General features: G+C 46.4%; 1 protein-coding gene across 2 annotated transcripts; it reads right to left on the bottom strand.

Annotated features, from left to right (window-relative positions):
• Positions 1 to 21,109: 21,109 nt before the first annotated feature.
• Positions 21,110 to 58,354, bottom strand: CAPN14 (calpain 14). 2 transcript variants are annotated; one of them, XM_010810120.4, is made up of 22 exons: positions 58,179 to 58,354; positions 48,635 to 48,905; positions 47,346 to 47,415; positions 46,365 to 46,483; positions 46,114 to 46,250; positions 45,523 to 45,697; positions 44,828 to 44,893; positions 42,825 to 42,910; positions 39,303 to 39,377; positions 37,963 to 38,126; positions 36,464 to 36,627; positions 35,935 to 35,943; positions 33,874 to 34,079; positions 32,455 to 32,491; positions 31,681 to 31,737; positions 30,291 to 30,348; positions 27,683 to 27,747; positions 26,432 to 26,500; positions 25,193 to 25,271; positions 24,267 to 24,383; positions 23,850 to 23,905; positions 21,110 to 21,978 (listed from the first exon to the last, which is right to left on the bottom strand). In XM_010810120.4, exons 2-22 carry the CDS (start codon positions 48,857 to 48,859, stop codon positions 21,952 to 21,954), a joined length of 2,061 nt encoding a protein of 686 aa, XP_010808422.1. In that variant the 5' UTR covers positions 48,860 to 48,905; positions 58,179 to 58,354; the 3' UTR covers positions 21,110 to 21,951. The 2 variants fall into 2 exon arrangements, with proteins under 2 accessions (XP_010808422.1, NP_001179354.1); NM_001192425.1 differs by having other exon boundaries at positions 21,952 to 21,978; positions 44,828 to 44,890; positions 58,179 to 58,252.
• Positions 58,355 to 62,963: the final 4,609 nt, after the last annotated feature.

The following is a 62,963-nucleotide window of genomic DNA, read 5'->3' as shown; positions in this document are numbered from 1 at the left end:
GGCTGTTAAATCAGATGCCTGTGTCTCATCCTAAGCCTGCTGAAATTCTCTGGATAGTGTTCCTCGGCACCTTGGTTTGGGAACCACTGTTCTAATCAGTACCTTCAAGTTGAGTGAGTGTCACCTCTAGGTCTGCCTGGAAATGTTAAAGATGGTTTGTCATTCCAATGCTTTGGTCTTATAGATGACTCAGACAGGAGAAACAAAGCCATGGGAAATAGAACCTCACCAGTATTGCTGAGGAAAAGTGATCCCAATTCTGACAAGACACCAAGCAGGGAATTAAAAAGATTTTTCCACTCACACATTGTCGTTGGTCAGTGGCTCACAGCTCCACATCAGTGGGCTCAAACCATTAGAGAAAATCAGGATCACCTGGAAAACTTGTTTTACTAGTCATTTTATTAAAAATACTCTCAAACATATAGGAAGTTAGACTAAGAATCTACTCAACAGCCAGGCACAGAACACACGTACCACCAAGACTCAAATATTAAGATTTGACCATATGTGTGTATACACACACACGCCTGCATCTATAATTGCTGAACCATTAAAAAGTAAATTACAGACATGATATGTAACACTTAAATAATAACTCAGAAACACTTTGTCACACAGTCCTCCAAATTAATGACATCCTGGCCGTAACTACAACATTGTGATCACACCTAACTGAATTAAAATTGTGGCACTGGAGAAGACTCTTGAGAGTCCCTTGGATGTTAAGGACATCAAACTAGTCAGTCCTAAAGGAAATCAACCCTGAATATTCATTGGAAGGACTGATGCTGAAGCTCCAATACTTTGGCCACCTGATGTGAAGGGCAAACTCTTTGGAAAAGATCCTGATGCTGGAAAAGATTGAGGGCAGGAGGAGCAGGGGGCGACAGAGAATGAGATGGTTGGATGGTATCACCAACTCAATGGACATGAGTTTGAGCAAACTCTGGGAGATAGTGCAAGACAGGGAAGCCTGGTGTGCTGCAGTCCATGGGTTCACAAAGAGTCGGACATGACTTAGGGACTGAACAACAACAACTGAATTAAAAATAATTTCCTAAGGTCATACAACACTCAGTTCATAACCATGTTCCTAGGAAACCTAAAAACACAAAGTAAAACTGAAAAGCAAACCTTTCTGATCAGATTCCCAAAAAAGTTTATTCAGGTAGGTGATGATTTTGGATTGAATGATGAAGAGGCTTGTCTTGCCAATAACCAAAATGCAATTTACTTTTTGTACTTGAAAACTGCTTGGTGATTTGCAAGGCACCTACTCATTATTTCACGATGTTCTTAGCAGTGGTTCTTATCTAAGGTAGATAGGAGTGACGAGGCAACTGGGACCAAGAATTGTCATGACGTGCCCAGGTCCTGCAGGTGGATCTCAGTGACAGCTTGGACTCTGACTCTGGGGCAGTAGACACAGCACTGACCTGAGAGCCTGGAATTGGGAATCCTGGTTCTCCTACTGCTTCTAACCCTGCCTATGGAACTTGGAGTGTTAGGCCAAACTTCCCCGGCCTTCAGTGTCTTCACCTGTAAAGTGAGGCACTAAGTTAATGGTCTCTAAGATTCTTTCCACTTCAACCTCTCTTTGATTCAGTGCCCTTCTGGCCCCTCCTCCTAAACCTTTGGCTTATCTCCATTTGGTTCTGCAGCAAATGTGAAAAGGGGTAAATTGAGTCACAGGGAAATACTCATTAATAAAACGTTGATGAGAATAGATGTACTTGACGAAAGTCTTCCTGCTTGCCATGGCCAAGTAGGTCCAGATCCTTTAAACTAAAGGAGGGTATGAACCAATACCACAAAACTCCTTCGGTAAGTCAGACGGGACAGAGGATGTGTGAGGAAGATTCTTCTTTTTCTGTCTGAGCCGGGAAGGCAGCCCCCTGGAGAGAAGCCATCAGGCCGAGATGCTGAGCAGTGGCCTCTGATGCCAACTGCCTTAAAGCACCATGTGTTAAAGAAGAGAGTGAATCTCTATACAGGAGCAGGGGCCCACACATCTTCTTCCTCACTCCTTGAAAAGAAAACTGCAAAAACCTAAGAGAATATTCCTGGCAGAGTCCACAGCTTCTAAACAGAAAGGGTAGGTTCAGCTAGAGACCCCCCATTTCATTAACAAGTGACCCCAGCTTCCCCACCCTTCCCTGTATAACAAGGGCTCCATGCTGCTTTAACCCCCTTCCTGGTCCTCCCACATCCCCTGGAACCGGTCCATGGCAGACCTGTGGTCTGACAGGTGAGGACCAGAGCTATTTAAAATTCTTCACTTGAAGGAGATGTTAATTTTATATGTATCATGTGAATTTTTTACAACCAGAACATATTCATGCATTGCTTATGTAATTAAAAATAAATAATTAAAATCTTTGACGGCTGATGGGTTTTTCTCTTTGGCCTCTCAAAGACAAAGCAATCCCCAGGGTGCAGCAAATAGCTCTGAGGTTTTCACGGGTGGTGTGTATGTGCGTGTGTGTGTGTAAGAGAGAGAGAGATGAAAGGGGAGAAGGTGGTATAGGCTCACATTTACAGGAACCAAATAGAAATGATCCAGTAATGCTCACACAACAAGTATAAACATATTTAAGCACTTGCATACAGACCATGGGTACATTAAGCAGCAAGATGAAAACTAAGGCTACATCACTACGGTGGAAGCTGGACCAGAGATGGGAGGTGGGAGAGAAAGGTGTAAAGAACCAACTCCTCTAATTCGGTCTGTTTTTCCCCCAACCTCTCTCAGACTATCCTCTCCTTTTTGCCCTCAATGCTCCCAGACCTGTCCAGTTGGGAGGCATGTCCTCATAATGTCACTCACAAAACATCTCCCACCAAGGCTCTGAGCATGCTCCTTCTGCAGGAGTCCTTTTTCCTCATTAGGAAATTAATCACCACCAGCAGCCTGTCCTGGCCACCTCAACCTCTGAAGATGCCCTCTCCACCGTGGGAGGCTGATCCGGTCCCATCCCGCTCGAGCATTCTGGCCACTAGCCCCAGATGTTGAATTGCCATCGGTTTGCGATGACTTCTATACTTAAGCTTTACAGTTTGTGTGTATATGTTAATAGTTGGTATGAATACAGCAACTTTTTGTTTTTTAAAGAAAGCAGTCTGTCCCTGTCCTTTATGGAAGGAGCTCACCAGCGGTCAGGGTGACTGCCCTCAGATGACAGCATCCTGCCATCTCACAGAGGGGAGGTAATATCGAGAGCTTCTCTCCTGAAGGAGTCACACAGGCTAGAGTGAGCCCTCCTGATGGAAAGTCAAACGGGAAATGACCTCCATGCTCAGCTGCTCGATGTCCTGCTTGTCACTTAGCCTGTCCTCAGAGGGTCTCTGGTGATCTGGTTTTAATGACATACCGCATCTCCTGAAATCACCTGAGGCGGACAGCATCCCTCAAAAACATGGGACTGGAAAGAACAAGTTCTAAACCTCAAGGCTGAATAAAAGGCCTTCAGAACAACAAATGCAAAGAGGGGGCAGGCAGGCCAGCCTACACCTGGCATGACATGATGTCAAGCCAGTCTGACTTAGCGGCTAAGCACACAGGGACCAGAGTCAGAGCCCTGGGTTCTAATCCCACCTCTGCCATTGGCTGCAGACTTTTGTCAAGCTGCTGAATCCTTCTGGCCCCCACTATCCCCAGGTCAGAGTTGGCCAGACAGACCTCTGCTTGTAGTCTAGGATTTGCTGCTTCTTAATTGTGTAATGTGGGCGTGTTATGGAGCCTTTCTGAGCACCCGTGTCATCATCTGAAAAAAATGGCATTACAAATAGCTCCTTGCAGGGTTGTTGTCAGGATTTAGAGACAACAGATCCAAAGCACCTGGTGCAGAAGGCAATCAATACACTAGTCATCCATCATCACCACTCACCACCATGTGATGACGGCTCGACAAGCTATCACCCTGAGGGCAAGGACCGTGTCTTCTGACCTGGGCACCCCTCCCCCACCACTTAGCGACATGATGAAAATACTCAATACTCCATTTGTTTGATGAATTTTTAAAAGCCAGCATCTCCTTCCATTGTATTGACAGAAAGAAGGACTCTGGAAAGAGATGCCAATTCCCCAGTGGCACCAGACATGATATATTGGCAGCTCTGGAGGGTACGTGACTCTGTTTGGCTGCCTACATCTGAACCCCATTCTATTTAGGGGGAATTCCCTCCCTGATAAGGAACTGAAACAGCCTCTCTCAAAAGAGTTGAAGAATACCAGCACATCCTTTCCTAGCCTCCCTTGCAGCTCTCCTGATCAGATCAGTTGGCCAAATTTTTACATGGGAGCTGATGAGACAAAAGAGAAAGAACAAAGGGGTGTGGGAGTCATGACAGCTGAAGTGCTGAATCTCTGGCACAGAAGACGCCTGGTACTCACAGCAGCAGCAGAAGCTGAGTACCTGCACAAAAATGTCAGTGGTGCAAATCTGGTATCTACTTGTCTGCTCATCACACCAGAGCAACTGGAGGCAAACCTCTCAAAGCTTAGCCCTGGTTCTCTGTGAGCTTCCCAACTTCCTTTTAGTATTCTGCTTCTATCTGCCAGAGTAATCTTCTGGAGCTTGCAACCCAGAATTTGACTGATGCAGCAACATGCTTAATCTCAGGAGTTGCTTCCCCATCTTTACAATAAGGTTAATTCCTTAGAGATAGGAAAAGATGGCGTATGTTCAGTGCCTGGCATCAGAGAACTCAAGAAATACTGTTTCCCTTAAACACAAGTCCAACAGCAGTCAGAGCCTCAAGCTACAGTGTTTTTTATGTTCCTTTTTGACACTGGGGTATCTGTGGGATCTTGGGGATCCACAAAGTCTAGAGAGATCCCACCTTGTTGGTTGATTCTCTAGCTAGACTGAGATCAAAAGGCCAGGAATGAACTGTACCCCAGGTTTACATGTAGAATCACTCAGAACCATCCAGAGCGATGGGACCAGACTCCAAGACAGGACCAGCTATTGCCCTCAGTTCAAAGAAATCACAACTAATCTCTTTAAGTTCCCTGGAATCCTCCAGATGAAACGGGTGGATCCCAGCATGAATAAATAGCCTTTTAATGCTTTCAAGATTTTAATTCCTTCCATTTTCAAAATTTGCTAAAACTGGGATAAGAAACAGTTGCGTTTATTATCTCTTTTGCTCACAGACTGGTTTCTGTCCCTTTGTTAAGGCTCCTGCACCTCAAGGGAACCGGCACCAGGTGGAGATAGAGAGCCATGTGTTCCGATTAAGGCGCCTTGACAGAAATTCTAGGGTGGCTTGTAACTGCTTTAGACTCACCTTGTGGATTTGTAGATGACTTTGAAATCCGATAACTGCCAGAAAATGAAAGCCACTCAAACTGGCTTAAGCAAAAAGGGGTAATTCACTAGATGTACAGCAGAGGATCTCACAGAACCCAAGGACAGTAAGGACAGCCAGATCTCAAAAGAATCCCTCTCTCCTTTTCTGTGGCCAGAGGAAACCTTGTCCCTAATCCTCCCAGCCACCCGCTTCACTCTTTCCTCCTAGGTCGCTACCTTTATTGTTCCCTTGTTTCGCCTTTCCTGTCCTCTTTATCTAAAATAGCAGCTTCTCAATTCCATCTATCTCTCTGGTCCTAGTGACTTTTCTCTTCTTCATAGTGTTTACTACTGCCAGAGCATATAGTGTACGTTTATTTGTTTTATGTTTCCCTTTTGCTCCACTAGAATGTAGACTCTACGAGGAAGTGGACTGTGTTTTAATTATCATTGCGTTACCTGTGTCCTGAGGAGGGTATAGTGCATAGAAGTAACTCAGTGAATAGCTCTGAATGAGTGAAGAATGAATGGATGGGTGAATGAATGAGTGAATAACCCTTGCCTCCCCTGCTGCCTGAGAGCTGTTCTCTGTGTCTGGGTGTTCGTGCAGACATGGCTGCCTAGCACAGGTGTCCGTGTCCTGCCCTCCCCATTCAGGCTTCTGACTAGCAACTAATTCAGTTTTTTAGTGCAATTCTTGAAGATAGAATCTGATTGTCTGTGCCCAACCTATAAATGAGTTCCTTAGGAGTCCACCCTAATTCCAAAGACCTTTGGTTGCATAATGGGGTTCAGAGCACCAAAAGGCAGCCAGGACTATGGGCAGAAATGTCAAAAACCATTATGGGCATGTGCTAAGTCGTGTCCGACTCTTTGTGACCCCGTGGACTGTAGCCTGCCAGGCTCCTCTGTCTAAGGATTCCCCAGGCAAGAATACTGGAGTGGGCTACCATGCCGTCCTCCCCGGGGATCTTCCTGACCCAGGGATCAAACCCCCATCTCTTATGTCTCCTGCATTGCAGGCAGGTTCTTTACCACTAGCGCCCCCTGGGAAGCCCATTATGGGCACAGTCTTTGTTTAATTGTGTGTGTGTGTGTGTGTGTGTGTGTGTGTGTGTGTGTGTGTGATCACAAAAACCAAAGAGTGATTGCCCCAAATAATCCATGAGGAACTTGAACAGTCACTCCTTGCTTTCTGTGATGACATACATACACACAAAATTAAACAAAATCCACATGGGCGTGTCTTTCTTCATGAATTCCCAACTGTTTCTACAAAAGCCCTTCTAAGTGATCTTCTCGGGAGCCCTGATTGGAAGGCTAACCTTTGCATGAAACCTGGACCCCAATTCAACCCCGAAGCAATTAAGCTTTGCCCTTGACAGACCCTTAGTGCTGTGGTTTCCTTCTGTCCTAAGAAACCCTCAACCGTTTCTCTGCTGAACATCCACTTGATTATGAGCTGAACTCCTTTCGTCTGTAACTCTCTGCAACATCAGTTCTCTCCGTGTCTGGTCCCAGCTGGCCTTAAACTGAGACAAAGCCTCTACTGTGAAACTCTTTGTTTCTCTCTCTCCCACCCCTCACAGAGAATGAAAACATCCCAGCCAGTTTCCTCTTCTCTAGAAGCTAGAATAGGGTGCGATCACTGCAATGTTAATTAACTAACAGACTCTTGGTCTGGTTGCCCTGGCAATGCTCGCTGAAGTGTCAGAACCCTTCCAGAATAGCACGTCCAGCAGGCAATTAACAGTTTTCTTCACACATATAAGCTAAATGCAAGAGCGCCTGGTACAGAGATGGGCACCCGGGGATTCTCCATAAGCACCTGCTGACCAGGTGACAGTGCCTTGGCCAACGAGATCAGTGCAGGGTCTGCTGGCTCAAACATCTGAAGGCGTTTAGAGCTGGTGGCTAAGACACCATCCAAGGGGACTAGCAGCCAGTGTGATTTTACAAGAGCATCGGCGTGGTGCTAACACCTTAGAAATAATCTAAAGAACAGGGGAAATTCTGTATAAGCCTTTTGCCAGGCCAGGCTGCCCTTGTACTGGAAGAGGGAAGAGCTAGGTCGATTCCTTCTGTGCCTGTCAATTCCACAACCATCTCCCGAGGCAGCAGAAAAGACTTTCCACACTGAACCTCAGTCTCAGCAGTTCCCCCATAGCAGGCTATGAGCCCAAGTCATGCTGGGTCAGATATCCAGTCAGGAAAGTCTCCCTCACCCAGCTGTGAGTAACAGAGAATGTTGACTTTATACATAAACACAGGAACTGGCTTTCAGCTTAGCTGCAGACAAGCATGATATTTCCAGCCTGCTTCTTCTGAAGCTGTGTTTGGGGCTCTCGTCTTTAAGAAAGGTGAGTACACCCAGGTCCATCTCAAATTCAAATGTAAACTGTTTGCTCCATGACATGCCCAATTGCTTCTCACATTTCTTTTTGAAGATAAAGAATGAATGAGACCCACTCAAGCTAGCCTACTTAAAGGAGAGTTTATTGAAAAGATATAGAACTCACAGTCACCCGACTCAGTCAAAGAAGAAGCTAATGTCATAAACACAAGCAAGATGATGGAGCTGGGACTGAGCCAACTGTGGTCCAGATGGGAAAAGGGGGTGGGTTTGGAAACCACTGAGAGCGTGAGGTTTGCTGAGAGAGACAATGAATATACATAACCTGTGTGAGTTAAATTATCTTACACGATATGCAGAAGCTGGTTGGAGAGAAGGGCAATGTTAATTCTAACCAGAGAGGGAGTCATAGAGAACATGGCTTGGAACTGGGGCTTATGGAAAGGTGGATAGATGTAGACCTGCAGGAATGGAGGGGAATGGGGACTCAAATGTTGCCTAGGATACGTTTCAGGCTTGAGGATGAGTTGTCACACTAGTGTACTTTATGCATAGCCTTCTGATTGCCCAGTGAGGAGTAAAACTTGACAAAATAAATCAGGTAACATGGAAAGTGCATGGAGGTACTCATTTAACTTTGACCAGTGTGCATCGGGTGTCTCTTCTGTAACAGACACTGTGATTCACCACAAACCGACAGCACACAGCACTGCCCCGAGGATGCTCAAGGTGCAGGTCGCCGTCTTTACAGCCCACGGAACAGCCTCTAAAAGTACAGTCTGAAGAACATCTGAGTCGGTGTCACCTGGGCAGCTTTGGGAATCCAGACCCAGATTCCTAGGTTTCTCCTGGGACAAACCAAATCGACTCTCTGAACTAGAACCCCAGAATCCTTCTGTAGAGCAAATCCACCAGAGAGCATGTATGCATCTCAAGCACGAGAATGGAGTGAGGGGGCAGAGGAGACAATAAGTACTTTACAAATGACTGTACGCCAGGAGTGACGAGCATGTCACATAGTAATTCATGTAATCCTCCCAGTGACACTACAGTGTTTATATTACCACCTCCATTGATGAAGGAACCGAGATGGAGAGAGCTTAAATGTTCTACCTAATGATAAAACGTGTATGTTATAAAGTAGAGGTTCCACAGGTAAAATCTCGCCTTTCACAAAAGAAAATTTTTTTAAGTTCAGTATAACAGCTAAAAATCAAGGCAGACCACCATGTTTTAGCTCGCCCACAGAATGCCATCGGTCCTTTTGGTGAAAATGCCAGATGAAGATTTACAGATGATTTTCCCAACAGAGACAAGGAGGCATAGTTCCTACAGGCAGCTCCAGGACAGGGGAAATAGTCGGGAAGAAAAGGAGTAGCAGGAAAAGGGAGAATCAGGAAAGAAGAAAATCGACTTGCAAATTGGAAAACTGAGTCAGGTAAATCCGAAGATCACCACGAAAGGGCCACTGAAGGACTTCACGTGCTATCACTTGGTAAAGTCATTCACCAGCAGATAACACTGCCTCCCTAGCACTGAGACTCTGTGAGAATTCACTGGCCCAGAAGTACAGACCCTGCAGAGTCACTTCTAATAGGGAGAAACAGTGAGCAAAACTATCAACACCCTTTCTTTCCCCTGCACTGCCATTTCAATATAACTTCCTGGGTCAGGCAATCCCTGATCCTTCCTGGATTGCAGACCATACCCACCAAAGCAGACACAAACCCAGAGAACCAAATCTGCAATGAAGCCACTGAGAGTTATAAGGAGAGAATTGCCAGGTAGAATGAGCAGGCTTGAGACTGCAGTAGACAACAGCGGAGGTTTAATTTCATCGTGCAGGGGAAGATTGGCAAGCATGTCCCAACCGGCACGGATTATTGCAGTGGAGGTGAAATATTTCATAGGATATTTTCAGACGGAGATGCATGCAGAGGAAACTGTTCCAAATATATATATTTTAAAATATCTTTGCGGTAACAAGCTAGGTAGGAGCATGTGGGTAATTGATACATATGCATGAGAGCATAATTAAGAACTATAAGACCTGGAAGATTTTCAAGCTCTGTGGCAATTATAAACTATGAAAAAAAATACCCTTCCTTGGGGTGTAAGGCTATTATTCAAGCATCTTGCCTCATTATCGTTGCTGAAACTTACATAGCACTGCACAGAAATGGAATAAACAAGGGGTGAGTTGTCATAAACTAATAATGACTCCTGGCTTTGTGTTTTTCTGAGAGTCTTCCCACACAAGATCTTATTGGATCCCTACATGTATTAGTTTTCTATTGCTGCTGTAACAAATTACTACACATAGAGAGGCTTAAAATAACCTTTTTTTCTCTTAAAGCTCTGAAAGTCAGAAATTCAAAATGAGTCTTGCAGGGCTGCATCAAAGTGTCAGAGGGGTTAGGGAGGGTTTTCCTTATGAAGGCTCTGGGATAATCTGTTTCTTCCCTCTTCCAACTTGTAGTCCTTGGTCTGTGGCCCTTTCTTGCACCTTCAAGGCCAGTCACACAACATCTCCTGGTCTCTCTCTGCTTCTGTGACCACATCACCTTCTGTCCCTCTGATTCTCTGCCTCTTCCTTACAAAGACCCCTGCAATTACACCAGACCCATCTGCATAATCCAAGGTAATCTCCCCATCTCAAGGTTTAATTACATTCAAATTACAAAATTTAATTACATCTGCAAAGTTCCTTTTGCCATACATGGTCACACAGGTACAGGTTCCAAGGGTGTGAAAATCTTGGGGAGAGGGGGGCGTTGCTCAGGTAACCACACTCTAAAAATCCTATGAAGCAGGCACACCTGAATCCCATTTTTCAGAGGAGCAAACTGAGATCCAGAAGGCTTCTTGACTCGCCTTTGTTGGGTAAGTTCATTCATGTGTCCCAACATTTACTGAGTGTCTTCTGTGTGGCAGACAGTTATATACACAGCAGAGGAAAATCTACCTTGAGGAGCTTACAGCTGGTAGGAACAATAAACAGTTATTTAAAGACTCACATAGATACAAATGGGCTTCCTAGGTGGCACCAGTGGTAAAGAAGCTGCCAGTGCAGGAGGTGCCGAAGACATGGGTTTGATCCCTGGGTCAGGAAGATTCCCTGGAAGAGGGCATAGCAACCCACCCCAGTATTCTTGCCTGGAGACTCCCATGGACAGAGGAGCCTGGTGGGCTATAGTCCATAGGGTTGCAAAGAGTCAGACACAACTGAAGCAACTTAGCACACACACAGGCTCATAGACACAGATATATTGTGTTGTAAAGGAATGGGAAGGTAGGAAAGAAAAGCAGCAGAGGAATCATCATTTAGATTTGTGGGGAGTAAGGCCAGGGGAAGCCTCCCTGAGAAAACAGTGTTTATGCGAAGACCTGAAGATGTACGGGAGGAGATAGCCAAAAAGAGGGGGGAACAGCATTTAATTTTGAGGGAACAGAGAATGAAAATTCCCTGGTGTTGGGAGGAATCTGTAACAGCAGGACAGACCTGCATAGTGAGAAAACGTCACCTCTGCCTGGAAGCATTTCCTGCTCCTGGACTATGGATCCTCCCTGGATTTACATGACCCCTTGCACTGTCCCCTTACCAGAACACCATGCTGACTTCTCTTTAACCAGACTGTGAATGATGGAGAACAAGACTGGGTCTGTTCATCTCTGAATACCTAGCCTGGCAAAGCTCTTGGCATGAAGTAGGTGCTCAATAAACACTCCTAGGATAAATGTACAAGTAAGTAATGTATGGCATTTGGATCCTTCTCTGTCTCAGGACCTGCAAACTCAGACCACAGGCCCACAAAGGCAGAGCCCCCCCAGCCCTTCCAGATACACAGGCTCCTGCAGCAGCTGGAGGCCTCCCCCAAATGGAGAAGGTGGTAGGAAAGCTGATTTGCCCATAAGTAAATAACTGTTGTAATTATGGAACATTATTCTCAACAGACCAGCAGACGGAAACCAATTTGCATAACAGACACAGTTATTCATGGAAATGTTTGTGATTTATCTACCAAAGCAGATGAAGACCCTAAAATGAACGTGTATATGCCAGCACCAGGAAGCTAAATGCTCACTTCATCCTCTTCTCAGAAAGGTACCCACACACTGCCAACAGGTCACATTAGGCATCTTCAGATCTCTTTACACTGGGGAGCTCTGGAGAAAGTGCAGATCTAAGAGGGATAAGAGGAAGGATACAGAAATGTACACCGCCCAGCATTCTCCTTTATGCCAAGAGGTAAGTGCTACCAGTGCCCAATTTATGGGTACCTTATATGACTCTGGTGTGTTCTGGAAACCTATCTCTGGAGCGCATCTTGGAAAAAAACAGGGAACAAATGAAATCTGGCAAAGCAAAGTCGGTTCTGAATAACATCAGAACTTTGCATACATCAGAATCATTTTAGTGATTTTTGTGTGTGTGTGAAAACTTGAACTTTCATATCTTGGCCCCAGAATTTCAGATTTAAGTGGTGAATGAAGGTGCTTCCCTGCATTCCCTGAGAATCAGCATTTCTGAAGTTCAACCAAGAGAAAATCATCTATAAGCTGGGAGAACATGCCATGCCCTGAAAGTGCCACATGTTAAAATGAAGAGGGGGACCTATGGGCCCCTGAAAGCTGTGCAATTAAAAGCCCCAGGCAATCTGATATAAGGTCACACTGGTCAGACACACTGAAGAGGTAACCAGGTCCTCTGAAAACGAAAGGGAAACTTGCCCAGTAACATCCAACTCTTTGGGACCCCATGGACTAGAGCCTGCCAGGCTCCTCTGTCCATTGAACTTTCCAGGCAAGAATACTGGAGTGGGTTGCCATTTCCTTCTCCACAGCATGTCAGTTACCCAAATCCCAGAGTCCACTTGTCTAAACCAAGCAAACAATCAAGAACCTCAGTTCTGAAGCAAAACTGAGCTCCTTTAAAGACCACTTCCCTTATGAATGGGAGTGAATAGTGAGAGCTCTTACAAACCATTAGGAAACCAAGCTGCAGGTGACAAGTAGGTACTCCCCAAACGGAACTTCAAAAATATGGGAGTCTGAGGGAGAAATTCACATTTGAAGATAAAGACCTGGGGTTGAACTTTAAGGTCTTTGTTTCTTCTAAAAAATTAATTTCTAAATGCCTATTCACAACATTTAATTGCTTGCCTTATTAAAAAAAAAAATTATTTTTGAGGAGTGGAAAAGCTTTCTGTTTCAAAATCCCAAACTCTTAACTCGAAGGCTGGCCTTCCTTAAGGCCCCTGCACACTTTCTATTGTTTTTGGCTTAAAGGATATTTATGTAAGCTCCCACGGGCTGCCAGCAACATTAAAGGCAGCAGTTATTAGTGAAATAAACCAACACACATGGTGTTTTAAGGGTAGGACAGATCACAGAGAATTTCTTTGATCAAAACTAATGGGAATCTACACTCCTGATGGGGATTAACTGTCTAAAAGGAAATCTTTCCTGGAGTAAGTCGGGCTGGGGCAGTGACTGAGTTTGCCCTGGTGAATTACAGGCCCTCCCCACAGGCTCAGGGAAGCAGCCACTCAAAAACGCAATCAACGTATAATGATCTGTAAACTTAGCGCGGCCTGCGACAGACGCTCCATGTGTTCAGAGGGAGATGATGTCATACAAGCGCCAGCAGATGGATGGAAGTAACTGACAGCTGATGCGGGCGCAGCGGGAAGGCAGAGCCCGCCACGGTTGTGGAGCGCTGTCCAGGGAGACGATGGGAGTGCGCATCTGGCACCACAAATATTTAATCACTCGGAAGGCCTGTGCAGCAGTGGCACAGGCTTGTCTCACTCCCTGGGCTTCAAGTCTGTTTAGCCATTTAATGATCTGTTTGCTTTTCCAGGTTCCCAGAGGTGGTGCTTCTTGGAGGGTGGACATGAGCATTTGGTCACCCTAAAGGAGCCTCCTCTGGGTGGATGCGTTTCCAGAATGCATTACAAGGACATGAGCAGGCACTGGGGACCCAGTTGTCCAGAGACTGGTCACTTCCGGGTGACCTGGGGTTTCTGATCTGCTGCATCTTGAGCTGTGAAAGCCACACTACCGTACAGCCCCTCAGAGGCCCAGACAGGAGCTGATCTCTTCTCTTCCTCAACCTCCCACTGCTTCTTAATAAAGGGACTTCCAATCATGGCTCACACAGTAAAGAAACTTCCTGCCATGAAGGAGACACAGGTTTGATCTCTGGGTTAGGAAGATTCCCTTGGAGAAGGAAATGGCAACCCACTCCAGTATTTTTGCCTGGAGAGTCCCATGGACAGAGGAGGCTAGCAGGCTACAGTCCATGGGGTCGCACAGAGATGGACACAACTGAAGCAACTCAGCAACAGCAGCAGCACAGTAAGTAAAATAAAATAAAGAACTACCTGCCTTGTTTGTACTTGGGGTTATTGAAAAAACATCAGCTGTTATAAGTGCAAGGTCAGGCATCGTTTTACTAATGAGGAAACTGAGGCCCAGAGTTAAGGTGACTCATGTACATCTCACAGCGAGTACGTGACCGAGGCAGGACACTGACCCAGTTTTCTTTGCTCTCTGACACGTAGCCTCTTCAGGATGACGTTCAGAAGAGTCTGCAGGAAGGCGATGGTAAGAAAGTTGGGACACTGGTCAGGCCAATGAGGAGAGCAGGAAATTCTTTCAGGTGGTTGCTGAAGTCACCTGACTTTCTGTCCTTTTAGGACAAGGGGAGAAGGGTGGCAGGATCCCTGGGGTGCTGTCCACAGTGTATTCTTGGGCATCATTCAGCACTCTGCGTGCAAGCTGACCCACCTGACCGGGGGTGCGGGGGAGTCCTGAGGGACCCCTCCACCCACCACACATGCAGACACAGCACCCGCATCTCAGCAGCTGGGCTAGAGAGTTGGAAGCACGCAGTCCTCCCACCCCCAGCGCCCAGTCCCCGCTTCTGGCCCCAGGTGTCGGGGGGGGGACTACCTTGCTGCAAGGATAGCGGCCAACTCCACTGCCAACAGATCACCAAGCCGAAGGGCTCGCAGACCAAAGCAAGAGCCGCAGCTCAAGTGGGTGACTGGATCAGTTTAAAACAGCGGACGCAAGCTGGGGAGAGACACTCAGGATATTGTGAAAAGACCACACCACCGAATCCTGGGTGTCCCGTCCTGGCTGCCACATCAGCCCTTCCTGCTGTTGGTGTGGTCACAAGCAACAGAGCTGAGGCTTTGAGTAAAAGACAGAAGGTTCTGGGCCCAGCCACACAGGTGCTCTATCAGTGAGCCTCAGGCAGGGACAGCGGGGCACAGCTGCAGATCATCAATTTAGTCAGCTGAAAGCCGAGGTGCTTATCTGCGTTTCTAGGGGTTAGAATGGGACCAGATGGGCGTCACCAATGGGCAGCTGATTGAAGATCGAGTGTCTCATGGGTCTCGTGTACGTTTGGTGTAGCCTGAATATTTGATGCTTCACATGTCTCATGTATATTTAGTGTGAATCATGAATATTCAGAGCCCACTCTTCTCCATCCCTTCCTATCTGCATTCACGCTGTGGTTCACTCTATCTACTTCTGATTGGTCTTTCAAGCCATTTGCTTCTATACTAATTTTTATCTATCCTCCTTATTTGTTTGGTTCCCTTATTTTCTAGAGTAGAATCAAATATTCTCAAATAATCCAGCAAACACACATGACTCCAGGTCTATGCACTAGAATAGTAGCCCCCACTTTACAATTTGCAATTCTCTCTTACACTCACAATCTTACGTAATCTTTGCCACCGTCCAGGGAGGCAGGAGTCACCATCCCAAATCAGAAGATGAATATACCGATTCTCAGAGAGGTCAAATACTTTCCTAAGGCTACCAACCTCACCTCCAGTAGCTGGCAGAAGGGACGTAAGCTCACATCATCTGGCTTCTGGTCAGGTGTGTTGCGCTTTTACTAGCCCACTCCTGAGTCATTCTTACTCCCTTAAGGACCCAACTTTCATAGCAGAACTTGAAGGATTCAGAATTCCTTTCACTTCCTGAGCCTCCAGCCCCACATAGCCTGATCTGAAGAAACCATCGATTCTGGGAGCCTGGGCTTTAGACACACACGCACCCGGGCAGCAATGAGCAGCCCTCAGTGACAGTCTTTCAGGCCCCTTTCCGGGTATCACCTACAAACCAAACTGCAAACACACAACCTCCAGAGTCCCCAGGAGGGCTCCCTGTAACTCCCTCCTCCAGGCGCCCTGCCCGCACCCAGAGGCAGGGTCCTTCCAGCATGAAAGTCCTGGCCAAGGCCCTCTAACAATCTCTGACTCCTCTGATTCCTGGCCAAACACCAGGAAAAGAATGTTCTATGTCCGTCAACCATCCAAGCTGTATCCAGAGAACCTGGACCATGCAAAATGGGAGTCAGCCCTGCTGTGGGACCTGAACAAGTCCACTTCCCTGGGTGTGTGTGAAACCGAGGCTGAGAAAGCAGAGGGGCTGGCCCAGGGCTGCAGGCTGGTCTGCTCTCTCTGCCTGAGCAAGGCTGCTGCGGCCACTGTGTGGCCTTGGCTGGGCTGCCTCTCCTGTTACTGCTCAAGAGCAATTTGGCTATTAACTGAGTGAGTGGACAGTCAAGCTCGATGACACTCCCTCTTGGGGGTGATTTGATGTGAAGTCAATAGGAAGTCAAAACAAAGACAAAGATCATTTTGATCCTTTCATTTGGCCAAAAGGAAAATGAATCTGGGGAACATTCTTTGTATCAAAGCTCTGAAAGCCATGTTTTCCAAGCAGAACTGAAGCTTGGGTTTCAGGCATCAGAGCCCTGAGGCCTCTGGTTTGCCCTGGTTCAGAAACCACTTGGCTTCATGCCTGGGGGAATTCTGGGGCCACTGCAGAGTGGAGCGGCCCCTCCTGTGTGTCCACGGTAAACCATAGCAGAGGCCTGGCTTGGTGCTAAGCAGCTCACCATCATAACCCCACATGACACGTGATCCACACCATCCGGCAGACCACAGAAACATTGGCGACTCGCCAAAGGTAACTTACGCTAGTAAATGGTGGAGCCAGACGCAGGCAGGCTTTTTTTGTTGTTGTTCAAGCCCAGCCTGTGCTCTTGGCAAATTTATCTCCAGCCAGAGGCAGATTTAGAAGTTACACAGTCCAACCTCCCCCAACTGCACACATAACTCTTGTAAATAGTTGAATTGAGAAGTTAGGAAATGCGTCTAAGGCCCCATGGAGAGCTTTCCAGGAGAACAAAAAACACGCAGACTCCCCACCTAGGTGAGCCTTGTTCCTTCCACCTCCCCTCCCTGCCTGTATTGGGCTGCGCGACTGCTGGCCTCATATACTTCTGCCAGCAGGGGGAGCTGTTGAGGCTTAGGATGGAGATGTCTCAACAACCAGGACCCGCCCCCTCCCACTGCCCACAGAGCTGCCACTGCCACCCTGAAAGCAAAAGTCTCTGGAACTTTCCCCAATTGGTTAATACCACTGAATTCTGAATGTATAAGAGTAATGACGCCTGAGCCCCCGGAATGTCAAGATGTGGAAAATGTTTTCAGATAGAGCTTGATAACGCTTTTCACAGGTGGTCCGAATTGTCCCCTTGGACGGGAAACTGCGCTCAGCATCAGCATGCAACCAAACCTTATACAACATCTGAGGGGCCTTTCAGAGGAAAGTCGTTTGTCCCTAGGCAACCATTATGTACTAATATTTTCAGCTAGAAACTTGAATAGATGCTGGCTTTTTTTTTTTTTTTTTTTGATGCTGGCTTTTTAAATGACAGGATTCACCTGAATTGTTTCAAAAGTCATCCATTCATTCAATGAAAACCAAACGTGAGTTAGGCACTAAGGCAGGCCCTGAGGTCCAAGGGTGAGAGAACTGGGTGCATCATCAGAGATGCATTTGAAACAAGGGCTTAGAAGCACAGCCTACTTTTTCCCCCAGAAACGAATAAGCTGTATAAAATGAAGTGCAGTGCAACAATTAGAACCTAAGCAGAAAAAGGAGACAAGAAAAAGGGAGTGAACCCACGTGGGGCTGAAAGTGGTTTTTTGAGCTGAGTCAGGTATCAGGACTCTAAATTAGCCAGGGTTTCCCAGGCTAGGGGCTGAAGATGTTAGTGGCAGTCCAGCTCCCAGGAAGGCGCCCTAGCATGGGAACAGGGCGCCATCTAGTGTCTATACAGCCTCAGTACATGCCACAGATGGCTGAGCCCCACCCCCACCCCCGCCCCCGCCCCCATCTGAGAAATCAGCTTGAGCTCACATCTTTTTTAAAAAACTTTTTATTTTATATTCAGTCAGTTAACAATGTTATGGTTTCAGGTGAACAGCGAAGGGGCCCAGCCATGCATGTGTGTGTGTGTGTGTGTGTGTGTGTGTGTGTGCAGTTGCTGTCATGCCTGACTCTTTGTGACCCCAAGGACTGTAGCCCCTGCCAGTCTCCTCGGTCCATAGGATTTTTCCAAGGCAAAAATACTGGAGTGAGTTGCCATTTCCTCCTCCAGGGGATTTTCCTGACCCAGGGATCAAACCTGCATCTCCTGCATGCGCAGGTGAATTCTTTAACCCTGAGCCACCTGGGAAGCCAGCCATACATATACATGTATCCATTCTCCCCCAAACTCCCCTCTCATCTAGGCTGCCACATAGCATTGAGCAGAGTTCCATGTGCTGTACAGTAGGTCCTTGTTGGTTATCCGTTTTAAATATAGCAGTGTGTACATTTCCATTCCAAACTGCCTACCTTCCCCCTCATCCTTCCCCTCGGCAACCATAAGTCCGTTCCCTAAGTCTGTGAGCTTGTATTTTTCAAGTGCTGAAACAACTGCTGGTCAGCATGGTCTCCAGAAATTGCTTGGTCTGTGGTCCAGAAAACCCCTCGCTGACAACCTGGGGTTCTGATGAGTAAACCTTCTCTTGCTTCTGAAGTTCAAGGGGAGCAGAAGGCAGCACCTGCGTCTGTTTGACTTGAGAGGAGCTTTCATTACAAGAGGGCCCCTTTCTCAGAGGTGCCTGGAGTTGGACCCCTGGCATTGGAGACTGGGCTGGACCTCCTGGGACCACACTTCAAGGAAGGAGTAACACATTCAGGAGACCCGGGTTTGATCTCTGGGTTGAGAAGCTCCCCTGGAGAAGGGAATGGCAACCCACTCCAGTATTCTTGCCTGGAGAATTCCATGAACAGAGGAGCCTGGCAGCCTACAAGCAGTCCATGGGATGGCAAAGAGTCGGACACTACTGGGCGACTAACAGTCAAAATCCTAATCACAATCAACACATTCAGAGAGGAGATGTAGAGGAAGAGGAAAGTAAAGGTGGAGGGTGAGACCTTGGGCGTTTCAGCGGAGTGGTTGTTATAAGTGACCATGTCTTAAAAACATAAGACATTTTTTTTTGTTTTATATATTTTTTATATTTAATAAATACATTAGTTGTAAGAAAAAATCTGCACTGCCTAAGAAAAAAAGAGGAGCTTCATTTACTGAGTGCGTATAGCATACCGGCATTATTTAGTCTTCATAATCACCCAGTAATGTAGACATTTTGGGCTCCATTTTACAAATGGTAACCTGAGGTCCAAGGTCGTAGAGCTAGACTCTTCCTGCCCAACCCCTCCCCGTTTTCATTGCTGTTGGACTTTGTAGCCCTCAATCTTCAGAACCCTGGGAGACAGGGTAACTCACGCACTATGGCCAGCAACATGACCCCAAAGGGCCGTCTTACCAGAACTCCCCAAGAGCTGGACACACAGCCTGCTCACCCACAAGCCAGGCAGAGCTGGCCTCCTCTTACCTACCTAGGGCCCACGGAACTCATTTTTGCCTTTTTTTCCTAAATATAAAAACATATATTCCATTGGGAAAACATCAGCTTGGAAATCCTAGAGGCTAAAATCATTTCTCTAATCCAGAGTACCAACAGTAGGAAAGCAGTGCTCTGTACAGTTGGCAACTGACTGCCCTGCCCTGGGCCTTAACTGGAATCTGGAAGGTTCTCTGTGGTGACTGAATTTCTTTTTAATTTGTCATTAGAGGATAATTGCTTTATAATATTATGCTGATTTCTGCCATGCATCAACATGAATCAGCCACAAGTATATATATATCTCCTCCCTCCCGTCTCCCACCCCATCCCATCCCTCTAGGCTGTCACAGAGCATTGGGTTGAGCTCCCAGTCAGCAACTGAACCTTTATACAAACCATGAGAGAAAGGAGAAAAGAAAAGCCAGAATAAAGAAATAAACAGGGCAGATACTTTAGTCCCTTTTCTTTTATCAATAAGAATCCTTTTTTCCCCCTGAGATATGAAAGCTTAGGACAGGCTCCCTTGGCATGCTCTGCCTACTTGGGCTGGTCTTCTAGACAATCCAACCCTTTGGACTCCTGCCCTCACCTAACACCTCAGGACTGGCTCCTTGCTCCTTCGTCGCTGGACTTCTGGATTGCACACTTTCCACCTCATGACTAGCTTGGGCTTTTGACTTCTGGAAATCACTGACGTCCAGCACTCAGATCTTCAGCGTGACTTCATCCTGACCTTCAATAGTCTATCCTGCCCTGGAGCTTTACTTGCTCTCACGCCCTGGGTAACAGCAGATGGGAGGGGGTTATGTGGGAAGGAACATGGCTTTGCCCCTCATTTCCAGTACTCAGCTTTGGGGGGCACAGAGGGAATCATCGGGGGTGGAGGTCAGCAGGGCCCAGGGCATCTGTGAGTCACCACAGCACACAGTGATATATAAATTCAGGGGAGTGGAGGTTATACATGAGTGACAGGAGGCCATCTCTGACCACCACCAAGGAGCAGAAAGAAGGACTCTATCAGAATTCATTTCAGCATTGATTCCATCCACACCAGCAAAACCATCACTCTGCAATCCACATGTCATGAAACCTTCCCCCAAAATCTGCAAAATTGCCTTCATGGTGCAAAGCAATAACAATTTAATTAAACCAAATATTTACAATGGCAGAATCCAAAGATAGAGATATTGATAAACAGACATAAAACTCTTTAAAAGAATATAAATACAGGATCAGTATTTATAAAATCAGTAATACCTCAAGTAGTAGTATACATGGCACTTTCTGACAAACCGTTGTATTTTTCATCATTTGGAATAAATAAAGGTTTTTCTAAATAAAATGCTTTTCTACTCCCTGAGCCATGCTTTGAAAGTGCTCCCTCCTTCTCCCATACTGCCCATCTACCAGGCTGTCAAATTTCCTTTAGTTCTGCCAAAAGACACCCTTTGATCCCCCGCTTTCAGCCTCCTCCTCTAGTCTGCTATGGGCCCAGAAACCAGGCAGTCACATTAGTTAGAACAGTTTGTAAATGAATAATAAATAGAATTTTAACAAATGGCTGTAGGTTTCTAACTTATAAATAGAATGTATGGCCTTGGAAAATGGCCAGTGCTCTGGTTTTCCATCTGGGTTCTGGGTTGGTAGGGATCCCAGGAAAATGAGGTATGAACATAGTTTAAAAAAAAAAAAAAAAAGATATACTGACCATTTACTGATTAACTGTATGATGTAGCATGGATTTGTTATTTTTCTTTGAAGTAGACCTGATAGCCCATAGGTCAGGTAAACAGACTGACACCCATCATATGCAGGAAGCCCTTTAAGAAGCAGGGTGTTTCAAATCTACTGCTGCTGCTGCTGCTAAGTCGCTTCAGTCGTGTCCGACTCTGTGCGACCCGAGACGGCAGCCCATCAAATCTACTGGTACACACCAAATCCAACTATCTGGAGATATTGTTAGCAGAAGATCACTCAGTGACCTCAGAGGCCAGAGCCAGCCCATCCCCCCCAAACCCTGCCAATTCTATTATTTCTGCACTCTTGAAAGTGCAATATGGGTCTACTCCACCCCCAGATAGTTAAAACTTAGCCTATGCTGCTACCAGTTTATAGATGCCAATTTACATATGTCTATAAACATATCATTCCCTCTTCAGATCTTGAAACCTAGACTCTTACCCCAAATATGATGACATAGCATGTCTAAGGTCATTTAAGTTGGACACCCATGGAGGCAGTATCATACAAAGATAAGCACACCAACCCAGAGTCAACTCAGGCCACGTCTCTGCTTGTGGTTGTGGTCACTGTGGAGAAGAGCTGGTCTTGACAACCCCAAGGCAATCTTTACTCCCTCACTTCTCTTTTTGTATGCTGCCCATCCTCCCAGATGAGAAGGTGATGGCTGGAGACACAGTCCTGAAGAATTGTAGGTGGGTTGAACGTGGGTTGGTCTCACCTAAAGGCCACCCTTGGTCCATATGCAGAGTCCTCAGTGAGGATCAGTGAGCTTCCAGCCTTCTCAGCAGTACAGAGCCATCATTAGCCACTGGAATAATGAGGAAGCAGGTTACAGTCCATTCAGACCCATCTCTGACATTCAGTTAAGGATGCTTCATCTCTCAGTCACCTGGTGACTGGACTTGGGGCCTCCTCCCCCTCACTCCTGGGAAGCCATGGAGACAGGACATTAATAGATGGCTTAGCCAGAGGGACCACACCATCCAGTGGTAAGTATAAATCAACCTGAAATATAATCAACCTTGACTTCTCCTGGTGCCTGTGAATGATGATAGCCAGAGATGCTGGTTGATTCTACATTCAATTCGCAATGCAATTTTCCCCCACGAATTCAATTTGGCACGTTCTTGATAGCAGTGCGCAGGTGTGTGGACCGACTGGGCAGCAGAGATCCATTAGAGCATATTCTACATGTTTACATTTATGAACCCATTGGTCTGACAGCTTTATGTGTGTGTGATGAATGGTCCCTCTAACTCACACAGTGGGGATCTCTGGAGAGGCCACACCCCAGGCCAATTACATAAAAAGGGTCATGCTGATGCTGGTGATGATGAAGGTGATAATGGTGACATTACCAAAGGGATCAGAGAAAACCCCAGAGTGAAATCCCGACAAGTTTGCTGCTCCCTTCAAACCTCCTTGAATGACCTTGAGGATCTCCTTAAGGAACCAGAGATGATGAGGGCTGCAGAGACTCTTAGAGACCACCTCGCTCACCCAGCTCATCTCACATATTAGGACGTTGAGGCCCAGAAGTGTAGCATGATTTGCCCACAGATGGTTACAAGGGGTGCTGTGGCTTGTAACAGTCCATTCTCTTGTTGTGATAGCACATTGCTTTTTAGAAGCCTCCTCAAGCTGTGGGCGATCCTGTGTCGATTGCCACACTGACACTGTCCTGCTCTCTCAGTGCTGAGTCTGCGGCTATGGAGGGACTGCTTGAGATCAGGAGGTGGTCTTGGGGACCTTTGCTTGGGGATGGGCTCAGGAGTTCTAAAACCATTGCCTCTCTAGCTGCATCCCACCTTCACACTCAAACATGGGAGTGATTGAGGGTAGACACACTGTGGGTCCCTATATCTTAGAAAGTGAAAGTCACTCATTCGTATTCAACTCTTTGCAACCCCATGGAATTCTCCAGGCCAGAACATTGGAGTGGGGAGTAGCCTTTCCCTTCTCCAGGGGATCTTCCCAACCCAGGGATCAAACCCAGGTCTCCCACCTTGCAGGCAGATTCTTTACCATCTGAGCCACCAGGGAAGCCCACCAGGGAACCTTCTATATCTTAAAAGGTTATTCCATAAAATGGACATCTGGGGTCAAGAGAGAAACCCCAGCTTTTATCAGTCCCTTCCTAAGCAGCTCAAACAGAGAATGTGTTTTATTTTTTTGGCCACCCTGCATGTGGTATCATAGTTCTCTGACCAGGGATTGAACCTGTGCCCCCTGTAGTGGAAGCACAGAGTCTTACCCACTGGCCTGCCAGGGAAGTCCCAGAGAATGTTTGAGAAAGAAAGGGCAGATGATTCAACTCCAGACTCCAATGTCTATGCAGCAAACACCATCTAACACCACATCTGGCCCATAGAAGGTGCTCAGTAAATCCATGCAACCTGAGTCGTAGGGGAAGATAATCAGTGATCAGTGTCAGACACAGTGTTGTTTTCCCCTCAGCATATCACTTCAATCATTCAACAAACACTTGTACCTTCCCCCGTGCCTGGCACACAGCAGGTGCCCCATCAAAACAATGCCTGAATGCATGAATGAAGTGCTGTCCCCTGAACTCAGCAGAATGCAGGGTCCCCAGCACCCTTCTCCTTCACAAGACCCTGGACCCGCACTGGCCACCACTCCCTAAGATGATGAGACTCAATCCCGTGGAGAAGGTCTTACCTCTGGCTTCTGGAGGTATATCCCTTTGCCATCTTGGGTCAAGTTTTGGAAGACATCTGTGAAAATGCAGGAGAAAGGAACATAGTTAATGTGTGTGTGAGTGTGTGTGTGTGTGTGTGTGTGTGTTGGAAACATAAGGGACTAGCTCCTCCCATACATCCCCTCACCCGGGAACCCAATTTTGGCCTTGGTGCAACCACACGTGCCACACTTGTTCTAAGCAGGCCGCCCCACATCTGGAACAGGCAAGGCATCCGTGAGTTTGGGGAGATGCAGCCAGGTTTCACAGAAACAGAGCCAGCGTTCCCCAGAGTTCCCTGCACTGGCAGCGTCCTCTTTGTGCTTGAACTGGGGACAGGTGGGCAATCCACGAGGAGAGCAGAGGAAGCCCTGGTCCACTCTCATTCCCCAGCTTACCCTCCATGTTCTCCACACGCAGCATCAAGCGGACAAACCTGACGAAGTTCATCTGGAGGTCGGGGCCGCCGTAGCGGATAAGCATCAGCTGGCAGACGTCATCACTGAGCATGATTCCTGCGTGGAACACAGGCTCCTGCCGTGGGCACTGGGACCTCACACCTAGCTCCCCTCCCACCTGACGCCCCTAAATTGTCCCTCTATCTCCAGGACCTGAATTCTAATAGCCCAGGGTCTTCTTTGACAGGGTTCATTGTGAATTAATTACTTATCTTACTAATCTTATTTTCTCTCCATTCTCTGTCCCTGTCCCCTAGGCAACCAGGAGGATCTCTTGATCAAGCGGGTTACTGGCCTTCCAGGCAGGACGCAGTCTGCTTAGTGGTCAAGACAATCTGTTTTGGAGTCTGGGAGTCCCGGAGGTAAGCCCCAGGTGACTTAACTTATCTGAGCTGCTATTTCTTCCTCTGTAAAGTGGGGATTATGACAGGGTGTTGGCAAAGACTAAATAAAGTGTGGGTGTGCCAGCCCTCAGTAAATGTTAGCTGTGAACATACTGATAATAATCCATGTTTTAGTTAATCACAGATCCACATCTTTGGGCCTCTGAACTCAGGGAGTAACTCTGCTCTTTAGAACGACTGTAGGCTTCCCTAGTGGTTCAGTCGGTAAAGAATCTACCTGCAATGCAGATAGACCTGGGTTTGATTCCTGGGTCAGGAAGATGCCGTGGGGAAGGAAACGGCAACCTACTCCAGTACGCTTGTCTGGAAAATCCCATGGACAGAGGAGCCTGGCAGGCTGCAGTCCATGGGGTCACAAGAGTTGGACACGACTTTGTGACTAAACCACCAGCAGGACGTCACGCACCCCTACCCCACCCCTGCCCCACCCCCAACCCCACTCCGGGCCTGCTGTGTGCCTACCTGCCTCCCTCATGGCAGCCCGCAGTTGGGCCCAATTCAGGGATCCTGACCGGTTAGTGTCTTGCTTGTGGAAAACCTCCTGGGAAGAACACAAAGCAAAGGCTGAGGAAGCCAGCCATCTCCAAGCACCCCCTGACCTTGCACCCCAGTGTCAAGCCTGCAAGACTGCTAGTGAGCGTAGGCCTAGCTGCCCAGACAAGAACAGGCTGTGGTCTCCTGGCCGGGATCCCACCCCCGTCCCAGTTGTCCTTTAGGCTGTAAGAGGGGGCAGTGTTTCTGTCATGAGGGATGGAGAGTCAGGATACAGATAAACATGTTTAATCTAAGCGAATCATCCAAATTTTGAAGGGCTTCCGACCTGATGACTCAGGAGACAGGAGGATGGTTGTGAACAACGACTGGAAAAGTAGGCAGGAGCCAATTTATGAAGGACTCTAAATGCCATGCTAAGGGGTGTGAACTTGATCTGAAGGCCACGGGGAGTCTCTTCCTTTTAGTTAGGTAAGGAAGGAGGCAACATGATCAGATGTCACTTTCAAAATCCAGAAGACTATTGCAACAGGCTCTCTGGGTTTGGAAGAGAAAGTAAGAAACACTAGAAGGACACTTGGGAAGACTGGGTGAGTGGTTGGGTAGTGTCCGGCAAGGGTATTCTCCTCGGTTCTGTCTCATCTCAGCAAAAATTGGAAGCGATGGACGTGAGAGCCCTGGGCGTGTCATAGCTCTCGGACAGACCGTGCTATAGCTCTCGGGTCTTGGACAGACCATGTTATAGCTCTCAGGTCTTGAACAGACTGTGTTATAGCCCTTAGACAGATCAGTGTTACAGCTCTGTGTTACAGCTCAATTTTATTTAGAAAAAAGCAGGAAAATACATCCTTGAGGTGTGAGGGCATGCCAACCCAAAGACGTAAAGAAAAGAGAGGGGGAGACCTGATCCTTTGGCTCCTCTTTTTATATGTTTTTTCCTCCCCCCGGGCCTGCCCTACATAAATTGGGCTAGCCAGGAGTGCTGTTTGTTCTACCTGAAGTCCTCACTCCAGTCCTCAGACCTCTCTTTGTTCTATTTTCGCCGGCTTTTCCCTTCATTGTCTTTTAGCCACACCATTCTGGACTCGTGTTTCCTATTCTAACTACCTAACAGTAGAACGGGCTGAAAGGGAGAGGTCTTTTACAAGTTTTGCAGAATTGCCATTTCTGCGCCGTCCTGCGGGAGGCCGGCTAAACACTTGTTCTCACCTGATAGAACATCAGCTGCTTCCACAGGTCCCTGAATTCCTGGATACTCACAGTGCCGGATGCGTTAAGCTGATAGCAGGGTTAAGGTCAAAGCCACCATAGGAGTTTCATGCCCACCTCTGGAGAAGCAGTGATGGGCCCTTCACAGAGTCGCGGGCAACTTGGGACACCACAGTCAGTGTTGGACATGCCTAGTTGGCCTCCCCTGACTGGTCTGTCCAGCCCAGGGCTCCCTGGCCCTTGCTAGGAAAGGACAGAATGAGCTGGAACACAGCAACGCTGGGAAGAGAGGTGGGGATGATGGTGGTGACAACAGCTTCCACTAGTGAAACAGGGTATTCTGATGTGGCCAATTTGATACAGTTTAAATAAAACATAGTAAATATTTTATCACTGTTGTTAAAACTAACTTATGGATGGATTCAGGCACAAGGGTGGATGAGGAGGCCTTTTCTATTTAGTCATTTTGTGACAAGTTAACAGCTGAATGGTTGGCTCTGTAGACCATGTCCAAGTCGCCCCACGTCAGAGAGACTGGGTCAAAAATACCACCACACGCCAGCTCTGTTGGAGCCCTGGCGGTGGGCCTAGTGCTGAGCTACACACTTGACCTTCATTTTCACCTAGCAGTTGGGGTAGTTACTAACTGCCCCCTGCTCTGGATGATGAAATGAGAGCTCAGCGAGTATGATCTCGTCTCTGGTGACAAGGCTGGGACCTGCCCCAAAGCCTGCACACCTGACCACCATCCCCCATCGCCCCTGGCCTCTGCAAAGTTGCTAACAAGATTCTTTGTATTTGCAACCCTCTTCACACTATCCATTCTATGTGCCTCTCTGTAGTGTGGGTAATTAAACTCCAGTTAACTTGTCCACTCCCCTGGTGGCTCAGATGGTAAAGCGTCTGCCTGCAATGCGGGAGACCTGGGTTCAATCCCTGGGTTGGGAAGATCTCCTGGAGAAGGAAACAGCAACCCACCCCAATACTCTTGCCTGGAGAATCCCACGGACGGAGGACGAGCCTGGTAGGCTACAGTCCATGGGGTCGCAAAGAGTCGGACGCGACTGAGCAACTTCACTTCCCTTTCTACAGAATAGGCTTTAACACCACCCTTAGGCTACACATGAGGACTTTGTCACTCCTCAGAGCCCTAGTTAAGTGCTAGGGCTGGGTCTCAACCCCAGGAAGTCTGGCTCCAGGCCAAAGCTCTCCAACAGCAGAATGCATCCACCCACAAACCTGAAAGGATACATCCAGCAGGGCCAGGATTCCCTGACAGGCCTCAAGGCTGAAGAGAGGCTGTTTGCTTCCTAGACCTGTGAAGGAACAGAAAGAGTCTGCATGGGAGTGGCCCCGGGACTGCAGGGAGAGGCAGTGCTGTCTAGACCCTCCAGAGGTTCCAAGGAGCATCATTTATGTTGGGGGTGGGGAGAGTAAGAGCAGTGGAGACTGAGAGAGAAGGCTTGGCGGGTGGGGGCGCAGGAGGTGATTCCTACCCCCAAGGAAAACAGTAAAACCCTGCAGAAAACATTCTGGCTTACACAGTGGGACAGATGAACATGGCCCTTTGTACCTGGTGGACTGGCAGAGAGGTGACATTTTGTAACTGGGGGAGTGGCAGAGGCAGGTAGCCAGCTGGTCACAGACTACCCAGCCTGAAAGAGCAACTTGTCCAAGCTCCCACTCAAACTGGGAGACAGCCTCAGACATCTTGACAGTCCTCCTGTCAGCGATGGGACCTCTCTTTTTCATGTGAATCCATAGCTCCAGGTCAGGAGAAATTTCTCATTTAATTCCAAAGGAACCTCTTTTCTCATTCATTCACTAGCCCTAGTTTTACCTCCAGAAAAACATAAATAACTATCTGTCCCCTCCTTGACATCTCCCCTCCATTCTAAATATCTAAACATTTCTCCAACGCTTCCCCAGATGACATGGTTTCTAAACCCACACCTCCCTGTTCCATGAGCTATGCTTTGCCAGCATCTCCCTAAAATGTGATACCAAGACTGGAGCACACGCCTGCAGCTGCAATTGGATTAAGCAGAGTACAGTGGGTCTATCATTTCCAAAATTTTCAGTCTGCATTTCCCAAATTACGTTCCAAGGGAGATGTTTTGCAGAGAAAGGGTTTTGAGTTCAAATACATTCGAAATGTTTTGTATTTACAAGCCTTTTCTCCATCATCATGTACCTTAGCACGTGATTGGTATAGAGGAGTCAACATTGAAATTTTGTTTAACGCAGAATTACCTAAGCTCAATTGACCATAGAACCTAACCCTTTTTATTTCATGGAACACTCACTAAAACCTTTTGGTTTCTAACATTTCTTGGAACACGATTTCAAAAACACACATCTAAAGCTTCCATTAAATACTGTCTGAATTTGGATTAGCTTATTTAGCAGCAACTTAAAACTATTAGCACATGTTAAGCTCAAGGTCAACTAAATTAACCAGATATCTTTCAAATAAACTGCCACAAAGATGAGGTCTCTTCTGTTATGAACTTGTGTGACCGATTTTTTAAAAATTACAAAATGGCAGTTTTTAATTATCACCCTGACTGCATTTCATCTTTTTGGCTTGGGCACAGCTTGTGGTGAACATTCTGAATTTCAATTCTGTTGTCTATTAATGATTCCTCCCAGCTCTGTGCCATCTGCAGATCTCATAAGCCTTCGTGTCTTGTCTTCTTCCAAGCCATTGATAAAAGCTGAGGACGTGTAGGGGGACCAAGGGCAGAATACAGAGATTCATCTAAGTGTCTAAACATGTAGACTCTGATCCATAACATAGAATTATTCCTCTGGTTTCATTTTTATAAAACTCTTGGGATTGATGCTAAAATTTTGAATCATATTGCTACTTTCCAACCCCCACTTCATCACTTGTTATGAGAGACTTTACCAACTATTTTGCCAAAATCTATAGTGGCTCTTTGATCTGTCCACCAGAAATCCTCTCATAGGAATAAATGAAAGCAATGTGTCCATCCATTCTTTTAAAAATTTAAATGTGCAGAAGCCATCTCTTTTAGATAATTTCCATAGAATTTTTTTTTTTTTTTTTTCCCGGATGAGGGGTAGGGAGGGGGCACATCTCATATTCTATCATTTCTAGAGCCTCGCCTTCTGGCTCTTTTATAATATTCGAGTGTGGCTTTGAGAAACCATCTGGAAATTATGCAATTTCTGAGTTTGTTTGGGTTTGAAGTCTTGGCTTCATATAAAAGAGAAGCAATCAAATACCCTTCAATTGTTTGGTTTACTTTTTTCATTTTGAGGTTCGTTCTCTTGCCTGGAGAAATTATGTTCTTCTCATTCAAAATCTACATATAAAATACTTTTAGATGGGCTTTAAGCTTTCCTGATGATTTATGCCAGGCTTCACACAAAGGCATCCACATCGAAGTTCTCCTATGTGATGAGCTCCCTTCTATCCGATTTTTGTAGGTTAATCAATTTAAATATGCGCTCATCAGAGATCTCCCTGGTAAGCTACTCAATACTTAATTATGTATTTGCTGAGTTGAAGAAATGAGTGCTATTCTTCCACAAGGACTTTCTAAGCCAAGAAAGGAATACTCAACTATTCTTCACAAACTAGCAGAAATCGTTATTTTCTCTACCATGTATCTCTACACACCCAACTAAGCAAAAAAAAAAAAAGAGCTATTTTCCCAAGCTGCATAAATTCCTCTACCTCTATCAGACCACACGACCCACCCTGGTGTAGGACACAGCTGCTGGGGAGACCAGTGGGCATTCACATGGCCCATCAGGAGAAAGAGAAGCAGACCCAGAGTTCAGAAAAGTCATGTCCCCTGAGTCCAACAGGAATGACTGAAATACTCACCTGACCAGGGCATGTGGTTCAGGATATTCTGCAGTTGGATTGCGTTTATTTCTGGATACTGAAGTGGAAGCAGAGGGTCAGGAGAAAATCATCATTCCTGAAGTCTCATTGGATGTAGAACCCACAGATAAACAGGGCTGGGAAAGGCCTCTCCCACATCTGCTTAGCACAGCATATATGCCATTTCTGGGCAGAATAAGTTACACCATTTTCTTATACATAAGGACGTGACTAGACATATGATTAAATCCAAAATTTCATAAGAACTTCAACAACAGTTTAATTGGGTGTCAAATTCAGAGTGCCCCAGCGGGGCAGGACTCTTAAGAAGTAGACTAATAGAGGTGTTTCTCAAACTGGGTTCTATAGAGATGCTGCAAAAGTTTAGCAATTGAGTTTTAATTTTATTCTTATTTAACTATCCTTAGCCAAGAGTCCAGATTTCCATTCTAGACTTCATCAGAAGCCACTCTTTACATGGGCATTTGACTTTAAAACATGTTAATGAAATGTAAGTACCATAAATTTGAACTTATAAAATGGATATGATACCTTTATATTTATCTGTTCTATATATCTTTATATATCTGGATTCTCTATGTGATTCCATTTGATAAAAGGACTGCAGCAGAAAATGTTTGGAAACCCCTGGCATGGAGGAAAATTCTTAAAAACAACACACAGAAGATTTTGATGTAGCCTCTCTGACTATACTAAGCAAATGCCAGTGTGAAAATGAGAAAAGATGGGAAAGCAGGCAACTTGTAAGTTAAATCAGGAGTGTTACTAATGCAGGAAGTGCATGTTCTTCCAGTTTTAATGACATCTCTCAGATGTCAGACCCAGATTTCTTGCCCTGTTCCTAACTGGGTTTACTGTCCTACAAGTTAAGAATGGGGTGGCTTTTGCTGGTGCTCAGACCTGGGTCAGTCCAATGAAAGACCTTGAAAGGCTACCAGGTGGATAGCCTTCCTCTTCCTCAGTGCCTCTTACCAGTCCCATCGTCCACAGGGGCCCACCCACGGGGTCTTTCTCCCTGGGTTTCCCTCCTCCAGACACCCCAGGGCTCGCTCCACCCTCCCCTCCCAACACAGAGTCTCACCCCTGCCATATTCCATTTTTTCAGGGATTAAAAATTGAAGTTGTTTCTCCCACAGCAAATCAAGGTAGCTTCCAAGAGCAGATATGCATTTTATAAGAGATTTCTGAAAACAACAGCTCTACCCATTTGTCTAAAAACTTGAGGGCTCTCCTGGAAAGTGGCAATCGGGACTAGGAAGCCTTAAATCACAACTTATACCCAGGATCAAGCAGAGACAAACCCATGCTTCATGAAATTAGGGGCTCTGCAGTATCCCTTTCTCCTCCTTATCTCCCCTGGTCAACTTACCTTTTCAAAGAGTTTGGTGAAGAATTCATCCTTCCCTTCACTTTGGTCTACAATTTCCTATAGAAACAGACATACGGAAGGACAAGGTCATTCCCTGGACAGATGGACTCTCATGCATACACTAATGGGTCATGGCCCCCAGGCCTCTGAAATCTACAAACCTGACCTTGAGCACCGCTTTAAATTTTCTGCCATAGCCTTCACATACATCCCTTGTTTCTCTAACCCTCAGTGGCTTGGGGAAGTAGCAAACCATGAAAGGGGCAGAAGAAACACCAGGTAGAGAGAAATAAGAGCATGGATGTGTGACTCGTACACAAGGGCTCTGGGCCTTCAAGACCAAGGACCTGATCAGAAGGGCAATTCTCCTGGTACAAAAACAGCAGAATCTGAGGACTTTTAGGGCATGATAGGTAACACAATATATGTGCCATCGAGGGCTTCCCCAGTGGCTCAGCGGTAAAGAATCTGCCTGCAATGCAGGAGACAAGGAGACTCCAGTTCAATCCCTGGGTTGGGAAGATCCCCTGGAGGAGGAAATGGCAACCCGCTACAGTATTCCTGCCTGGAGAATTCCATGGACAGAGGCTGCAGTCCATAGGGTCACAAAGAGTCGGACACAACTGAGGAACTGAGCACGCACACGTGTGCCATAGAGTAGGGCCTGCAGGACCTGTGGACCTCTTCCCCCTAAACCCTAAAGGTGAGGGGAGAAGCCTACCCCCTGGCTTTGTGAACAGATCCAGTCACGTGCAAATCTACCTGAAAACTCACCTTAGAGAAGATGACTCTGGAATTGCTGCCGATTTCACTGAGAGGGGAGAAAAGACAGATTTACTTCTTGGGGATAGCCTTGGGAGCCTTTTGGCCAATACCCTCCCTCATCTTCCCAGCTCCTTAGCTACTGCACCATGCGGGCCTTGCCCGGCTCCACCTCATGCCCCACTGGCCCTTGAAGTGTGCAGTCTGGCACACAGCTCAGCACTCGGCTGTACTTCTCCACCTGCCCTGCGCTCTCACCCCCTGCATTTGCTCAGGATGAGCCCTCTACCCCGACCCCATGTGCCCTTTCCTCCCCCCACGCCCTCATCTAACTGCTTCCACTCACACATTAACACTCAGAAGTCTCACAAGGCGGTGAGACCCAGGACCAAGTTAAACTACCTTCGCCCAAAACATGAATGAGAAAGAACTGGGTCCTAAGTACTGAAGGGCAGTCATGTCAAAACAATCCTTGGCAAAATACAGGCCTACCTCATTTCACTGTGCTTCCCTTTATTGTATTTTTCACAGATTAAAGGTTGGTGGCAACCCTGTGTCGAGCAAGTCTATGGGCGCCATTTTTCCAACCGTATTTGCTCACTGCGTTTCTCTGTCACATTTTGGTAATTCTCACAATATTTCAAGCTTTTCATTATTGTTTTATTTGTTATGGTGATCTGTGATCAGTGTTGTTATTATTGCAAAAAGATTCTAACTCCTTGAATGCTCAGACAATAGTTGCCATTTTTTAGCAATCAAGTATTTTTTACTTAAGGTATTCACATTGGGGTTTTTTGACACAATGCTATTGCACAATACTACAATACAGTATAAACATAATTTTTATATGCACTGGAAAACCAAAAACCCCTGTGACTCTCTTTAATGAAGTATTTGCTTTATTGCCGTGGTCTGGAACTAAACCTAAGATAGGCCTGTTATAAGTTTGGCTGGGGTGTGTGTATATTGAATTGTCTGAGCCCGATAGTTGATGACAGCCTCCCTCATCTGAACAATCCCAGTGCCTCCTATAGGAATCACCACCTCCATGAAGCCACCCCTGCTTCCCCTAGGACCATGGGAAGTTGGCTCAGATGCTCCTCCTGATGTTCTCCTAACACCCCGGGCAAATGAACACTTGCCCCAGACAAAGTGTAACATAAATAACTGCTCACATACCTATGTCCTTTCCAGACTGAGCTCCTGGGGGGCAGGACCCAGGCCTGTTCTAGCTTTTTCTCTAGCAGAGTGCTCATTTGTTAGGAGAGTAGGGAGGAAAAAGTGAAGGTGTCTCCATGCAGAGGCTGTCCTGCTCTCGGGCTCGCCCTGTCTCTCTTCTGTGTGGTCACAGAGACCCTCCACCATTTTCCCCTTACTCTCCCTCCCTTGGCCCAAGTGGACCCCAATGTCCAGGAGAGGCCTGGCCCTTACTAAAAGATGTGCTTCCTGGAGAAGACTCTGAGGACGAACTCAGACTCCTGGCAGGCCTCAGATGTGCAGGGCACAATCACGTATGTCCCTGGCTCCAGCCACAGTTCCCGGCTCACTTCCTTCTCTGTGAGAAACGTCGCACGGCAACTCAGGGAAGCATTTTTCCAGAAGAACTCAGACGGCAGTTTCTTCTGGGCATCAAAGATCTATAAATTGAGGACAGAGGGCAACAGATGAGGTGATCATCCATGGCTTGTGGTCAGGCCTGGGCACCTTGTCCAGGAGCCAGGACGAAAGTGGCCTCTGATTTGCCAAATGCCACCTCCCCCAGTGGAGGGGTGAGGAGTGGAGAGAAAACACGAGGACATGTCCTGAGTAGGCACCTCTGCTGGGACCTTACATGAGGCTGAATACATAGGTCGTTTGATTTGACTTTGTGTTAAAACAACATCATGCATAGAATGAGGTGAGGAAGGTCACTATGTCTACACGTCCACGTTACAGTTGAGGGGCTGAGGCTCAGATAAGTTAGGTCATCTGCACAGAGTTACCCAGCAGGTAAGAGTCTCTGCCAGGACAGGAATCCAGGGCAGCTAAGCCCCAGTGCCCATGTTCTAGATCCTTCCTGATGCTGCCTCTGGGTATGCGCTATAGTTTCAAGGTTGATTATGACATGATTATGGTCACAGGTACACACATACCACCAGCCATCTGCCTCCACACTGATCACCTGGACATTCCACACCACCTCAGGGAATATAGCCTCGTAAAAGGGAAAGAGGACTGGCCAAAATCCAGAAGACCCAATCAGAGGTCTGGTTTGTGTTTTGTTTTTACAACACATTTTTTTCTCTCTCTCCCTCCCTCTTTTATTTCCCCCTCTGGCCTTATTTTTCTCTCTTACTTCCTCTTCCCTTGGCTCTCATGCAGGGCTATGGAGGGAGGGGTGGTCCACATGGGGCTGCATGCATTTGCAGATAAAGACACTACCTACCACATAAAGACATTGCCCAGATTCCACTCACGGCTGGGGAAACAAAATGTATCTCCTGGTCATGCTTGCTTTCTTATTGAGACAATGAGAACTAGAGAATCGGTCCATTGCTATCTTTGCCCTGGTTTCCTGGAATCTCAGAACTCACTTTTACAATCAGCTGCAGTAGCTATCCTCTGTGTAGTGTTCCTGGTAGAATCAATTGCTTCCTTCTCCCTTGTCCATTTATAACTTTTTTCTCGCCAGTTGAATTCTATAACTGGTTCATGGTTTTGCTCTGTTTATACTTTTTATTGTAGGTTGACCTAAATTCTATTTAGGAATAGGCTTGATATAAATAAATTTTTCTTTTTAAATTAATAGGTAACTTTGGGAGCACTCAGTATTCCCTTGGGAGTGAAGAAAAAAAAAAAAAAAAGCCCAAACCGAACTAAGACACCCAATGCAAAATGGTTTCTTTATAAAAACCCTTTTACTCTAATGTGTCTACTCTGAGAAAATTAAGTTTTTCACTCCTGTTTTCTTTGGGAAACAAAATAATAGCTGCCGCCCTTCAGAGGCCAGGAGAGCTCAGGCCTTCTTAACTGATCCCTCTAAGCTGCCACTGCAGCTGAAACAGAGCTATCCTTGTCCTCTGCCTGCGTTTTCTGTTTTGTTTTCCCAAGCTTTCATCCCCGATTCCTAGGCGGTGGGTTGCATGGTCTCCTGTTGTCCCCTCTGTTATAGATCTATTTTATGATGGGCTTCATAACTCAGGCAAGATTGTGATTTATCATTCTTCCTCTACTGTGACAGTCTGAAATATTTGCCCTAGGTATTTATGTAGAGATTTAATAAATTCTAAAATTTATTGGTTCTGCATCAGGCTCAGACCTCTCTGCAGAGGCATAGGGACTTTAGGGGGGACCTTGGATTAAAAAGAACAGCAGATGTTCTGTGCTTGCACACACAGGCAGTTGGCATTATTGCCAGCCCTTTCCAGAGCTCCTTACGTAAGGCTCCTGCAGTCACACTAACCCGGGCCACGGGGACATCACTCCCAACCAGCGGGCAAGTGTGCGACTCACCTGGTTCACCTGAAAAACAACAAAAAAAGAGGCCTCGTGAGGTGCTGAATCCAGCTCTTTCACAAGCACAAATTCTAATAGAGGCTGATTTACAGGAAGGCTCTACCCAGAGGCCACCGCCCCTCCCAGCAGACTTGTAGTTCTAGTCAGTGACATTTTAATCCATCATTAGAAATTCTGGAAAACGGTGAGGCAAGGTAAGCTTGGCCTGGGGAGAGGGACAAAGGGAACCAGAATTAACTGTATCAACTGTATCAACATTGTACTGTGCCATGTACATTGCTAAGCTTTATCCACAGGATCTTCTTCTGCTCCACCCTTTGCATAATTATCACTGTCCCCGTTTTACAGATGGAGAAACTGATGTTCAAATGCAAGGAGGTGGCTTGTTCTAGATCACGTATTCCCAAGGGACAGAGACAGGATTTGCACCCATGATGGTCAAAGGAGGTGGGCAGACAGAGAGACAGATGGTAAAGAGGACAGGGAACAGGAAGAAAGGATAAGACCCCACGAGAGGCCTACTGACCCTGAAGAGGTAGAAGCCAATGGCGAGGTGAGGCTTCCAGTTGCGGTGCCTGTGTCTGGGCTTCTGGAGCAGGGATACCAGCACGCTGCAGAGCAACTGGGACCTCTTGCCCTCCTGGGGCCTCCAGACTGACAGCAGGAACTGTGGGTTCTTCCAAAATGTGTCTGGGGCAAAACACAGCAAGGTGAGACAAGTTTCCCTAGCATCCTGCTTGCCAAACCACAGGGAGGGGCACAGATACAGGGCGCCTCCCTGGGATTCCCACTCCAGGGCCACCTGGACAGAGCTGGGGCCTCTTCCACCATAGCTCTGTCCCTTTCCCACCCACCTCCTCCACCTCGGGTTCTTTTGTGGACACACAGACCAAAGGTTGCTGCTGCTGCTAAGTCACTTCAGTCGTGTCCGACTCTGTGCGACCCCATAGACGACAACCCACCAGGCTCCCCCGTCCCTGGGATTCTCCAGGCAAGAACACTGGAGTGGGTTGCCATTTTCTTCTCCAATGCATGAAAGTGAAAAGTGAAAGTGAAGTCGCTCAGTTGTGTCCAACTCTTAGCGACCCCATGGACTGCAGCCCACCGGGCTCCTCTGTCCATGGGATTTTCCAGGCAAGAGTACTGGAGGGGGTTGGCATTGCCTTCTCTGAGACCAAAGGTTACTCTCCCTGTATTAATAGCTTTGGCCCAGCACACTGCCTGGCACAGACTTTGTGTCCTGTATGTTCACTGCCTGGGTTGGTGACTGTGTTAACTAACTGGAGAGAAGATGCCCGTGGTGCCAGGGCAGCTGCATTTTAACGGGGACCAAGCCTTAGCTTATGAGGAGCTTCAGCCTTTGGGGGGACACTAAAGGGGAGAGAAAGTCAGGGCTGAGGGGGAGAGAAAGTCAGAGCTAAGACCACTGTGACCTTGCTGAGATCCTACCCCTCTAATCTTTCCTACCATGGAGATGGCTCAGTACCTCCACTGTGGAGAAAGGGATGCAGTCCCCAAACCACTCCACTTGGAGAATGTATATATGTTCATCTCTTGTACTTGATGACCTGGGAATCCTCGACTTTGTTTCTCTATCAAACTCTAAGTAAAGAGGGCCTGATACATACAATATAAATATTAATTCCAATCCTGCCTGTTACCGGGTTGTTACTTCAGCACATCTAAGGCCTTGTCCAAAAACCACAGAAAGATGTAACTTTTCTATTATGCATGTGCACCTATGGCCTCCTGGTGCTGGGGGAAAGAGAACCCACCCTCTAGAAAGCTGCAACCGCAACAGATGGGCAGCTTGACAGAGTTCTATGCCTCTGTGCAAATTAGGACAAAGGTGTCCCATCTTCCCACTGGGCACAGCCCAGGGCCAGCACACACAGCTCGGCCAGCAAAGCCCCCTACCTCCTCAGCTAGGTGCCCCGGGGAACGGCTCTGCCCACAGCCCCGTCTTTGCCTGGAGAAGCTGCCACTTTAGCCGCGAAAGCCTCTGGCTTCCATATACACACTCACCTTGGGGCGACTTCATCTGGCCACCAGCAGTCCTCCCATTCTCCCATCTCCCCTCCAGCATGGTGTACGACCACTTCTGGCCCACCTCCTGAGTCAGCAGGCCTGGGCTCAGTTTACAGATGACCAGAAGCATGAAATGTGCTTTAAAGTCCTGCAGTGACATCCTGTGCAGACAATAAAAGAAAGAAAAGAAAGTGTAGTCGCTCAGTTGCATCCGACTCTTTACGACCCTATGGACTGTAGCCCACCAGTCTCCTCTGTCCATGGGATTCTCTAGGCAACAATACTGGAGTGGGTTGCCATTTCCTTCTCCAGGGGATCTTCCCGACCCAGGGATCAAACCTGGGTCTCCCGTATCACAGGCAGATGCGTTACCCTTTGAGCCACCAGGGAAGCCCATGGAGATGACATTCAGTCATTAGGACCAGAGGGAAGCTGCAACTAAGGATCAGGCACCTAGCCCTCTCCAGACCCAGGGCCCCATCCTCCATGCCCTCATGCAGACCCAGGTGAGTGGGGCTGGCTGGAGCAGCGTGAGGGTCCATCACCAGCAAGTGGTGCTACGGAGAAACCCTACTCTGTGGCTGAAAGCAGCCTCCAACAACGGCTGCCTGAGGGCAATGATCCTGTGCCACTGATGGTGGTGATAAAGCAGAATTGGGGTATTAGACATGTTCAGTGAGAATCACACAGATCTGTTCCTAGTCATCTATTGATTAAAAAAATCTTTGCCCCTACAGGCTAATGTTATGGCCCGAGGCATGCCACCTGAACCAGCAAATGCTCAGTTTACTCTCTGTAACAGGAAAGTAGTAGTATTTCCAGGGCTCTTGAGTTCAATGACCTCTTTAAGAATAAGTCTGAAAAGGATTGGTAAGGGGAGAAGAGGGGCCCGTGGGACAGGTTGGAAAGGGTGAAATGCGGAGGAAATGAAGAACAGGTGGGTCTCGTGTCAGACACCCAAAAGCAGCATCAGCTCAGGGCATTGGCCATTCATAAAAAGAGGTTAGAGGCTTTGGGGTGGGTAGGGTAGTACCGCTTTGCTCTGGAGGGCGCAGGTGGAGTAGCTTATAGTTTGGCAAGAAACAGCAGTCATAGAGGAGGTGGTGGCCACCCACACTCTCTGCTCTGAGCACCCACTGAGCTCCATGCCACAGGTCTCTGCTCTTAGAACAGAGACTGTGGATGTTGGATTGCTCTGCTAGGCTGTGAGCCCCTAAAGGGTCTTCTTGATCTCCTAAAAGAAATGCCTGGCATATATGAGGCATCCTATAAATGTCTACTGAATGGATGTCCTAATGTAAGCCAGGGCGTCTGTCCTGAGTCCCTGTGTCAAATACCAGAATTCTCCATCATCATCTTTTCTCAGCAGCAGAATCTTCTCCTTGGGGCTCAGTAGGTCCCACATACTCGAGCTGAAAACAGAAAAGAAATGTTTTCATGGGGGAGGAATGGATTACAAAGGACATGCAAGAAACTCTTCAGTAAATGCTCTGTAATGGGCTTAGTTGCTCAGTCTAGGCACATCACTTACTCTGAGTCAAGCTCTGGACTAGGCTCTTGACATGTTTTATTTAAGGATAACAACAACTTTACAAACTAGGGATTTTTATTGTCATTTTTGTGTGCGTGCGTGCTAAGTCATTTCAGTTGTGAACAATTCTTTTGTGTCTCTATGAGCTGTACCCCTCCAGGCTCCTCTGTCCATGGGATTCTCCAGGCAAGAATACTGGAGTGGGTTGCCATGCCCTCCTCCAGGGGATCTTCCCGACCCAGAATCGAACCCGTGTTTCTTATGCCTCCTGCACTGACCAGTAGGTTCTTTAGCACCAGCGCCACCTGAGAAGCCCCACTGTCATTTTTAGAGGTAAGGAAATTGAGGTTAAAAGCGATCAGGTCACTTGCTTGAAGCCACAAAGTTATTAAATGTCAGAACTACCACTGGAATCTATATTGCTATTTCTTTTTTTCACAACCTGTCATTTTGGACTTTATTTCTGGCCATAAAAGAGTAAGGCTTTCATGTATCACTTCCCCACTATCAACAGCTAAAAATCGGACAAAATACATGAAATAACCATTTTTGGACACAGCAGGCAGCACAGAACTGTGACCTCAAGAGGAGGGAGACAAATGAAGTGAGCCCTAACACTGACTAGACTCCTGCCTGAAACTAATTCCCCAGAGAGTGATGCAGGGACATGGACCCTGAAAGAGCCCGGCAGTCTTGCTAAGTGGAGGAGACAGAGTCTGAAGTTCAGGGAGGACCAGGCGCAGCTAGAATTTGCTGGAGACAGTGCCACTTAAGGAAGGAGCTCCAGAGAACTTCATAGGGGGTCCCTTGAGTCTTTGGCTAAAATAGAATCTGTGCATACATGAAATGAAACCCCACAAGACTGGATTATAGTGAGAACAATTCCCAGAGTTGACACCAGGTTGGAAATCATTTGAATTCCCACCAGCCAGGGTTAAAAGCCCTTACAGAATACATGGGGTCTTCCGTAAAGAACCCAAAGAGCCTACACCTTAGTAGTGAGGTCAAATTATCCCCCCAATACACTTTTTCCTAGATCTGTCCTAAAAGAAAACTTCAAAGTATCATTTTAATCCCTAAGCAACTAAATTTACAATGTCCAGCATCTAATAAAAAATAACTAGGTGTATGAAGAAGCAGAAAATGTGATCTGTGACCAGGAATAAAAACTGACCTAGAAATAAGAGAAATATGATTGAACTAGTCAATAAGGACATTAAAACACCTATTATAAATATGCTCCATGTTCCCAAAGATGTAAAGGGAACTATGGACATAATGAAAAGCAAAGTGAAAGATATTCTCAAATGGTATCTCTAGATTTAAAAAATATTTATTCAAAATGAAAACTACTTTGGATGAGACTAACTGCAGATTAGACACTATGGAATAAAGCCCATCATTTTATTTAATCCTTATCACACTTCTGGCTCAAAAAAGGTTGCTTAAGATCACACAGCTGACAAAGTTAATTTAACTCATCATTTTTTTCTCAAAACAAGCACTTGTTTTCCTAAACAAACTACTAGCAACATTATGACACTATATTTCTGTAACACTTTAAAATTTATATATATCTTTGCATGCCATTTTTCTACATAGATCCAGTCCCTCTGACAATTCTCTTTATTAAAATATAATAAATAGAGTGCAGTACAACCTATCAGGAGTAAAATTCTACTTATTTTTCTGAGCCTTCAATTTTTCACACATAAAAATGATTCAGTGATAATGAACATGTGAAAATGTTTCTGTACTCTTAAGTGATATGTGAAAGTGAAAGTCACTCAGTTGTGTCTGACTCTTTGCTACACCATGGACTATACAGTCCATGGAATTCTCCAGGCAAGAATACTGGAGTGGGTAGCCTTTCCCTTCTCCAGGGGATCTTCCCAACCCAGGGATCCAATCCAGGTCTCCTGCATTGCAGGCAGATTCTTAAGCAGCTGAGCCACAACAAAAGCCCAAGAATACTGGAATGGGTAGCCTATCCCTTCTCGAGTGGATTTTCCCGACCCAGGAATTGAACCAGGGTCTCCTACAGGCAGATTCTTTACCAATTGAGCTATCAAGAAAGCCCCCAAGTGATACGCAGAGTTAAGTATTATGAATCTTCATTGCCAGAGGGGGAAGGACTATAACACTTGGTCTGCCTTTCTGCCTGTGCCCTATGCCAGCCTGTAGCCTGTAAAGCCCCAGGGTTGATTTTAGGCAGAAACAATCAAAAAGTAGGCATCTAATCAGAATGCCCAGAGATCATTAAGTGTAATTAGAGTACAGGGGCCAAGCCTGATCTGTCTGACGCTGACTCGACAAGTCCAAGTGTACACTGACTAGAAAGAGCACTGGACTAGACGCCAAAGACCTTGCTTGAGTCATGCTGTGAGACCTTAAAGAATTCACTTAATCAAACCAGTCAATCCTAAAGGAAATCATTCCTAAATATTCACTGGAAGGACTGATGCTGAAGCTGTAGCTCCAATACTTTGGCCACCTGATGCGAAAAACTGACTCATTGGAAAAGACCCTGATGCTGGGAAAGACTGAAGGCAAGAGGAGAAGGGGACGACAGAGGATGAGATGGTTGGATGGCATCACCGACTCGATGGACATGAGTTTGATCAAGCTCCAAGAGTTGGTGATGGACAGGGAAGCCTGGCGTGCTGCAGTCCACGGGGTCACAAAGAGTCAGACACAACTGAGTGACTGAACTGAACTGAAGCATCAGTTTCTTCATAATGGAGATGAAACCACCTACCTTATAATAGTGTTGTTTGGAGGACTCAATGAAATGATCAAAATTCAAAAGGTTTAGCACAATGCTGGCAAGTTCTCAATAAATATTAACTTTAATTATTATAATGAATGAAATGAAAGTGTTAGTCGTTAAGTTGTGTCTGACTCGTTGCAACCCTATGGACTATAGCCTTCTGGCTCCTTTGTCCATGGGATTCTCCAGGCAAGAATACTGGAGCGGGTAGCCATGCCCTTCTTCAGGGGATCTTCTCCACCCAGAGATCAAACCTGGGTCTCCTGCATTACAAGCAGATTGGTCTGTATATTTAAGCATTGTATATGTATGTGTGTGTGTGTCTGTGTAAATCACTTTGCTATACACCTGAAACTAATACAACATTGTAAATCAACGATTATTCAATTTAAAATAATAATAATTTAAACATGAGGGATTGATCCACACAGTCTAAAAGCTTTCCTGATTCAACCTGAGACCAAAAACATGCACTGGAATTTGTGTCCCAACAACAAACTTCTTTGCAGCCTTCACCTACCCCGTCCTCACCCCTCCCAGCCAGCCTCAGACATTCACCTGTCACTCCAGTCTCCTTTCCACTCTATCTTCCCCCAGGGGTTCCGGAGCCTGACGAGATACTCAGGTCCATGTCTGGTGGTCACCTGCACGAAATGAGAACCAGTTCAGGTGGCTGGGCTGAGGGCCAACAGCAAATGCTGCGGATATCTGGGTGATTTCATGCCTGGAGCTGAGACCTTGACATGAACCTCAAAGGCCCTAGGAGTTGGCAGAGGAGAAAATGGCTCTGCTGTTTTACTCTCTGTGAGACCTAAGGCAAGTTACTTAACCTCTTTGGGTCTGTTTCCTGATCTGTGAAAAGAAGTTAATGATCACGTCTATTGCATGAGTTGAACATTCGAAGATATGTCTACTGAGAATCTGTCAATTTGATCTAATCTGTAAAAAGGGTCTTTTCAGGTATAATTAAGTTAAGGATTTTGAGACGAAATCACCCTGGATTAGTGCGGGTCCTAAATTCAATGACAAATGTCCTTACAGAAGAGAAAGAGAAAGACAGAGGAGACGGGCGTGTAAAGATGGAGGCAAAAACTGGAGCTATGCGTGTGAAGCTAGGAAAAGCTGGAGACACCCTGCGTGGGAGGAGGTACAGAAGGATTCTCCCCAAGCCATCAGAGGGAAGATGGCACTAAGGTCCCCTGGATTTCAGACATCTGGCTTAAGAAAACACTGTGAAAAAGACATTTCTCTTGCTTTACATCTCCCAATTTCTTACTAATGTACCTACTCATAGGACTGTCGTGAGCACTGAGTTAACACTGGTAAAGCAGTTAAGACGGTATCACATACTAAGTGCTAAATTTTGTTAAATAAATATAAAATCATAAAAATAAATATTTTAAAGTATAAATTTTGTTATCTAAATATTAAAAAGTTCTTAACACACCAAATATGATTGATGGAGATCTAGGAGATAGAAGTCAGGTGTGAATGGAGTTGAAAAAATCTGAACCAGAGTTTAAGGGAATTGGAGGACTTTGGGGAAGTCACATCCTCTACAGAATAGCAGAAGTTCTCGAAGATTCAACCTGCTGATTCCTTATCTCCATGCTCCACTCCTGCTGCTCCCTCCATTAGGAAGGCCCTTCTCCCCTGACACAAATCTACCCATCTTTTAGGGCCAACTCAAGGCCACCTACCCTACAAAGCCTTTTCTGATTTCCCTCCAACCAAACCAGATAAATATTCTCTCCTACCTCTAAACCCGAGAAGACTTTCATTATTGCTTCCTTCTTTCAGCTTCTACTTTGCTTCCCTATAGATTTCAAATATGATTTGTCTCCATACTTGATGGTAAGCTCTTTGTAGATAGGGTCCCTGTCTGGTTCATCTTCCTCTCAATGTTTAATAAAGCTCAAGAGGTAGAGAGCAATGGAAGGAAACTGGAAGACTGTTGAAAAGGAGCATGTGGGAAAGAAGCAGGAATTTGAAGGGAAACCCCAGATAGAAAAGTTATCATTTAGCAGCCCAGGGCAAAGCAAAGCTCAAGAAATGGTTACGAGACACAAGAGGGCTGTGTGTATGCTTGGTCACTCACTCATATCCGACTCTTTGCAGCCCCATGGACAGAGGAGCCTCATGGGCTACAGTCCATGGGATTTTCCAGACAAGAGTACTGGAGTGGGTTGCCATTTCCTTCTCCAGGGGATCTTCCCAACCCAGGGATTGAACCCACGGCTCCTGTGTCTTCTGCATTGCAGGCAGATTCTTTTACCCGCTGAGCCATCGGGGCTAGATGGCCGATTGGCCAGGGCTGCCCCATGGCAAGAGAGGCTGGGATGATACTTGGAGGCGGCAAAGCCTGAACCTACCATTTCACCCGGGAAAAGTGGCACAGAGGTCTGGGGAGCCCACCGCCTGCTTTGGCAGGCCCACCAGAGAACTGACCCCTAGACTGGGCATAGATAGTAACATTCACCAAGATGAGGTAAGGCATTGGGAAGAAGCCCTGGAGAGAAGGGAGAGGCGGAAGAGAGACAGAGGGGCCAGGTTCCACTCACCTTCCTGAGGCCTGTGAGTGTATAGGCATGGCCGTCCACCAACCCATTCTCCAGCACCCGCTCCTTCTGCAGAGATAGAGAACTCCTGTCAGTACTCCTGTCAGAACTCCTGTTGGCTGTGGGATACAGCCAACCTGGAAGTCAGAGGGACCTGCTGGCTGGAGCAAGGGTTTATGGGAAGGGTTGGGAGAGACCTATGTGGTCTCTCCCTACAGTTTTCAAAGCTCTTCAGCACCCACAGTCTCATTTGAGCCTTTGAAGAAGTCAGGGTGCCATTCTTCAGTGATTGGCACCCTGCTTTCCAGAGGGCAGCTCAACTCAGAGCTGCTAAGTCATGTGAGGCGACACGATGGTCATTAGTGGAGGCAGGGCTAAACTGAGGACTTCCTACTACAGTTTCCGGGTTCTTGTTTGTTATGAAATCAGACAGTGATAGCTAGCAGAGCCGGTAAACTGCCTTGCATGTAGTTGACACTCAAGAAATGTTAGCTCCCTTCTCTGCACACCATCTGTATTCTACGGGGTTCTTGCCTGCCCCGGGGGCTCAGCTCTGCTCGTTTAGTTTGAACATCAGGACTCTGGGTGAGGGAGTTGGGGGAGTCCGGGGCATACACTGAGGCAAGAGCAGCAGCTGGTGGGTGAAGGGAAGGGGAGTGGGGAGGACGCTGTCCTGCCAGGGCACAGCCCAGTCTCACCCCACAGTGGGTCTGGCAGCCAATCAGGGTTCTGCTGTACATGGCTCGGGTTAGGACATCCCAGAGGCTGTCAGGGGCTTCTGACAGCTTGATGGTCATTGTCACCCCTCCAGTGAAGTCCACAAGGGCTTCAGACACCTGTCCACGCTGCAAGTCTTCATAGGAGCCAGAGAGCCTGCCCAGGAAAGGAACAGATGTGAGAGAAGAAAGAGTGTTTCTACTGTACACAGGACAGTCCAAACAAGTCTAAAGAACCCCCTGCTTGGTTATTCCCAGGGCATGTGTCTGCTATCCCTTCCTCCCATCCCAGGGGTAAAAAAGAAATATATACTCAGTTTCTATTCCTACTGCACAAGTCCATCCATCAGGGAAAGGTAAGACTCCAGAAAGGTTGTTCCAGTGGGGTGACCCTTACATAAGAGACCCTGGATGTGTCACTTCTGTATTTGCTGAGCTAGGCCTCAGTATCTCACTTGATAAACTTCCCCTGCCTCCTCTTGCCCTCCTTCAATGTTGATGAGAGAGAGACAGAGACAGAGGAGGAGGGAAGGGCCAGGAAGGAAAGGGGAAAGGTTTGTGCGGTTGTCTTACTTAGCATAGGCCTTTTCCAGAAGAGCTCCCCAGAACAAGTTCTTGTAGGTAGAAGAGACAAAGACCAGCTGGCCAGCTTCATTCACAGGTAGTCGGTCATCTACCACAATCGGAACCCACTTTCCAAAGTGCCAGAACTGGAAGGACAGAAGGCCATGGAGGATGGTTAGCCCAGGGAGCAGAGATATGACTCTTCCAGAACCTTCTTTCCTATGGCCTCCCCCAGGCTGGGGCACCCAGAGGACACTCACCCAGAACTGGAAGATGCCAGCATACTTCTTCGTGAAACTCTGATTTAGGGGAACAACGCGACTCAGAATGTCCTGGTGCAAACTCAGAGCTTGCAAAGCCGCCAAGAACCAGCAGTCACCTAAGCCAGAGAGCACATGGAATCCACATGAATCTGCTGGACATACATGCGAAGACCGCAAGTGTCTCCGTGGATGTGCTGTACAGGCCTGCACAAACTACCGGTGTCCACGTGCATCTAGAGGACTAACTGCAGGCAAGAAATGCCTGGTCCCAGTTCCTATCCTCTCTGGACTTGTGGGCTAATTTAAGAGAAGGGAATTCTGTATCAGAGAGAAAGATGGTGAGTGAGCAGAGCAAGGGGTAGGGAACATTGTCTGGAAATCAGACTTGACACCAAGAACTGAACCATATTCCCAGACTAGTTTTTAGTTTCCCATATGCCCCAACATCAGGAACTGGGACCCAAACCCAACCAAACCTTTCTAAATCCTGCTTCTGTAACTGATTTATGCACTTCTGAGAAAAGTTCAACCCTTCTGGACTCCATTTCTCTGTCTGTGAAATGGGTATGACTACACATGTGCTTTCCCTCATGGCCAAGGGTTTTTCCTCTTCCTCTAAAAAGGAAGTTGGGTTGAAGATAGGTCTGCTCGGCTCCTAAAGCATCTAGTGACTGGTGTGCCAAGAAGGACTCATTACAGGAACTATGGTAGAGTGAGTCCATTTTCCCAAGATGAAACCCAGACCTGGAGACTGGTTAGGGAGGAGGATCGTTAGGCAAGGTGTGGGGTTCCCATGCATCCTCAGAGAACCGACGGGTTGTGATCATTCTCCCAGAAAATGACAGCATGTCAAGATGGAGCTCAGGGTGGCCATTTCCTCTCTTGGGATCTCTCAAACCCCCTCCTCCCCACCCCACTCTGCCTTGGCTGGGCTGGGCTGGCAGGTACCAGGTGTGTCTCGGGGCTGTGCAGACTTACCTACCAATCCCTGGCACAGATCCAGCCGTTTGGCCTTGGCAGAGTAGAAAAGGGGGTTGCTGTGCAGCTCCTGCAGGAACAGACAGAAATATCCTTCTGATGGAGAACAAAGAAGCCCCTGGAGCTACAGTGACCATAGTTTCCCATGTCCCCGAACTAGACTTCTGGGCACACAGATACAGAACATGTGTGAAATCAGGGCTATTTCAGGATTCTCCCCACTGTATTTCTCATTCCTTCTTGCTGCTTGTGTTAAGTCAGAGTGCTAGAGAACCCGGGGTAGATAGTGAGAAGTAGCACTTGTCCCTAGAAGGCCTTTTCTTGGAGTACCTGTGACAAATGGAAGCATCTGTTTTCTGGGGTGTTCTCATTTTTCCTAGAGATCTTCTCATTCCCATTATTCTCCTTGCTACTCTTCCTTCCCACCCCCAACCCCCAGTCTAACCTGTCTCTTTGGCTTCCATGCTGAGATGGAGGCAGGGGTGGGGTCAAGGGGAGAGTGGGGGATGGTCTCTGCTCCACGGCACACCCTAAATCCCTCTGTCTTTTCCTGGGCACCCTTCCACAAGGTCTCCCAGCAAACGGGAGACCTGGGCACCACATCACAAAGTCAGGTACATAACAGACTCGCTACCTCAGCAATTCCCTAGATTCTCTAGGAGAAGGAGAGTTTTTGCTATCATCTAGTGTAGGAGGTTTACTGGGGAATTTACACACAGAGGGACTTGGTAAGTCTGGGGTTGTAGGCTTTGATGGGGTTGGCTGATAGGGGACAGAAAAGGGGAGGATTTGGAGCCCAGAGTAACTTCGTTCCTTTCACCAGCCATCTTCAACTTGTTAACCAATTTTGGGGGAGCTGGTTGCCTTTCAACACATTAAGAAGTTGCCTTTTAAAGGAACTGTTGATGCATTTCACAAAGAGAAGACTTTTGTAAAGTGATTAGTAGCTTCTTCACCTAGGTGTTTCATCAGCCAGATTTGGGGAGGGGAGTATTAAACTTCCTCTCTGACAGATGGTATTGGTCAGTCAGATGGACCCAAGCAGTACATTGAGATATATTTCTGGTACACTTCTGGTGAAGTACACGACTGTTCCGTGTACTTCAGGGCAGGGGGTAAGGGAGTGCTTAGACCCCTTTCAGGATCACCCTGGATTTTCTCTGGAAAATGGGAATGTGGGGACTTCTCTGGAGCCCTTCACATGGGGATCAACGACACTGAGTAAGCCCTGAGCCCTGGGAAGACGGTCTGGGTGCACACTGCGCACGTGGGGTCCCGAGGCCCCTTACCGGAGGCCGCCTCCACTGCAGGCGGCTCGGCAGCTTCCGCAGCAGGGGCCCACTGCCGATGGAGCTCAGGGCGGCCGGGAAGCTCTTGTCCTCAAAGAGACAGCCGTCCCTCAGGCACCTTTCCTTCAGGGCCTCGTAGTCCTGTCTGGGGAGCTGCGAAAAGTCGCCCATTGAGTCCTTACACCCCAGCTTCCAGTATCTGCAGATAGGAAAACACATGGCCATGGCCGGGACCACACAGACCCCAGGGCCCTCTGGACGGTCTCCGCACCTGAAACAGAGAACAGAGGGTGCCCAGTGTCCTCACATTCTGTTGAGGTTTTGCCAGGCCTCCTGGGAGGAAGAGGAAGGTGGAGGGAATGTGCTGGTGGTGCAGGTGAGTTGGGGGTGGGGGTGGGGGGAGTGCAGGCTATGAGAACAGGACTGAAGCGCCTGGTTTATCCTCATCCCAGGTAGTGGGGGACCTGGAGCACTGCTTGTTTAAGTGTGGGGGCTCCTGGCGGGAGGTCCAGGCTCCCACAGGGAGTCCTGTCGGAAAGGAGGGTCTCCCCAGTCTCAGGGCTGAGTCCTGGGCCCCTGACTGTGCCAGCGTCACAGGGATACTCCCGCTTAGTGGGGACACGGGGAGGAGAGGAACAGGAGTGAAAGCTCTGTTCATGGACTTGGGGTCCATGTGCTACACCTGGAGGCGGCAGTGGCTGCCCCTTCTCTGCCCCTCCAGGGAGTCAGAGCGCTCTCACTCAGCCCTCTGCCTGCTCCCGTGTCCTCCTCCATCTTCCCTGAAAAACCATGTCTCTTGCTTTCCTCTCTTGATACTCTCTTCAAAACTACTTCCTTGAAGATATTTTTGGCAATGTGAAAAAAAAGGTCACACATGTGTAGTGGCAAGGCCAAGAGTTGCCTGAACCTAGCCTTTCGCTCTTTTTTCTTATTGGTAGAATTCCAGTTTGGCTGTCCAGCTGCAAAACTTGATTTCCCTGGGCTTCTTGACGGATAAGATGGCCACCAGAGCACCTGGTTCACAAGGTGGCAGTGAGTGTCTACTAGGTGGAGCTTTCGGAAAAGCTGTAACTTCACTGATAAAAAAAGATAGTCTCGGGACTTCCCTGGTGGTCCAGTGGTTAAGAGTCTGCCTTCCAATACAGGGTTTGATTCCTGGTCTTGGAACTAGGATCCCATATGCTATTGAGCTCACGCACTACAGCTGCTGAGCCCAGGCTCTCTGGAGCCCATGGGTAATGAGGAGCCCATGCACCACAATGAAAGATTCCACATGCTGCAACTAAGACCCAATGCGGCCAAAAATAAATAAATATTTTTTTAAAGCCTCAATGGGCACTATTTTTTATTTCCTCCCGCTCCCTTTCCTGGAAAGTGGATGTGAGGCCTAGAGATGCAGCAGCTGTCTTGAAATCATTAGGGAACAGCTGCACGCTAGAAGGGGTCTGGATCTCAGTGACTGTTTTGAACAAAGCACCAGCTTTGGGTGGTTTTCCTGTAGATGTCTTCTTACATGAGAAGGATAAAACTTTGGCTTACTTAAGCCATGGTAGTATCCAGACTCTGTAAGGTTCTTTATGTCAGCCACTGTCCAGATGCCTGCTTCATGCATTTGGTTGAATGCTATGCTTCAACCATAGCATTCTCAACTAGTACTCGATTGCATATTAAATTTTACATGTATTTTTTAGGGGGTCAGTGGGTCCCTCCTTTGAAGCTAATCCATGAGCTTCATATTAAAAGCTCTGCAAGCCATAGGCCCTACCAATCTAAATATTCTAGCATATCCTTGGATCTCCTGCATCTATTTTTGTGCAGTTGTGATTGGTTAAGTGAGTGATTTCATGGCCTCTATTATTTGCATTCTTATCCACTTAGAAAAAGAAAATGTCAAAACCAGAATATTGTGCCTTGAAAAACATGTTGTCTAGTATTTCCCAAAATTACTTTAGCAGTGGGGTTCTTTCTTCATATGAAAGAAACCCCACAGAAACTCAAGGGTGGAGACTTGAAGTTGCAGCTTAGGCCCCAGTACATATTTGCAAAGTTTCTCATTGTATGGTTTGAAAATCACCAGCCTTTTCTAGTCTGCCTCATTTTTCAGGTGTTAAAACTGAAATCTGTTCACCCATTTACTCATCAAAAATTTTGTTGGAAACTTGTCATCTGCCAGTCTTGAGCCAGGCACCATTCTCCAGAGATGGTCCCCATCTTCATGGCTCTGACAGTCTGCTGCTGCTGCTAAGTTGCTTCAGTCATGTCCGACTCTGTGCAACCCCATAGATTGCAGCCTACCAGGCTCCCTCGTCCCTGGGATTCTCCAGGCAAGAACACTGGAGTGGGTTGCCATTTCCTTCTCCAATGCATTAAAGTGAAAAGTGAAAAGTGAAAGTGAAGTTGCTCAGTCGTGTCTGACTCTTAGCGACCCCATGGACTGCAGCCTACCAGGCTCCTCCACCCATGGGATTTTCCAGGCAAGAGTACTGGAGTGGGGTGCCATTGACTTCTCAGTCTAGTGGGGGGTTAAATGACCTTTCCAGTTGCAAGAGGAAATTGAATCAAAGCCCAACCCAGAACTCAGGACCCAGGACTCTGATTCCCATTACAGTGCTCAGCCCTCGATACCAGAAACTCATATTTGTGTGAAGTACAGCCCTTGGGACAGAATATATTTGCACTAAAAGCCACATACACACAGTCAAATGAAGTTTGAGCATTCCCCCACAGCTATAGAAGCGACCCGAGGGCCCTCTTCATTTGTCAAGATCTTACCCATCCTCCAAAATCCAACTTGATCCCTCCTCCAGGAAGCCTTCTCTGAATGTCTAACCATGACTGAGCTTCCCTCATCCTGACTACCTTCTGACCCCCTACTGTAGAGGAATCCCTACTGCCCTCTACTTGGTGCTTCTCAAATTATCATTCATGAAAGACCTGTATTCTTTTATTTCCAATTTGTCACAGAAATCTAATCAAAATAAATAGAAACAGAAAGTTTTAAAGAATAATACAAAATGCAAGCCCTCCTTTTAAAAAGAAAATTCAGATTCAACAGAAATAATTTTTTTTCAGTCAATTGCTATGAAAGTTTCTAAACACTGACCTTTGTTTTACACTTAGCTCGTCATGCGTTGATAGTGACCTGTTTGCAGAATGGCCTTGTCCTTGGACCCCACTGTGGGCTCTGCACTGAGTGATTCATGCACTGAAATCTCTCCTGCCTGATACCAGTCTTTTATCCCCCGAGGGGTTAAAGCTGGTGCAATTCTGTTAGCCTCACACCCTCACCTCCCTCTGAGGTTAGGACACTCTGATTCCTGAAAATTCTTATTTGTCACAGTTTCTGGCACACCTCCTGGGGGAAGACTCAATCCTCTCCTGAACCTGGGTTAGAGGGATCCAAAAGCAGTTAGTCTGGTCTTGTGTTTCCCCGCGCTTTTTCCTTCCTGGTATGGACTATCAGGCAAAGCTTCCTCCAGCCCACTTCCTTCCCAACAAGTTTCTTCCACCATTTACATTTGTAAACATCAGGCACCTAAAAGCAAGTTCTTACTTTTTTGTCCTTCACGGACGAACAGCCATTCTTCACTGATTGTGACATGACAAATGGTAGTGGGTCCCTTGGCTTCAGAACCCAGCCCAGGGTCATGATCTCCTCACCAAGTGCTGACTCACACTCAGTTTCCTCTCTGGGCCTGAAAACATTGCATCTCAACACAAGCCTCCGTGTCTTGCAGGGCTCAGAGAACAACATGCCCTTCACAAGATAACCCTGCTCTAAATTTCAGGATAAGGCAATATATATATATATATATATATATATATATATATCTTTAAAGAAGTATTCCTAAGTCACCTTCAGGAGAGTCTAGACCCACATGCGGCTTGTTGGAAATTCTTGTGTGTCTTCCATGTATAGCAAGCTGTTCAAGAAATTGGCTTATTCCCAGATTGCCATAGCTCTCCACAAAGGGATAAATGGGTCTCAGTCATATTTGGAAATGCACTTCGACCATTGTGAGTGAGCAGTGTTGGAGCAGGCCAGTAAAACAAGATCATGAAAATGAACAGAGGCTTGCTAACCAGGGCACAGGTATTAGCCAGCAAAGCCTAAAGACATGCTGTCTGGCCTGAGCGCTTCCTTGGCTCCCCAGAGAGAGTTGAACCTCTCTGTCACATTCTTCAGGTCAGGATCCATTTGAACTCAGCAAATCAATAGTCAGAACATCAATCCTCACCTTGCCTTATTGGCTATACCTGCCTTCTCTGTAGATGTTGGGGGTAAAAGAGAGCTTTATGATGGGGAGGAGGATCCCTGGTGCCCATGATCCCAAAGAGGCCTTACAACAGTAACTGGAGCAGCAGTACCAGGTGAGACTCTGGTCTCTTCCATGCCTCGGGTCCCGGCCCTGATGTTCATTCAGATGTTTACTGAGGACCTACTGTGTGCAGGCACAGCACCAGGTCACATACATACATGTGGTTGTTGACCCACCAGTAAGGGTAGAGTCAGGGCTCTGAAAAGGAAATGAAATAAGTACATCCCTGCTCACAGGTACTATGGACCTGTAGAATCCTCCTACGGGATGACTGATTGCCGGAGAGCTCTGGCATCTCGCCACAGCCCACTGAGTTATCTGAGTAAAACTGGAATAGAAACCTAAGCTCCTTGCACAATGGCTCTGTCTACATGATAAAAAGCATCGGATTGAAAAAATGATCAATTCCATTCTCTTGACAGTTGGAACAAAAGAACAAGACTAAGAATCAGCCCTGGCTGATTTATCTTGGGCAAAGCTATCTTTCTTTTGTGTAACAGTCATTGTACAGTGTTCATGGTGTGCCAGATTTGGAATTAGAAAACCCAGAGGTGGCTGGCTTTGCTACCTCTTACCGTGTGGCCATGGGCAGACACTTTACCATCTCCCAGCTGTCTGGCTTACCTGTAAAATGGAGATGACATATCCTGTGCCCACTCTCAGGACTCAAAGAGACAACGATGTAAAGTGACTTGAAAAAACTCTAAAGCAGGGGATGGCATTCTGTGATCCATGGGTCAAATGTGGCCCACCATTGGCTTTTGTAAACAAAGTTTTATTGAAACACAGCCATGCTTACCCGTTTATGTATTCATGGCTGCTTTTGCAACATACAACAGCACAGTTGAATAGTTGGAACAGAGATCATATGACCAGCAAGTAAAAGGCCTAGCCCTTTGCCTCGTAGCTCAGTCGGTAAATAATCTACCTGCAATGCAGGAGACCCGGGTTTGATTCCTGGGTCAGGAAGATCCCCTGGAGAAGGAAATGACAACCCACTCCAGTATTCTTGCCTGGAGAATTCCATGGACAGAGGAGCCTGCCAGGCTACAGTCCATGGGGTCACAAGAGTCGGACACGACTTAGTGACTAAACCACCACAGCCTTTTACAGGGAAGTCTGCTTTAAAGCACTATCTAACCCAGATGGATTGTTGCTACATGGCGCTAGGAACAGGGATAAGCTCCAAGGAGGAATTCACAGAATAAAATGTGGTTAATTGAATTCATCACTGAGAAATTATCTTAATGCAACAGAATTTTATCTCTAATTGATTCATTGTTGGTTTTTTTTTTAACAGACTCTTAACATTTTGAGTTACATTTGTGCCTCAAAAAGACTTAAAGATATGGCCATTTCTCTCTGCTAAAGTCTGGTCTCTAATACATTTTTTACAGGTGATGACATCAGGCATTCCTGAGCAGATTTCAGGTGGCTTTGTGGCTTTGTGGGTACTGATGACGAATAGGAAAACCCATATCTCTATGAACAGATCATGACCGGTTCATGAAAGGGGAAATGATTTTACAAAATTAATGGTTGGAAAGGATCTTGAAAGTTTTTACCATTTAGACACCTGTCTGCATTTAGATTGCATTTTTAACAGAAAATCCCAAGACTTTGTCTTTCAGGAAACAATAAAGAACACAGTCCAACTATGAACTATTTTGAAGGCAAGAATAAGATTTGTTTCCTGGATTCGCAGAGCCCAGTCATGAATAAAGAAATGGTTGATATGTGTTTGCTGACCAGCTGACTGACTGAATGAATCAATGTTTCATTTGTAAAATGTAAGGAATCATAAAACCTGCCCTCCCCACCCCTCCTAGTATGAAGCTGAAGGAGAAAAGGACGGAAAAACTTTTTGTGAGATATCAACCATGTGACTGCTCTTCTGTTTTTCTGATCACATCCCTGGGACTGGTTTAGGCTGAGACTTGGTTTCAGTGGCCTCCCTAACAACACCTCTTCTCATCCAGGTTGGCTGTAGGGGGTGGTATGCGGGATCTAAAGCAAAATGCCCTGAGGCACAAAGTAAAATCAAGGGGAGCTTCAAAAAGCAAAGGAGTCTCCATAGCAACCAGGCACCTGGAGAGGATTCTGGGTTTGGGGTTGGTGGGGAGAAAAGGCCGGAAGCTCCCTGCCTTCACTGGTAATGCTGGGGTGATTACATGCCTATGTGAAGATGTAAGAACTTGGCTGATGGAGTTCCCTGCCCACTCTCAGCTGCCTCATCTTCCATCTGACTCCGTGAGACACTACACTGCCACAGATCTTTGTAGAAGTGTAGACACCCCCAGAACGGGAGTGTACACCCTAAGTTGCCATGTAACTTTCCATGGGCTTAAGAACCTTCACTTGGCCCCTGCAGAAGGCAGACCCTGATGTTAGTAACTCTTTGCAGCTGAACTGAACATCAGGCTAGAAGAAACTTGGTGTCCTGAGCAGCAGTTCCAACGGCTCTAGCTGCCCAGACTCACTAGGGTGAGCCCTGGGGCATCTTTTTCACAAATCTTTTTTTCACTTCCTTACAGGCTCTTAGACTGGAACCTCAGTGGGGTCACACTCTTGCCCTCTCGCCTGCTTCTGCTCTTAGAGTTCCCACCCCAGGAAACAGCAGCAGCCTGGTCTTAGAGCCATTCCCTACTCTGATTTCTCCACCATCTCCCACACTTTTGAAGAACCAACCTTTTTGATCTTTCTCCCTCTGGACATTTCAAAACACATCTCAATAGGAAGGAGTTTTAAAACAGATGTAAATGAGTTCCTTTTTATTTTCAGAAGTATTTGCATCTGAAGAGACTCACAGGCTTTGAACTGCATTATTTGATTAAATAAAAATAGATTTCCTTCCCCTCCTCCATACAGAGGGTGGCCTCAAACCCACATGGTCAGGCTCTCGGGGTTTGGACCTCTTTCTGGGTAAACAACCCACAGCACACACCCTCTGCTCTATCCCAACACACCTTTCAGTCGCACACAAACACAAGATGTGTCTTGCCCTCTTTGGTTCAAATTGCATCCATTCTTCAAAGCTCAGCTCATTTCCCCTCATCCACAAAAGCCTTCTCTGGCCCTCTGGCACATTTTTGCTTCTCCTCACAGCTGAGTTAACTGACAGATGCACAGATTTTTTTACACCTCAGGAAAGGTATTCTCAGGACCTCTGAGCTCGTGTGACTGTATGAGAAGAAGACTGTTGTAAAAGGAGCAGCCATGAAAGAACAACCCTGAATCTGTTATGACCTGGGAGGGGAGATGATGCTGGGTAACAGCACTTCCTGCCCCAAAAAACCTTGGTCCTGGACTCGAGAAATGGATGGCCTCCCATCTCAGGCTATGATGAGCACTACTCCAGAAAACCGAGCTATGCAGTTAGACACCCAGGCAACACTTTGGAAAAAGGAAGCCAATCAAAAACATCTTTGGGGGGGACTCCCCTGGCTGTCCAGTGGCTAAGAATCTGCACTGCCATTGCAGGGGACACGGGTTTAATCCCTGGTTAGGGAACTAAGATCCCACATGCTGCATGGTATAGCCAAAAATAAACAAATAAAAATAATTTTAAAATAACAATCCTTTGGGAAAAAAATCTTTTTGGGAAAACTATCTGGCAGTCAGTACTAAAAGTAAACATGTATACATCCTCTGACACAGCAATCCCTGGGTATTACCTAATAGAAACACTTGGACTTGTATACCACGAAACATGTACAAGGAAATTCATAACAGCATTATTCAAAATAGTCCTGAACTGAGAACTCCCCACAAGGCCATGAACCTGGATAAATAATACTGCGGAACATTCACACAATAGAATGGTACAGAGCATGAGAGTGAACAGCCATGAACTACACCCAACCCTACAGATGAAAGTTACAAACTCAGTACAGAGCGAAAACATCCAGACACGGAAACTCTATGATTCCATTTACATAACTTCCCAAAAAAGGCAAAACCAGTCTATGTATTGGAAATCAACTTAGGGGTTACCCTCGAGGTGGAGAGATTTGTCCCCAAAACAGTTGTGCAGCTAATAGTTATATCAATTCTATTCCTTCCTACTGATTGTTGCGATGGTCAGTAGAGAGATTTACAGTGGAAATTAAAAAGCAATAGATTCAACTTGTTAACCAAGTCTTTATATTAGACTCCTCTCCATGGGCCCTCAATGGGTGCAGGATGAATCAGAATTTCCTCTCTCAACTACATCACAGGCCCAGAGAGAGGGCTGTCTTCTCTTCCCGGTGATGCTCACTCTGAGTAATGGTCAGTACCCAGCCCACCCAAGAATCCTCTCTCTCCAAAGTTAGAGATACCCTCCCACCCTGCCAGGTCCAGGAGATCACCCCAGACTGAGACACTTAGGTCCACTTCACTAGCTCAAAGTTAGAATCACAGTTCTAGGCCTGAGCTCCTATAGATTGGATCTGGCATGTCTGGAACAAAAATGTTTAACCAGTATTCAGTCTGTGTCTCGCAGTATCTCCCTCTGCCTTCACGGGACAGACTTACACGCTGAGCTGAGAGCTAACCACCTCCCTCCACAGCCACCACCAGCCTCCAATGCCTAGAAGCCAGCAAAATGCATCAGCATTGTGATTTCTAGATTTCTCGTCTAAGCCAAGGCCACCCTTTAGCACCACACTGACACCTATCACGTGAGGGACCATTTCACTCTCGCAGAAGGTGAGCATCATCAGTGTTTCTTCACATCTGATTTCACAGAGGATATCAAGCCAACCTCGCTTCCTATTAGCACTCAGAGAGCAGCCTGCCTCCCAGAACATCGGACCCCACAAGGCCCCAAGCCCCTTCCAGCCCCCTCCTCAAATCGAGCAGGCTCAGAAGATCCCTGGAAGGGCCTCAGCCCTGGGAAATGACAGCAATTCGCAGCACTGCTAACTCTACCAAATCACCATGGATGGAAATCAGCTGCAGGGATCCCAGGAATCACCCAGGTCCAAAGACCCCCTGATCTGAATGAGGAGACGGAGCCCAAAGGGCTTAAGTCTACTGTTCTTGGTTACACGGGTGAGCAGACGCAAAGCTGAGAACACAATTCAGATCTCCAGATGCCAGGGCTCTGCCTATATAGACACTCTGACCTGCAAAGTTCATATCAGGAAAAGCCACTACCTCTCCTTTTCTGAATCCAGACCTCACAGAGGACCTGAGGGGCTCTAGGCTAAAGTGGACCCACCCTTGAAGCCACAGAAATTTACCTGCACAGGAGATCTTGTTTCTTAAAGCAACTGGACAGGCTCTAATCCCAATGCAGATAGAACCCAGCTGCCAGAGATAGCTCCTTATATAACCGGTCCTTTCTAGGCACAGGTGTTGGGCTGAGTCTGAGTTCCCACCTCCCGGAGCCTTGGCTCCTCCCCACCCTGCTCCTTCCCCCTCCTCCCCAACTTCTCTGAAAGGGCGGGGAATGCCCCAGGCTTTGTGATGTTATCATACAAATTCAATCATTTTCTTGAGCTAACGTAGGAACAGAACGTGTTCCAGTAAGGCCTTGAGAAGGGTTAGTCATCTTCTCACTGCTGTGACGATATGGCTTAGAGCATTATTTCATTGCAGGAAATAACACAATTCTTATTTTCTTTTTCGGTCTTCAGAGTTTGATGCCGCAACCAGGGATATTTCCCGCTGAGGAGGAACTTTGTGACTCCTTTTTGCTATTGAAAGAGCCCCCTTCCCTTCCCTTCCCAAATCTACTCCCAAGTCCCACTAGTCCGCCAATTTGTTTCTTCATGGTTTTGATTACTCAAAGCTAGAAACAGTGACCCCTACTGACTGTTTCCTTCCATTTCATAGGGGCTATTCCTCCAAACAATTCCTGTCACTCATGTGGCTGCTCCTTTATGAATACATCTCCTGGGTTCCCACCATGACTTGCACAGATTTTCATCATAGTGTTTAAGTCAGTTCTAGCTCGTCTGACTCCATGCTTGTACATCTTGGGTCGCTAGGCCCCAGAGCAATGGCTGGCACCCAGTGGGTACTCAATACATGTCAATGGAATTAAAGAGCCCCTTACCTCTAGAACTCCTCCCTCCTCTCCCTTCCTACCTGCTTCTCTGCAATGGCCTTTTGCCCTGACTCTAATCTCTCACACCTTGCTCTTTCTGTACAACTACCACCGCACTCACTTTAGTAATGTTTGTTGTTGTTTTTAGCCACTCAGTTGTGTCTAACTCTTTCATAACCCCATGGACTGGAGTCTGCCAGGTTCCTTCTGTCCATGGGATTTCCCAGGCATGAATTCTGGAGTGGGTTGCAGTCTTCCTGATTCAGGGATTGAACTCATATCTTCTGCACTGGCAAGTGGGTTCTTTACCACTGAGCCACCAGGGAAGCCCCATTTCAGTAATACTGATAAAGAAAAGAATACTGATAATATTAGCTGTTATGGGCTCGATATTTGTATATTCCTCAAAATTCATATATGGAAACATTATAACCCCACATGCATGCATGTGAAGTCACTTCAGTCATGTCTGACTCTTTGCAATCCTATGGACTGTAGCCCTACAGGCTCCTCTGTCCATGGGATTCTCCAGGTTAGAATACTGGAGTATTTGGAATAAGGAAAGAAATGAGTCTGTTGTGATGTGGCCCTAATTTGATAGGATTAGTGTCCCTATAAGAAGAGACACGAGAGGGCCCACACTCACTCAGTCACATGTGCTCTCTCTCTTTGTGCCCTGAAGAAAGGCCATCTGAGGATGCACTGAGAAAGCAGCCATCTATGAGCCAAGAAGAGCATTCTCATCAGAAGCTGACCCTGCCAGACTTCATCTGGGTTCTCTATCTTCCAGAACCACAAGAAAACATATTTCTGTTGTCTAAGTTACCAAGTCTACAGTATATTAGTATGGCAGTCTGAGCACATTAAAACAATAACCAACATTTACGGGCACATCTGACATCCCAGATACAATGCTAGGCACACTGCATGCAGAATCTCTGAATCTTCACAACTTTTTACCATACTCCTTTTACAAAGGGGAAACTGAGGCCCAGAGCAGTAACTTGATCAAGATAACTATAACTAGTACGCAGCAGAGAGGTGACGAAGTCCCAGGGATATCATGTTCCACTAACTTTCCATCATGTTGATAAAGAAAGTGTATCTCCATTTCTCCTGAGTCAAATCCAAAGCTTCGAAACTTTGGCCAGAACTCATGTTTACAGAGCCATCCCATCCTCATGATATTTGGTCTGAAAGTGGTGTGGGGTTCATGGGAGCGATGGTTTGGGAGAGTCAAAAGACTAGGGAGTAAAATTCTGCTGGTTTAGTTAAGGAAAATTCAATTTTCTTTTCTGAAAAATCAGTTCGTCACCAATTTAAGGCTCCCATCAAGGCATGAATTCAAACACGTTTTATAAAATATACAGAGTTCATTATTAGAGAAAAGCAAATCAAAATTACAATGAGGTACCACCTCACACTGGTCAAAATGGCCCCTGTCAAAAAATCTACAAACAATAAATTTTGGAGAGGGTGTGGAGAAAAGGGAACCCTCTTGCACTATTGGTGGGAATATAAATTGTACAGCCACTATGGAGAACAGTATGGAGATAGATTCCTTAAAAAACTAAGACTAAACTACCATATGATCCAATGGTTCCATTCCTGGGCATGAACCCTGAGAAAACCATAATTCTAAAAAGCACATGTGCTCCATGTTCAAGGCATCACTATTTACAATAGCCAGGGCATGGAAGCAACCTAGATGACAATTGACACATAAACAGATTAAGAAGTTGTGGTAAGTATTTACAATGGAATATTACTCAGTCATAAAAAGGAATGAATCTGAGTTAGTTCTAGTGAGGTAGCTGAACCTAGAGCCTGTTATACAGAGTGAAGTAAGTCAGAAAGAGAAAAACAAATATCATATATTAATGCATATATATGGACTCAAGAAAAATGCTACTGATGAACCTATTCACAGCAATCTAACCATTCTCTGCATTGATTCCTTTTTTGTGGTTCTAAGAGTAAAACAAGAAAATCAGGAACTGTTATACTAAGTGTTACTTCTGGCAGCACTATAGATAGGGATTTAAAGTCCTGGTGTTTATGGCAACGCCAAAGCTTCATAAGATAAATTGACAAGTTCTCCAATGTTTCTTCCTGCTTGATCACTATTCAGTTGGTTGCAGGTCTTTAAAACTAGGATCCAACAAAGAAAAGAGAAGGGGTTTGATTTGTGAGTGGAAGAAAGGAAAAGGAAAAATTGGTGGTTCCATGTATAAGTTTTAAGCATTAGAAATTTTCCCAAAAACCAAGATAATAAAAAGAGGCTTTGTGGACTAGCTCATAAATTAAAAGTCATCTCCAAGGTTCCAAAGTAAATTCTAAGACCTAAGTTATTAATTTCTTCACACTGAAAATATATTCAGAATGTCATAGGAAAATATTCTTTAAGAAACTCACTGGGAAGTTTGGAAATAAAAACAGACAAGGTACTTTTTCAGCAGGAGGGTGTTTCCCTAAGTTGTCAGAGACTTAATTAGAATTTGAAGGACATTGATTTCTAACCTGAGTGAACTTAAATTGTTAAGATGTGCTGTATCTGGGAAGGGCTTGGGGAAGCCCCAGGAGTCATTCAGATCGGGGAGGCAGGGCAGGCATCAGGGCAGAATGGTCTGGAATGGGTGAGGGTAAAAGATGCAGAAATATACTGAGATCCAGCTCTAGGCAGGCAGCATCAGAGAGGGTCAAAAACAGCATGGCAACCTGACCACAGGGCACAGCTGGATTCCTAGAAAAGTAACGGATGTGTGGCTGACCTCTGTCTCTTAGGGCAGAGGGTTTAGTGTGTGAGTTAATCGCTCAGTCATGTCCAACTCTTTGCGACCCCAAGGACTGTAGCTGCCAGGCTTCTCTGTCCATGGGATTCTCCAGGCAAGTTTACTGGAGTGGATTGCCATTCCCTTCTCCAGAGGATCTTCCTGACCCAGGGATCCAATCCTGGTCTCCCGCACTGCAGGCAGATTCTTTAGCATTTGAGCTACAGGGAAGTCATGGTCTAGGATGTAAGGCAATTGCTTATCAGAAAACCAAATAAGAAAAGAGCAGAATTATTGACCAGATGTCAAGAGCCCATAAAATACCCAGATTAGGCCCTGGTTATTTCCCCAGCCTTGGGGCAGAATTGGTCGATAAATGATGGGTGGATGGAGGTGAAACGGGAGCAGACCCAAGAGAACCCTCTATCACCCTCCATTCGGGTTACTGTCTTCCCTACCTTACCTTCTCTGACCTAATATTGGTCCAGGGGAGCAGGTCTGTGTAGCATGTGGGATCATACTGGGCAATGCCTGGGACACATGTATTTATGACATATATATCATATATGGTACATAACATTTCAGTTAGACAGGAAGTGCATTTTGGCATTTCTCTAGCAAGTTCACAAAACATCCATTAATCTAGCATGCTGACCTCTTTTTTTTTTTTTTTAACATGCTTTCCCCCATGACCTTTGGAAAGAATTTGATAACCTTACTTATGAAAAGATAGGCATGATTGATGACAGTTAAATTGTCAAATGCCAATGATTCAATGACAAAACATAAGCCTTGAAACCTAGAACTTCTTCTATTAACAATAAGCCTGGGGGAGAACTTCTTCACATGATGGGCCCTCCTGGTATCCCCCTCAGATCATATAATTATGAAGTTATGAATTATTCTTCCAAACAAAGACTGATCAAAGAGAGAAAATAAGCAAACAAACAAGTCTACTTTATGATTTGTTTTTTTCATTTCTTTTTTAGCTTCTAGTCTGATTCCCGGACAAATAAAAATGTTGTCTAGACTTTTTTGTTTCAGTGCCTCACAGGGTACATTTCTTGTTTTCTGCTTCTATTCTTAATTATGTTAGGAATTATTAAACTTGTCCAAATTGATACACAACTACAGAACATATTACCATTCTTCTTCTCTACCTTTATTTAGTTCCTGACATCACTTTCCTGTGAGCGTCTCACAAT

Source organism: Bos taurus, chromosome 11, assembly GCF_002263795.3.
Source record: "Bos taurus isolate L1 Dominette 01449 registration number 42190680 breed Hereford chromosome 11, ARS-UCD2.0, whole genome shotgun sequence".
NCBI lineage: Eukaryota > Metazoa > Chordata > Mammalia > Artiodactyla > Bovidae > Bos > Bos taurus.
This window is presented reverse-complemented; position numbering and strand designations above follow the sequence as displayed.

What these genes read in the sequence shown, in the direction of transcription:
- CAPN14 (XM_010810120.4), bottom strand. Translation starts at nt 48,859, where the DNA reads ATGGCCATGTGTTTTCCTATCTGCAGATACTGGAAGCTGGGGTGTAAG. An exon ending in CTGGCATCTTCCAGTTCTGG is followed by an intron (nt 46,251 to 46,364) that starts GTGAGTGTCCTC and finishes CTGTCCTTCCAG; the next exon opens with TTCTGGCACTTTGGAAAGTG. An exon ending in GCTGCCAGACCCACTGTGGG is followed by an intron (nt 44,894 to 45,522) that starts GTGAGACTGGGC and finishes CTATCTCTGCAG; the next exon opens with AAGGAGCGGGTGCTGGAGAA.